The sequence below is a fragment of the Protopterus annectens genome, chromosome 13.part0 (assembly GCF_019279795.1).
Source record: "Protopterus annectens isolate FY-2018-M chromosome 13.part0, PAN1.0, whole genome shotgun sequence".
In the NCBI taxonomy this organism is placed as follows: domain Eukaryota; kingdom Metazoa; phylum Chordata; order Ceratodontiformes; family Protopteridae; genus Protopterus; species Protopterus annectens.
The window spans coordinates 850339621-850411709 of NC_056747.1; positions in this window are offsets into that span (position 1 = coordinate 850339621).

Consider the following 72089-nt stretch of genomic DNA (forward strand, 5'->3'; position numbering starts at 1 on the left):
TTCAACACTAATTCTTCCAGCATCTCCATACTTTTGGACTCCTTCTTTTGCATATTTTGTTTCCCTGGCATAGTTTGCCTGTTGTCATGGCTTGTACTTGTGTTTTTTTGCCTTAGGTGTGCTTAGCAGGCCAGCATGTTATGTTTTAAGATATTTTCCCATTTATTATCTGCCCATTTTTGTTTCTGTATTCTTGTTTTGTATTCCGTTTTATTTGCTGTTTCTTCTAGTCATTCCTGTTAGTTTTCCTTTATGATTCCATAGCCATCCTGATGAAGTTTTAGGCAAAAGCATAGCCTAACCTCCTTCTTTATTATTAAATGATAGCTGTAACACATATTATCCGTTTGGGATAATTTGCATATTTCCCACAGTGCATCAGTCACAACTGTTTTATGTGCTACTTTCTAGCTTTACAAACATTTTTATGTTTGTTAGCTTTTTTTCCAAGTTGTTATTCTGTGCATACTTTGCACTCAATGTTTTAGCTTGTCAATTGGGATTTTCTGTAGTCACTCTATTGCTTATAGTTATCAGTTAGTTAGACAACCATGTTTTCACAATAGTCAGACATTCCTCCTAAGCTGTACTGAAGATATCTCTCAAGACAGTAATCTGTATATCTGGAACTGCGCTTTGTTGGCTTGAATAAATGTTATGGACTTCCTATGATATTCTGACTGCATCTTTCTTGTCTTCGTCTTTGTGTGTTCAATTCGTCTTTTGGGCAGAATCTGTGTTTTCTGACCAAGGGTTGGTATGGGCACTTCTGAGAGTTCGTTCTACAGCTGAGTAGTGTGGGTTTGGTTCTGAGTTTGCTGTTTAGAAACAGTAATCTGCATCTAATAAGTGCACTCTCGGGTGCACCACATTTTAAAATCTCTGTTACACTGCAGTACCATCGCAACACTGCTTCCAAAGGGGTATTACTAGTGGCATTTTTTTCCTCCCTGCTGGAAGGCTTATACCCCATCCCCTGAAGGCTACTTCAAAGATCCAGGGTGTATATAATGTAGAAAGCATGCCAATGGCCAAATATATGGCCATTGGCATGGAAAACAGTTTCAAAAATAAAATAAAAAACTTTTATTTTTTTTAGCCAATTTTGGCTGTTTAAGCATAGGTCAGTGGCGCGCAAATGGGATCAGACTGAAAATAAAAAAAAAAACCTTGAAATAAGCATTCTATCCAAAATCACAATTTTGCCATTATACTCAATGGCAGGCAGAAGACAACATGCCCAGTGAATATTGGTTGCTAAGGGGGAAGCCTCAGTGTGGGACTTGTAACTAGGCATTAGCAGGCAATTCTACGCAAATGAGGGGAATGATACTGAATCCTAGATCCACCCATGTCTGTGCAGGAAGACCATGCTGCAAGCCTAAAAGCTAGCTGACATCATAGAGGGGTGTGTCAAGCACTGTAAGCTTATTGGAGACCTGTAGCTTGGGTTTCCCCTTAGCTTAGCAAAGCTATGCAAGGGGGTATGTCTGAGGCTGCTTAGTATTCTTTCCACTGCCTAAGTGGGTGTGCACACTGCACATAGTGTTTTAAAGGAAAAATAAGAAAACCAAGAAATAGCAGCTCTGTGCACATCTGAGCACTGTGTTTGCACGGCACACCCCTGGGCTTAAACAGGAAGGCAATGGGAAGGGAAAGCAGCAGTAGGAAGGTAATCAAGGAGAACTAGTATAGCTGTCAGGTGAAATGTATCAGAATCATCCAATTACAGAGGCAGCAGCACAGCCCAGCACACCACTATAAACTATGGAAACACCTTTTCCTCTGGTTTTTCCCACAAACTCTACACCACCAGTGTACACAAGCAGGGGAAATTGTACCAAACAAAAGCAACAAAATGATAGGTGCTGCAGCAGCTATCATAAATCAACATGTGGAAGAGGCAGAGGGTGATGAGGATGAGTATGCTGATGACCAACTCACAGTGAGGAGAAGGAGAAGAGTGTACAGACCCAGGGTTGCCAACTGGGGTGACATGAGCTGGAGACAGTGGAGCATTATAGGGTGGACAGGGGCCTCCTACAGCAAATTGTTGAGCTGTGCCAGCCACACCTCACACACAGAACCAACAGAGGGGAACCCATCCCAGTGGATACCAAGGTATGTGTAGGCCTAAGAATACTAGCCACAGGTACCTTCCAAAGGCCAACTGGGGATATCATGGAGATCTCACATGCATCAGCATCCAGGGTACTCCACTAGTTCCTGGATGCCATGTCAGCACATGCCGGTGAGCATGTATATTTCCACAACAGACGTGAGGCGTTGGCCAGCAATATGCATCTCTTCCACCAAATAGCAGAATACCCTGAGGTAGTGGGTGCGGTAGACTGCATGCACATGTGCATCAAAGGACCACCGGGTGAGTGGGGTAGGGACTACTTCAACTGCAAGGGCTTCTTCTCCATCAAACTGCCAGGTTGTGTGCAATGCCCAGGGCATTATAATGAATACGTGTGCTGGCTGCCCTGGAAGCCATCATGACTCCCACATCTGGCATCTGACACAGCTGTACCAGAGATTTGTCAATGGGGACATCCCTTATGGCCACCCAGTGGGGGATGCTGGTTATGCACTGTAGCCGTGGCTGATGACATCCATCAGAAATGCACACACACCTGAACAAGAACTCCATAATGAGGCACGCGCATAGACCAGAATCATAATAGAGCATGTGTTTGGGATGCTTAAGTCACGGTTCTGGTACCTGGACACATCCAGTGGAGCCTTGCAGTACTCACCAGCTACATGTACCCAAATTGTCATCATATGTGCAATGCTACACAATATGATCCTGCGGAAAGAGCTGCAGCAGGAACAGGGCAGGGCCACACAGCCTCCCACAATTGCCAAGGCCTGCACAGGCGCAGAGTGACTCGGAGGAGGAACAACCTGAGCCTGCCCCAGTAAGCAGAAGGAGGCATGCCCAGTATGCCCAGGCTGTGGAAAGAGGCAACACATAGCACATACACTGACACGGTAGCAACCCAGAGAATGACACCTCTCTCTGACTCGCACAGACAGTAAAATGGATGCCAAACATGACACTACCTTTGCTTAACCATGTATAGGGAGTGTACTATGTGCATCCAACATAGTCAGCCCTCCAGCACCATCCTCAATACTGGCATAGCCACAAGGTAAGTCACTATCCCTATCAATTGCTGAATGGAGTAGTATGTGTTGTTACTTGTATCTATGGTATGGATGTGAGCATGCAAGGGAATCGGGTGGCTGAATGGGATGCCAGCAGATAGTAGACACCTATAGTGGCAGCATGATATCTGTAACAAATACTGGTGTCACCATAGTAGCCAGTACTAGACAAGGTGACAAAACTCACTGCAGGAAATGTGCTGGGTCACATGTGTGTCCATAGGACACACACATGCCAGTCAGGGAGGATCACATACCCAACAACAATCTCAGCCAGCAGGACAGGCATAGATAAACACAAACAAAGGCTGTGCTAAGGCCTCTGATTGATGGCTATGGAGAACATCCCTCCAGACTTACACAGACAGACTACAACAGGTCAGGCAGTGGGATGTTAGTTCTGAATGGTATGAAATGTAAGTCAATCAAACCTAAGACCTGTAGTACACTGATATGCCTCTAGTTAGCATGATAGGTCAGAATACTGAATGAAATGGAGTATCTCAAATACCAGTACAGTCATAGAAAATGTGTACAAGTTTCAGGTGTGCCCCCCCCAATCCTCTGTAGAAATGTAGTAACAGTCAAGTTTGCCCCCCCTCCCAATCCTATGTAGAAATGTAGTAGCATGTATGTGTAGATATAATAACAGTGGAGCACAGATTACCTGAGCTGGCCAAGGTAGCAGAATAGAATGTAGCATGTGTACAATATGCAGGGCTGTGTGTGTTAGGTTGGTGTGTGTTGTATATTGTGTAAGAGTGGTCAGTATGTATGTATGCATGTTGAGGTTTGTCCTGGGGGCCATTGGCCAGTACTGCCGATGACAGGGCCAAGTTCTCACAACTGCAGTGCCAAAAATAATGCTTCCCAGCAAAACACATTCCAGCAGTAAGCCATAGTAAATGTTTGGAAGTAATATGTGTCACCATCTGAAAGATGGATATGGCATGAATGTGGGCCCAGACATACAAGTAGTACACATGGGGAAGTACCCCAGACAGACAGCGTATAATATGTAACTGTCAAATGGACAAACCCTTGGAATTGTACATACAGGTTAGCAGCACATTATTTGGGCTTGTAGTACGGAATACTGATGTCGTCTGGCCAAACACTGACAGACCACAAAGGTCACAGTTATGAAGTATTGAGAAACAGCTGATGTCCCTGCACAAGTCAGCATAAGTGGAATGCCCCATGCATATCTGTGAGTCAGACGCAAGAAGTGTTCATAGCACACATGCACCCAACTCAACCCACCATCGCCCACAGGTACCTCTCCAGTCTTATCCCTGCTGTTGGGAATGAGTACAATATGACCCCACCTCTGCATGGCAATAGCTAAAGAATGCAGCATGAAGAACAGGTGTCCCATGCAGATGTGTCCCTAGCTCTAAGCAGCACCCTGTCAGTATCCACACCACTGGATCAATAATGACAGAAAGTATTGGCATGAACACCTTGCACACATACCCTGTCACCCCAGGGGAATATAGTGTATTGTAGTCTGGGACTGTAGGAGTGACTGAATGCAATGGCCTGCTACAGCTGGCCTGCATCACTACCAAATGGCCTGCAGTTCTCTGCCAAAGGCCTGTGTCTCACCCATACTGCCAATGTATGTTATGTCATGGACTCCCAAATAACAACATAACACAGTCACCAGAACCCAAATGCAAGGCCATGTGGACAAATCCCAGTAACATGTCCACCATGTCCTACTGTATGAATTATGGACCAACACCAAATTACTTCTGGGATGAGGTGATAACTATAGGGAACATATCAGATAATGTTTGCATAATGTTTGGAAGAGGATAGAATAATAGATGGGGGTAGGAGCATGGGCAGCATGAAGTGTGTGAAGTCAGAAACTCAGCCATGTGCACATACTATCTCTGGCTGCAATCACAAGAATGGGTGGCTACAAACCTGCTCATAAACCACAATGTGAAGGGGTAATGTCCAGAATTATGACCCCTGCCTCGGGGTAACCTGTGTGAATTGGTACAGCTGTGAGGTATGGCCACAGCAGTATATGGCCATACTGTCACATCGATGGATGTACAAGCATGGGATCCTCAGCCACCACTGTATCAAGGTGCTGAACCATTTACACAGACCCAGCAGCAAGTATCTGCAGCTTCCCCTCCAGAATGGCATGATTATGCAAGAATATGTAGGCTGCTGACCACAATACTGGACACAGCTGCATTCAACCTGTGTTCCCCAGGACATCACTGCAGGCAGATATGTATACCTGACATAAAACATCACAGTGAAAAACAGTACATATGTCTGAATATCTCTGCTAACACCAAGACCATGTAGCAGAAGCAGCACAGACACAATTACCTATAGTAACCCACTATCTTTTGCCCATTTTGACCCCATGTTGTCAACCAATCTACAAATATCCCATAGAAACAGGTTGCTAGCTGTAGGTGTAGAACACAAAAGCCTGCACTGGAATACAATCTACCTGGAATGGATTCACACATTAAATACAGAAGGTCATACTGGGCATGCTCAGACACAGAAATGTAGCCCACGTCTGGCAACAACAGTGGACCATACATATCTGACAGTCGCAGATGTTAGTGCACACACGCCGCAGTACACACCAGTCATGCTTTGCACACACATTGGATAGGAATACACACATATATCCAAGGACAACACACTATAATATGCCAAAATTACACATACGTAGATGTGTGGAAGAATGTGACAGACAGTGACAAACAGCCTCCCATCATGTGGCCTGTCCCACCCAGCACACATCCAATTGGATAAAACCATATGATGTGCAAATGTCAATCACTATAGACATTTGCCTCTGGTATCCCTCAGCACTATAGTGTCTGTGGTGCTTGTGCTAACTGTGTAACATGACTGTACAAGTCAGTAGTCATCTAGCAGTTGTATACACGTACCTGTGGAATATAAACCTGTGTGTGCCTGAGTGTTGTGTGTCTGCCTCTAGATGAATGAGTTATGGCCCATGCACACACACTGCACTCCCCATTGCCCTACTATGGCAAGGCTGCTGATGTCATCACCTTGAAATACACCTTTGGGGAATTAGTAGCCAAGTAATCTTTGTGGTATGTCCTGTAACTGTGTAATGTTGTAGTGTGATGTACTAGTTAGGTAAGAAATATAATCCCAGATGTGGCAACTGTGTGTGTTGGTCTGTGTAGGGATCAATGCTTTTCAGACCATTCATACTCACTACAATTTCAAATGCCCTACTTTGTCAGGGCTGCTGATGTCATTCAATTTGAAATACACCTTTGGGGAAGGAGTAGCCCAGTAAGCTCCATGGCATGTGTTATAACTGCATCATGTTGTAGTGTGATATACTAGGTAGGTAGGAGTTGAATTCTCAGACATGGCAACTGTGAAACTCTGTGTATGTGCAGGGATCAATGCTTTTTTGGCCATTCACAGTCACTACACACACCTAAAAAACATTGATAACTGTGCAGTAACAGAGACCTGATCCAAGACTCCAGAGAGCACCCCTGCAATATCAGGTACAACTCTCACCACACTTGTTGGCCACCAAACCAGGACCAAAACAATAAATATTCACCAAGGATATTCACACCACCAGGCTACTTGCTCAACAGAATGTGTCTGAAATACCCCCCGATGCAACTAACAGTAGGTTAGACTGCATTCCAAATTGTATAGCTTGCTACAGATCCCCACCATGCCCCATGATACCCACTACAGCTTTTGAAACATACTGTGAAATATTATGATACAAGCAAATACCCTAGTACTGGGTGACTTACACTACCCTGACATTAACTGGGAAAACTACTTGTGTACCAACACGTGTGCCCAATGGTTCTTGGAAGTCAAAATTCCCAATGCCCTGGATCAAGTAACACATAGTCCCACAAGGGGCTCAAATATCCTAGACCTGGTCATTACAAACTTGGGAAATCAATGCTACACACCTATGGTCACCCAATCGGTGGTCAGGCCTGCCAATGAGCTAATCACCCTTAACATCAACATCCCTCCCCCACACCCCAGTAAGGAAACCTCCATAACACACATCTCCAAAGCCAACGTTATGCTACACATGTCAGATGTGGCTAACATCATGACACCCATGCAGATGGGAACTGAAAGGACGACTGCTGAACCCTACATGAAGGCACTGTACGAGTACATCCACTCATGCATGAATCATGCCATCCAATATAGAACCAAGATGCTCCCCACCAAGAAACGAAAGCCAATGTGGTGGCCCCCTACAATAAACATACTGTACAACAAAAGGAGGAAACTGTTACAGAAACGGAGAATTTCCAGGATGCAAAATACTCCCTTACCAGCCACAGTAAGAAGCAGAGATCCCTCATAACATCCACCAAATCTAGTTACAAACATAATATAGCCAAAGATGTCAAAGACAACAGCAAGCCGTTCCATAGCTATGTGAGGAATCTAAATGGCAATGCTCAGATCTGCTCTGAGCTACAATAGGATGGTGTTAAATATACTGCTCTCAGGGATATTGCCAGTATACTGGCAGATCGATTCAGTGCCAACTGCACCACCTTCCACCCCTCCAAAGGGTCCATCTCAACACGGAAAGATTGCCAGATTCCAGTAATAACAGCCACATACGTAAAAACACACTCTCCAGAGCTATTACAACAGCATCCATGGGACCAGTCAACATCCCAGGCTGTGTACTACATGAGCTACAACTGAACTGGCACCTCACCTATGTGCCATGTCTATTCATAGCCACACCTCAGGCTTTGTGCCCACTGTGTGGCACACAGCTACAGTTATCTCAGTCCACAAGGGGGATCCACCTTGGAGCCTGGGAATTACAGCCCCAGCAGTATGACATGCCTGATCTGCAAGGCCATGGAATGTATTATCATGGAAATTAAAACAAAGACATTGGCAACCTGAAAACACTGGACCCCAACCAGGTTGGGTTTGTGAAGAGCCGATCATGTCACCTCAACCTGATTGACAACTGTGCATCCATCTCCAGAGCTCTGGATGAGGGTAAGGTGGTTCACACAGCCTATTCTCACCTCGCCAAGGCCTTTGACACCATCCCCCAGTCTAGAATCATAGATAAATATATCAAGCTGGCCATTAATCCCTATGTCACCCGATGGGCTGCCAACTGCTGTACTGACAGAACCCACACTGTAAATGTAGGTGACACCAACCCCAGCCCCAGCCCCAGACAAGTGACAGTTTGAGTATTTTAGGGTTCACTCCTGGCACCACCCTTGTTTGGCATCTACTGCTCTGAAGTACAGTCCAACAGTAAGGGACTCTGGCAAACACAGGTTGCAGATGACTGCACACTGGGAGCCAATATTGAATCCCCACATGATGCGGATATTGCACAGAAGGGCCTTGCAGAAAGACATGCTTGGTGCCTGAGCCATGGCCTCAAGATCAATGCCAAGAAATATATAGTTATCCCCTTTGGGAAGGGACATGTCCCTGTGAAGTACCACATAGGTGGCAGTACACTAAACACCTAAAGTGTGACAACAGACTTGGGGACACAGGTGGACAGTGGTCTCACCTTTGATAACCACATCACCACAGCAGTCAGGAAACCCACCTATGTGGCACACCTTACCACTAAGAGCTTTACATCCAGGAAAAGGAGGCCATTGCCCTACTGTAGTCATCTCTCAGTAGACCCAGTACAGACTACAATGGCCAGTTATGTATGTACCTCACAAGTCATTTGCAACAACTAGAAAGGCTGCAGACATAACTCATGAAATGAATCACAGGCCTAAACCAGATGCCCTATGCTGACCATATGAAAATCATCCATATGTTTGGAACTACAATCTTCTGGAGCATTTCTCCCCGGGCCTCCGCTGAAAACAGGATCTGTGGAACCTAGTCGGACTTTCCCGGTCAACAAATGTTAAATAAAAAAAAAAAAAAATCCAGCTATACTCTGTCACATATTGTGTTCTCAGAGGTGATCTCTGCTTAACATATCATGCCATGTCAAACCCACAGCTGTTCGACATGCTATGCTTAAAGAATTCCAAACCCTCACAGCCACATGCTCCAGGGATCCAAATCTTGTCATCACAATGAACAATACATGCTGGAGGGATGTGTGCCTGACCCAGAGACTCCCCAGACTCTGGACTAAACTGCCCATATATGTCAAGCAGAGTGCCTCTTTGGCCCTCCTCAAAAGGAACTTGGATGATTGGATAGGAGATAGGAAACTGACCCTGGGGATCATGTCAGCTGCCCTGCTAGACAGGGGTCCAGGGAAGTAAATAAGTAAGTAAATATTGTGGGAAGACATAGCCAGGGAATTGTCATGTCTAGGGATGTATAGTATAGTATGTATACTTTGGCAAGGTTGCTGATGTCATTCACTTTGAAATACACCTTTGGGAAAGGAGTAGCCCAGTAATCTCCATGGCATGTCCTGTAACTGTGTACTGCTGTATTGTGATATGCTAGTTAGGTAGGACGTCTGTTCCCAGACATGGTAAGTGTAAAACTTTGTGTGTTTGTCTGTGTAGGGATCAATGCTTTTGAGGCCATTCACAGTCACTACAACTTCCATTGGCCTACTTTGGCAAGCCTGCTGATGTCATTCACTTTGAAATACACCTTTGGGGAAGGAGTAGCCCATTAATCTCTGTGGCACATACTATACCTGTGTAGTGTGATGTACTAGCTAAGTAGAAGTTCTAATCCCAGACATGGCAACTGTGAGACTTGGTGTGTGTGTTTGTCATTCATATCCTGTGTGGAGGTAGCTGTGAGTGTGTAACAACTGCACTCATTGTGGAACGGATTTTGAAATTTCTTATATGGTGGGCCTATTATATGTCACAATGTCCATCTTACAAGGATAACAGATGTCAAACAGCAGAGAGGCTGAGGTAGACAATCCATACCCCTACATGTGACATCATGGCTTGGTGAACAACATAGGCAAGGCAACCCTTGTATTACCCAGAGAACACCCTCCACCATATCTCATACGCACACTCAGCTAGGTTGGTAGTTCCCTGCATATTGCCCACAGATAGTAACCATGGTGTGATTACAGTGGACTACAGAGGGCATGGCACCCTGTCCCATCGCTACAATAGGCAAATCATTGCATACAGTGCTTCTTCACTATGTTCCCCACTGGACACCTGCAACAACTGTAGAGTCAACAAATTTAACCACAAAGGACATACCATGCCTTATATACATGGCCTGTATGAACAGATGCCACTGACACCAGGGAATACCTGTATCATTCTGTCAATGTAGGTGCAGGGTCAACCAGGGTCCATTGCCAGTTCTCACCACATGAGGCCAGGAATGGCACATCTGATGATAACAATCTGTCTACACAACAAGTCTCAGACACCCCAGGTACACTTCCACATGTCACAGAACATGCATGTGGGACATGTACAGATCCCAGACACCGTCCATGTCATGGACTATAGAACACATACATGGCAAGCATTGCACACCACTGGCCATCTGCAATAGTGACCCAGATGACTGGATGGTGAATACAATACCCACTTGTGTGGACCAATCCAGACACTACACCCTGAGCCACACTGCAGACCACTGTCATGTGGCCTGATACCATGGTATACCCTTTACCTAGGGTTGTACAGCCTTCTGGCACATAACCTGGGCATTCTGTGGTTGTGTGCACAGTAGTGGGGTCTGTGTACTTATGGTGATTGTTGACAGTATGTATATTGCGAATATGTACCTTGGCCTGTGTACAGACTGTGGTACATATCATTGTTCTTGGTCCTGTTCTATCTGATGTTACATGCTGCTCCAGTGTATGGTACCCTATCAGCTCACATGTTTGTAGGGCCAAACACACGTGTCCCATACCACAGGCAGGCATTGTTCCACACTGTGTCATGACCCAGTATATGTAGGGCTAGTGTGTGAGTGGCACATATGAGGGTGGTGTTGATCATACAGTCCATATAGTGTAATATTAAGCTTGCGTACCATATGTGGCTGTGTTCACATTGCTTCTGGGTATGCACTTTCACACAGGTGTCTGTTACTCTGTGCTGTGACATGCCTGTAGAGCCTGCTATATTTACAGGTACATGTGTATTCCCCCTACGAAATATAGGCCAGTGTTGTGGCAGTCTGCCTGTAGTTTGCACAGTGCTTTGTTACATGCCTAGCAGCTTAGTGTAATTACCCAGTGTGATGTTATGTTCAGATATTTGCAAGATGTACTGCTGCCGGACCACTATAACTGTTGTGTATTTCTGACAAAGCAGTGGGATGCTGTACAGATATATGTCACTAACTACTGGGTAGTATGTGGCCATGTGACCTCTGCACTACCAGTTATGTATCAGGACTGACAGAAGTGTGTGAATGCATACACTGTGTGGGCATACATAGTCCAGTATTTACGTGATATACCCATGTACATGGCTGTTAACATCCACATTGTCAGGCTTCGTCCACATGTCTTGCACTAAGGGGATCTGTGTATACCTCTGGACTGACGAGCGTGTGCCAGACTGTCCACATATATTGGTCATATCTCTGCTGTAGTCCACAGGATCATTACTGTGCTATCAGTGGTACTGTACTATGATGTCCTTAGGATGTCTGTCAGTAACTGATGGCGTACATGTCAATAGCAGATGTGACCTCCCACACACAATATGTCTGTTAAGACAACCCCTGTTACAATAGCAACAGTCTACATATATACCTCCAATACATACATGAGATCCCCTTGCACTAAGAGGTTGAGACTATTGTTGCTGAGGTATGATTCCACTCCATGTTCTTGACATATGGTAAACATATATGTATATATATATATATATATATATATATATATATATATATATATATATATATATATATATATATATATATATATATATACATGTGTCTGTGTGTGTATATGATTTTTATATATATATATATATATATATATATATATATAACACACACACACACACACACACACACACACACACACACACACACACACACACAGATCTATATATCTATATATGGCCATATATATGATGCACTATACAGATGTGTATAAATACATATACATTAATATATATGTGTATGTACATGTAGACATATATCTACATTTGTATATGTATATAGCCATATCATTGTCATGTGTAAACATTACTATTGCATATACCTTCCCAGATGTATCACACTGTATGTATCTGATATGTGTATATTTAGATAAAACATATGTGATGCAACAGTAATATCACTAACAAGTTCTATACAATCGCAGAAGTCACAGCAATTGTTCAATAATATTCAATATGTGCACTGACAGATATATTGGAAATACAACAACTGTCTTCACAGCTGTCATGGTGTAGTGGTTAACTCTTATGACTATAGTGTACAGTGTCCTGGGGTCAAGACCTGTAAGGGATGTTTATTTTGTTGCTGGACAGAATAAGGGCTGCTGGATACAGAGTGGTTAAGGTAGTTTTGAGCAGTTTTAAGCACATTTGTGTGGGTTTGTTGCAGAATATCCTGTAACACCAGCAACTTACTCAGTGTATGACAGCACTATTTCACATATGGGCCTGTGTTCCAGCCTCTGTCCTCCACCTATATACCAGGCTTTGTCCATATGACATGCAGTAAGGGGTTGTTATGTAGTGGCCTGTGATTATGTCGTGCTGCCATTCCTGCCATCATTCCAGTGCTGTTATGGCCCTCACACATATTGTGGGGTAGGGTCCATATATATGTGGGCTTCAGCTGCACAAAACATTTGTGCCCTTCTGCAGTTCAGACATCAGCATATGTAACAGTGTTATATGCCCCTGTAAGTAAGTCTATGTGGGAGGGTTATGCACCATAAATAACCTAGGCTTATACAACATGTGAGGGATATCGGTAGTAAGCCACCTTAAGGTATATGGCTGTACATTACCATACATTTCACCTCGGGAACATTGGTGGCCTAGTGCTTACTGCCATACAGACTGTTCTTTTTGTCAGTGTGATTATGATGTTTTCAGTTATGCATTGTTATGTAACAGATACATCCCATTGTGTCAACTTAAGTCTTTTCCCCCTAGGGATTGAGTACAGAGTGTAATTGGAGGCTGCTGGACTATACATCTGCATTACTTACTGCTGATTGATTGTTATCCTCTGGCCCAGTCTGTCTTTATTGTTGTACTACTTGAAGGCCTTTGCCTGGACAGTGACATATGTTCTGCTTTCGGATTACTGTATTATATGATCTGCTTGAGGGTTGCATTAATCAGTTAGTATGTATTTCAAAGTCTTAACAGCTATATGACATGGCATATACAACTGTAATAGTACACAAATAAAACTTTCTTATGTATGCAGACCTGTGTGTGGTGTCATATCCTTTGACTTCTCTGTGGGTATATGTTTCAGGCAAGAATTGTCTTTTGTATGAGTGACTCATACACTGTCCATTTGAAAAGGTGGCAACTGTAGGAATACTGGCTGTTCAATATGTTGTGCACCCTCTAAATATGTATCTTCCTATACATATCTATGTGTGTGTATGTGTAGTTACACACACACACACACACATATATATATATATATATATATATATATATATATATATATATATATAGATATATATATATATATATATATATATATCTATATATATATATATATATATATATATATATATCTATATATATATATATATATATATATACACATATATGTATCTGCATATATGTGTGTGTATATGTATCTTTGGAATGTTTATTGCTTCCACATTGTACATTCGCTATGCTAGCCAGACTGTACTGCATGATATGTTATTGATAACATCCTGACATCATACAGGTGGAATGGATTATGGTTAACATCTTGTGGCCATGTTGTGTAGGGTCCTGGGTATGGGACTTACAACAGTTGGTATTGTGTTGCAGGGCAGATCTGTCTGGCTGTGGGGGAGGGGGTGATACCAATACTTACAAGATGTATTTAGCTTGGGACCCTCATCCCTGTTAATGGTGCCTTTGGTCATATATGTATTTATGGACTCTTTTATATCTATAGATATATATCTGTATATACATATATATATATATATATATATATATATATATATATATATATATATATATATATCTGCTTACATATATATATATATATATATATATATATATATATATATATATATATATATATTGCTGTATATAGATGTATGCATATAGATATACATTTATATATATATATATATATATATATATATATATATATGTATACACACACACACACACACACACACACACACACATCTACATGTATAAATACATTTCCTGTACTGTTGAATGACTGTGCTGGATGATATGTTTGTGAAAACATCAGGGTTATGTATATCTGACATGGCTTAGTGGTAAATCACTTTGGTTATTGTGTGCAGGGTCCTGGGTTTGAGACTTGCAATTTTGTTGCTGGGCAGAACAAGGGCCATTGGATACAGAGTAATTAAGGCACTTTAAAGCAGTTGTAAGTGGGTTTGTTCGAAGGTAAGCACTGCTAACTCCAGGTTATAGTTTCTTATACTGATTTAGCTTCTCAATTCCTTATCCTGTGTAGGCATTGCTTACCCCTGCGCAAACAAGCTTAACCCCACTTACTTCTCCTTAAAAGTGTTTACTTCTGCTTACCCCCATGCTAATTTCTTTAAAAGAAATGAAAAAGGGTTGATAGGAAAGTGGTGAAAAAGGGGCACAAAGAGGGAAAGACAGTAGTGAAAATAGCTAGGGATGTGCAGGACTGGTGTAGGGAAGGTCCATAGCTGCCCATTTCTTCTACAGCAGCAGGTGTTCATATACACTGATTTGGAGGTAGATTTGGACACTCATACCCCTGAGAGAGGGGTGAGGGCAACAACAATATGTTGTGAAGCCAATTAGACCAGATTACATGTCCAGTGGATACGTGTGAAATGGACAGCTATGTATGGGGCGAGATTTTTTTTTGGGGAACAGATTGCCTCTTTTTTTTAAGGTGAGATTGGGATGTTGGGGAGGGATAGTAGGTATATCTGGGGAGATAGGTTGGGTAGGATAACAGACAAGAGAGACAAGACAGCATACAGTAGCGGTATATGGCACATGTGGGGGGTAAATACCTCAGAAGAGGAGGGGTGTTTGGAAGTTGGAAGCCCATGAGCCCCCTAGTGGAAACAGTGGGACTGAGGTCCCCACCCATGGGCAGTCATCACTGCACCTTCATGGCCCCAAAGGTGGCTGTGCTCGGGGCTTAAAAGGAGGGCTAGGCTGACCCTCTAGTTGAGCCATGCAGCCCTCAAGCTGGCGTAGCAGATCTCCAAACTCCCTGCAGAGCTCGATACACACCAGACCCTGGACCTGGCAATGGGTGACAGTGTCCTATCTGTGCCCGCTCCTGAGGGGGTCGAGCCCCATCCCCTGAGGTGGTTCCACTCAAAAGTGGTGCAGGACCAGTGGATGAGGAGGTCCCAGGGTGGGCCCCAGATGTGCTGGTGCCTGGTGCCACAGCCAGATGAAGTGGGAGAGGTGGGTCCGCTGGGACCGGCCTTCCCAAACGTGCTATGGTGTTTCAATTTTACAACATATGTGGGTTAGTAATAGTCAACACATTCCAGGATTAGGTATAACAGCATGCCTAGATATTCCCATTAACCAAAAAAAACAGATATGGAACAGTTGCATAGCAAGCAGAACACATGCATATATGGAACCACAATGGCCATTACAACAGGATGCAGGTAAATTAATGGCAGCATGCCACCAATGTATTTCAACATGGCACATGCATAGAAACCAATTTAAATATTTACCAAACAATAGGACATATGTCCCAACAGTAGATTTAATAGAGCACATACCGATCAAGTTGTGTATTTAGTTTATTGTTGCAGATATGGTGGAGGGAGAAAAAATGTCAATTAACAACTTGTATATCCCTGTAGTTCTCATTACATTCCTAGTCAGTGCTATGTACCTTACAGGTATTATTACACTATCCTATGGCCTTACTTTGGACAGTGGTATGGATGTAGACAACTATATACATGAACTGAGTTTTACCTGCAGTAGATACCACTTACCTGGTATACCTGTGGAGGTATTGTTTGTTAGCACTACCTGACTTTTTCTACACATATTCCCAGATTCCAGGTTGATGTTATACACATACCTCTCCATCTCTTATTGCACACACTCTGGGCATGTCTTGGCAACATGCAGGTGAAACTGGGACATATTTTGACTATTGCCCTCATAAACCTTTGGCGAGTTGAACAATGACAGGTTTGTTTTCATAGACATTTTCCAAATATGTACAGGCCTGACAGTCAGTTATATGACATTAAATGCTGCCTACATGTCAGAGATTAGCAAGCTGATTCGCCAGGGGGACAGGGTAACAACCAGCAGATATGGGCCAATTAACTGGACATTCTGGACAAATCTGTACACTTGTGAGGTATGATTCTGCATACAGCTTACTACCACTCCCAGGATTCGAACCATGGCTGTGTCTGCTAACAGTAAAACAGTGTACATCACAGTTGAGTGTGCTATATAGATATTGCTGTGTATCTCTTCTCTCATTTCTGTCTATAAGTCTCCCGTGGTTTACAATCTGACCTTGTAATTACAAAACTCTTATACAGGGATTCCTAGACAGTTTTATTATGTAGTACAGTGTGGGTGACAGTGATGAGTAATACCTTATTATTCAGAGCTACTGCAACACTAACAATGCCATACAATACCAGAGTAAACAGTACCAGTCCAGGATTTCAATCTTTTATTTCTAGACACAGTTTTCATATCTAACAGACCTGTGGGGAGAATGTTTGTTAGCACTACCTGAATGTTGCCACACATATTACCGGATTCCACATTATTATTATGCACATACATCTCACTCTGTTACTGCACACACTCTGGCCACAGCTTCACAACATGGCGATGGAGATGGGACATACTTTGCTTATTACTCTCATAACATTTTGGGGAGTTGCTAGAGTGACAGGTTTGTTCTTATAGATGTCTGACAATCAGTTGTATGTCATTATTTGCTGCCTAAACATCTGGGATCATCCCACTGATTTGCCAAGGGGACAGGGTGACAGTCAGTGGATATGGGCCAATTAACTGGACATTCTGGACATATCTGTACAGCTGTGGGGTATGATTCTGCACAGCTTACTACCACTCCCAGGATTCGAACCATGGCTGTGTGTGCTAAAAATAAAACAGTTCACATCTCAGTTGAGTGTGATATTTGGATTATGGTGTCTATCTTTTCACTGTTTTCTGTCTAAGTCTCTCTCACTTGTACAGTATGACCTCTTGTGATTACAACAGTCTTATACAGACAGTCCTACACATTTTATTTATGTAGCACAGTGTGGGTAACAGTGCTTAATACTACAGTACTATTAAGAGATTGCAACACTACATTACCATATGATACCAGAGTAAACACAGGTAGTCCAGCAGTTAGACATTTATTGTCAAGCTGTTAACCTTTTATTTACATACAACCTATATGAGACTCTTCCTGCCATATTGTCTGGTGTATTCAGCACATGCCTTAAACAATACAGGTTTTATACTGGCAATTAACTTTCTACTACTTTTAGGTTTATTTCTTATGACAGTACATGCAAGAGTATTACTAACCTGCCTCGCAACGCAACCACTGCAGTCTACAGGCATGGGTTTCCCAGTTCACAGCCCGCTCGTCTGCTGCTGTCAAAGACATAAGAGGAATATTTAGCCAGAGACCTTAGAATAGAAGGGGACGCAGAGACCTTAGAATAGAAGGGATAGGAGAACATGTGGTTGACCTGGATGATATTAATGAATACCCCCCGCTCTGTAGATCAGAGAGACTTAGGAATAAAAATGAATATCACAAAAACAGTATTATTCAAATTTTCAGGGGGGAGCAAGAAGAGGGAGGGGAAGGTACTATGGTTGAATGTACCATCCGCCCCGACTTCGAAAAGAAAGATATCATTCAGGACATCAAAAACCCTTACAGGTTTAGTAAGGAAGATTTTAGTATATATAATTTCAGCCATATAGAACTGAAAAACAAACATTTTAGTTTATTATCCAAAGGCATTAAATTTATACCCCTCAAAAAAGGAGATCTTGCAAGCACTTTATTGGATGTTAAAACTTTCACAAGAAAAGTCAATTTTCAGGTATTCTTTATTCAGGAAACAGTTTGTGAATCAACATATTTGGTGAAGAAAAGTGTGTTTAATCTTCCCTTACACCCACAAATAAAAAACGTTGAAAATGTGGTTGAAAATGAAATTAGAACTTAACTTTGATAAAGTAAGATACAAAAGAAACTTAGATACAAGGGAAAATACTGTATTGAATGAACTCAGAAAAGATATAAATGTAAGAGTTATGAAACCAGACAAGGGAGGTGGGGTAGTTTTAATGGATGTCCTCACATACGAAGGTAAAATGAATGAAATGCTAAGGGATTCCAGTAGGTACTCCAGTACATCAAAAAATGAAATTAATATAGCTTATCAGAGAATTGATATGGCACCAGAGGGACTACTGGTGGAGGGTTTATTTGATCAAAAAGCATACAGGTACTTAAAGGTGGACAAACCAAGGATACCAACTGTATTTGGGATACCCAAAATACATAAGAATGGGGTAGATCCACCTTTAAGGGCTATTGTGTCAGCTGAAGGATCTAAAACCCTACCTCTAGCTAAATATGTTGATTCAAAACTTAAAATGTCATGGTTAATGAGAAAAAATATTTTAAGAGATTCTTGGGATTTCCTTAGATGTATAAAACAAGACCTGTACAAAGAAGATATGAATTTCCTTACCATTGATGTAATTGACTTTTTTTCTAGTATTCCCCATGAAGAACGCCTAGCACTGCTAGAAGAAACAATATTAAAAGACAACATTTTAACCCATAATGAATGTACAGTTATTTTACAACTAGTAGATTTAATCTTGAAATACAATTTTATTTATTTTAAGGGGGAATATTTTCACCAAATAAATGGTGTAGCCAAGGGTGCAGCCTGCGCACCAACATAAGTGAATTTAGTTTTAGCAAAATGGGAGGAAAAGCAGATATTAAATTCTATACATAGTCAAAAATGGCTCCTGTAGAAAAAATTCTTGGATGACATTTGTATTTTTTGGGTGGCACCTAAAGAAGAGATTCCTGACTTCATTCACTTTTTAAATACCACAAATTTCTTGAAATTCGCATACAATGTGAAGTATGAAAAGGTGCAGTACTTGGATGTAGAGATTTACAAGAGAGACAATACGTTCAACTCTAAGGTCTACAGGAAAAGTACTTACGCAAATTCTTATTTACATTTTAACAGTGCTCACCCTATGCATCAGAAAAGAAATCTGATTAGGGGACAATACATAAGATCTTCCAGAATGACATATAATAATGATGATTTTATAGAAGAAATGAAAATTTTAAATCAGATGTTTAGGGCAAGGAACTACCCAGATAGTTCAGTTGAACAAATAGAGAAAGAAGTCCTAATAGGAAGATTAACAAAATTTAAACCTATTTTAGGCTGTATAGAAGAAAATACAGGACAAGGTAAACTAGAAGAAAATTTTAATAGGGCCTTAGTAATAGAATACAATGCTTGTTCCAGTTTAATTAGGGGGATAATTGACAAGGAATGGAATAGATTAATTGCCATTAAGACTTAGATAGGATAACTAAGGAAAGGTTGAAAGTAGTATACAAAAATTCTTATACCTTGAAAAATTTGCTAGAAAATAATTACATCTCTGACTCTTCAAATAATAAAAGCAGAAATGGAACTTTCAAATGTGGACATTGTTCACAGTGTGCCTACATTGTTAATAAAGAAACTATTCACTTAGAAAGTAGGAACATGTTAATAGAAGGGAAAGAATTTAACAATTGTGACAATAGTGATTTAGTTTACTTGGCAAAATGTTAAGCTTGCCAAGCATTCAATGTAGGAAAGACAGAGCATAAGTTAAGAAGAAGAATTTATGAGCATGTACACAACATAGAAATAATAAAGAAACTAATGCTCTCTATAAACATAAACATGACTGTGAAGATGCCCACTTTTTGTTCTTTGTATTGGAAAGGGTGAAAATTGATGGAAGGGGAGGTTTATGGGAGGAAAAAATCGAGTATAGAGAGCTCTGGTGGCAGGTAACTTTACAGGCTAATAAGTGGCCAGCGTTGAATGATTGTATTTCCATAGCCCCCCCTTCTCAAACTTAGAGCTGCAAAATTATAAGTTACAGTTTAGCAAACAACCTGGATCCTTGAATTATACTTTTTCAAAAGAAATATGGTTTTATGCATTTGTTCTCTGTATTTTTTAAAATGTTTTAACATAATCCTTTTAAAATGGTTCGAAACATTATTTAAGGTCTTAATCCATTTCTCATTTACCTTTTATTTCAATAAGAGCAAACATCATTATTGAATTTAAAATAAATGCGTTTTATTTATTAAAAAAATGTTCATATTTTTATGGAGTGATTTCATAGGTGACCACAAGAAGGTCCAATAAATCAACACAATGATTTTTCTTTCCTTTATATGGAATAGCTTATATTGCACAATAACATATGTTTTATATTCCAACATATTTATTATTTTAATTGTATTTTAAATTACATATCAAATGCTTTTTTAAGTAGAGGAATTTTGTGAAAAGGTTTTTGTCATAGAAAGTATATTTTATGGAATTATTAAAGGTTTTATGTAAACATCAATTATGTGTATTAAAATGCATTGTGATAGGTTCTGTCTTAATTGGGTTTGGTATAAATACTTAATTATGTTTTTTTCAGCCCACATGTGATGAAGTTTTACAAATAAAAACGTAATTCAGAATAATAATGCAGAGCTTTGTTTTTGTGCTTTGGTTGTGACATTAAAGGAAGAGAATGCGACTGTCTGTGAGCTTTATTGTACGCCTTCCCAGGTCTATTGTTTGTTTTACAAGTAATCTTTGTGGACCTAGTGCAATTTTCTTTGAATATTTAGCCATACCTATCCATAATATACATGAGCTGGCAATTATTAAACAGGTAGTGGACTGATAATTACAACACGGCTGGGACATCTCCCATCCGCCTAGCCTCTTGGATCCACGGATCCAAGAGCTCCCTCTTTCTCTGCTTCAGGTCGGCATAGTGATGGCTGACCTGCTCACCAGTTCGAGGTATGCCAGTGGCACTGGTGAGGTCATGGGCAAGATGGTCCCAGGCTTCTGCTTTATATTGGGAGCCCTGGTACTGGCCCTGCAGCAGTCTCTGGTTATGGTCTTTAACAAGGAGTCCTGCCATGACTTTGGACTCCTGGGTGCCCCAGCACTGCACCCAAAAGTGCACTCCTTCTCCTACACCAGTCATAGTGCCTACAGGAGGAAGCTGCAACCAGTTATAAGATGTATTCCTGCCTGTTGGTTTTAAATAGGGCCAATTTCCAGCACTTTGCTGTGATTGGATGGTTTTGAAAATGCTAAGCTGTGGGTAAGAAAGACAGATTTAAATGAAATAACTACAGGGATGTACAGGAAACCCACATGGAGAAACAATATTTTACATAAATCGAGAATGCATCCTACATTTGTACATAGGAATGTTGCAAAAGGACAGTTTATGAGAGTAAGTCGGCTGTATAATACGAACGAAGGCCTTAATGATAGAGTAAAAATATTAGAGGAGGAATTCATAGCCAGAGGCTATAACAAAAAAAGATATAGATAACAGTATTCAATTTACAGTAGAAAATAGAGATGGCAGATGTAAATCTTTCTTTTCAGACACTATAGTGGTTGACAGAAATATACAAGACACGACCAATATGAAAGTCAGATTTCCTATAACTTACTCTAGTGACATTAGAAGGTTCTGTAATATCATTGAAAACAATTGGAACATATTACTTTCAGATTCTGAGCTACAGAATGTATTAGAAGACAGACCTAGCTTTTGTTTTAAAAATAAAAAATCTTTAAAAAGGCAACTTTGCTATAAATCAACATCTAATAAACAGCTAAAACAATCACAAAGGTTAGGGACCTTTCCTTGTAGGAATTGTATGGCATGTAAGTATCTATATAATAAATCCACATATAAACATCCCACTTTAGAATTTACTATTGATATTAATTTCTACACTGACTGTAGAACATAGAATTTAGTTTACCTTGGTTTTTGCACTATATGTCACACTTTTTATATAGGCAAGACCAAAGGATGCTCGAAAGAACGTATTCTTGAACATCTCAGAGAAATAGCGAACAAAAGTGACACAAATGCTTTAGCAAAACATGTAGAAGAACAGAATACAAGACACATTTTCAACTTTATGGTTATAGAAACAATAAGTAATAATAATAGAGGGGGGATATAAAGAACAGGGTAGAAGAAGCAGAATAGAAATAGATTATATTACTTCAAGCAGACAAGCCCCCCTGGATTAAATAATGCTGTCTCTCTGAAACCTTTTTTAAAATCTAGACCATTAAAACACTAAATAGTTTAATATTGTTTTATGATTTTATGTGTTAATCTTTTATATATGTTATGTGTATTATAGGATATTCAAATTGTTTTTAATAGGGTTTAATGCAGTTAGTTGTATATTTGTTATATTTGAATTAGTTAACTAATTAGATGATGTCATAGAAAAGTATCATTTGATTGGATATATTTGGTTTAAAAACCAATGCTTTAACTGTCTTTAATGAGTCTGAAGAAGCGATCAGCTGTTTTAGATCGTGAAAGCGCTTACTCTTGTTTTTTATTAAAGAATATTCTGCTGAAAGTGAACGTATATTTGGATTTTTCAGCCGTGGTCAACCTGTTTATCTATTTTTTGTCATTAAGCTGTGGGCAAGCCTGCTTACCTAAGGTTGGCATTGCTTAAAGGGGTATACCAATGGGCAAACTGATTTAGCTGGCCTACACATTGTTTAAACCTAGTAAGCAAGGCTGTGCAAAGTTAGCATTGCTTAATTTTTAATTTGCATGCTATTTGCTGTTTGGCATTGATTTATTATTCATTACATGTTATATATGTGTTTGGTATCCATACGCTGTATGGGGTCCTTGTGTTTATTAGGGGATTTCAACACTCTATCACAATGACACCTCACATCAGGACATAATGCAGTACTCCAGTTCACATATTTATGTTATGTAGTAGGTTATACAACATAAAACTGTATATAGATTCCTTTCACATGTTAAGTTTAATATTCCTATAGTGAGGATCTGTTTGGTGATACCTCCATCTTATGTACTGTTGTGATGTCTTACTGGTTGACTACTCTATACTGTACAGGGTTGTGGGTTCAAGACCTACAATGGCTGTTTATTTTGTTTCTAGGCAGAACAGCGGCTGTTGGATACAGAGTGATTAAGGCACTTTTAAGCAATTGTAAGTACATTTGCGAGGGTTTGCAGAATGGTAAGCAGTGCTAAATTCCGGTTATATATGCTTACAGAGGGTTAGCTTCAATATTGCTTAACCTGTGTGCGCATTGCTTATCCCACGCAAATGAGCTTAAACCCATACTGCTTAAATATGCTTACTCCCACTTACTACTGCTTAATAGTGCTTACTCCCGCTTACCCCTGCACTAATTTAGACAGAAATGTAAAATGGTTCTTGGGAATGTGGTAGATTTGGACACTCTATGGATTTATCATTCATTACACATTATACTTTCAATTTGTATCGCTGATTCATGTGTACATATACTGTATGGGGCACTTGTGTTTATCTGTGGATTTTACAACATTATTACAATGACACCTCATGTTTGCATTTAATGCAGTACTCCAGTTCACAAATATATGTTATTTAGTAGGTTATGCAACAAAAAATATTGTTCATAAAGTGATTTACATGGAAAATGGAATGTACTAGAGTGAGACTCAAACCGGGAATGACTGCTGGTAAGGTGAATACTCTGACCACTACACTATTACAGTACTGCTTCATTTGCATATACATTGATATTTATCTTCTTGTGCCACTTAAGCTACAGTATACGTAGCAAAGCAATGGGCAAACTCATGCACCTATGGTTACATTTTATCTGTTTGATAAAACAAATTAAATTGTTTATATTATTATATTTTAACTATTGCTCTTATAAACTTGGGGGGGGGTGTTGCTGGGGGTATGCAACCCCCTATGAGTGGTCTTGCTCATTGCTATAGCTAAACTGCAGTTCTTGATTGCAGGGACATGTATATTGTGAGAGCTCTGCTCTCAGACACGCCCCCTGCACTTGTCCATGCTCCGTGTCCGTTTAGGAGCTCAGGCAGTGTACCTTCATTAATATGCATGGTGCACTGCCGTGCTGCTCCTAAATGGTCGCTAATGTGCAGGACTAAGCTAGTCCTGCATGGAAGATTCCTGAATCCGGGGGTGTGTATGTGTGTATGGGAGAGAGAATGGGCTGTATGTAAAATTGTTGTGTTTCACTTGCTTATGTTTTTTTTAAGCATTATATTATTTTTTATATATATTTGATGTAAAATGCTTCCTCCAACACCATTAACATATATTGCACAGCAAGTTGAAACAGTAGGCGGAGGAACTATTCTACTTTAAAAATATATATACAAAAATAATATAGTACTTAAAAAAATAAATAAGCAAGTAAAACACAACAATTTTACAGTGAGCCCATTGTCTAAGTGCAATAATGCCCTCCAGGGTCTGCGTTAATGTATAATTAATGCCCTTCCAGGGGTGTAGAGGCCCTCTGCCTATGGCATCGGGCCTCATAACACCCCTGTGTGGGCATTAATTACACATTAACACACACCTTGTCAGGCATTATTGCTTGCTGGGCTCTGCTTAGTATAGTATATAAAAATTGTACTGTATACTGAGCACTGCAATTAAATGCATTACAGCTAGACACATCATAACATATCATCTAAATTATCTAAACTAAGCATACTATATAAATTATGAATTAAAATCCAGTACATATATAATAATTATATATATATATCTATATCTAATCTATCTATCTATATACATATATATATATATATATATATATATATATATATATATATATATATACACTCACACATACACACACACACACACACACACACACACACACACACACACACACACACACACACACACACACACACACACACACACACACACACACATATGGATAGATAGATTAACCAGTCACAGCCATAAAACTGCAGAGAATACAAAAAGTAAAAAAAAAAATGTAGAATAATATAATCCCACTAGATGACAAACTGAGCTTGTATTACTGAAACCAGTAAACATATTTGGCGCAACAAGTAAAAGCCTTCTTTATGGAGAAGAGTCCGAAGATGTCTCCTTTGCTGAAACAAAAGTGCTTACTGAAAATCCACAACAAACAAAACAATCTTTAATATAGTAATGAAGCATCGACATAAAGAAACTGAGCCAGATTCCATAAAGTTCACAGAAGCTATTTGCAGACAGCACAGCACACTGAAGGAAGACTTCAGTACACCTGCTGCAGATGCGATTACAGAAGTCACGCTGAAGGTAGACCAAGTACTTAAGTATTCAGCATGGGATAATTATGGATTCTGTGCATGCTGGTCTGATTCCAAAACACATTGTGCGCATACAACACAACTCAAATGTGACAGACAGCCATGTCGCCAAATCCTCGGAGCATACCTTCCATAAGCCAAGTTCAAGTGAATACTACAGAATACGTTAAAATCCACAGGAAAACTGAAACAAAATTATATAAAAATGCAACCTGCTGTTAATATACTGCAACAGACAGCAGTTGTACAAGCCATAAATAATTATGTGTGTCTGTCCTAGAAGGCAGCCAGCTATAGTTACAGCAAGGCCAGACCAGCAAATAATAAACAGATACCAGCTAGACAGACAACTGGTGTAGACTGTCTGCAACATGTGTTCCCCATACGTCTGTGCAGAGTCTGCAAGGAAATCCCTTCCCCTTGAAACTGTGTGTCTCAGCCTGGGTATACTTGCATCTGGGAAATTCCAAATACACATTTGGGATGCCGCCGGAGTATAACAGACAGCTGCCAGTTATATCTTGGCACAATTCCTGAAATCAGTGTGCAGCAAGGTGGATGACTACATACATTTTCTATCCACCCCATGGAGTGGAGAACTATAATGCACTAGTTCTATAACAATGCAAACTTCCCAAATGTACTCAGTGCAAAAGATTGCACATACATACCTATCTAGACACCAGTACATCTAGAAGCGGACAGATACATAAACAGAAAAGGATGGCCATCCATCAACTGCCAAGTTGTGTGTGCAGTAGATGGCAGCATAACAAACATCATGGCAACACACCCTGGAAGTGTCCATGATGATGCCATTTGGAGGAAAAGTGCATTCAGGGCTGCATTCCAGGAAGGTGAAATACCTGAGGGACTGCTACTGGGTAAGTACAGGAACATAGCTAGGATGCTAGTTAAGAATACCCCTCTCAACAATATTCATTCTTACCAAAAGTGTTTTAATTCCCCACAATAGGTGACTGTGGTTATCCACTTGAGCCGTGGCTAAGGGCCTCATACCATGAACCATCAAACCCTGCAGAGGAGGCCTACAATAGAGCTCACAAAACAACCAGAAACACCATATAGTGTGTGTTTAGTGTATTGAAAGCTAGGTATAGATGTCTGGACACATCCAGGAGTGCACTGCAGTACACACCTAAGAAGGCAGCACAGATGATAATGGCATATGCTGTGTTCCACAACTCGCTAACCAAAGCACGTGGTGGTCTTCCAGCTGCAAGTGAGGGTGATCTACCCCAAGAAGCCCAAATGTCTGAAGAGGACATCCCAGAGGTATCAGAGGTAGAGCAGAAGGACATAGGGGACAGAAGTCACAGGCGTAGGCAACACAGGGTGTGACCACAAGTGCAAACCCAGGCAACACGGGATCCAAATACATGAGTCATGACAAGACATATGTACATGAGTACATAGAGTGAACATTGATGTTCAGGTGTTGCCCCAGCATAACAACACAGATTGCATCTAATGGCAAGTAGATGTACACACTGAGCATCACCATAACACAAGCATAACATATTCCAACACGGAAATATGCAAATATGTCAAAACACAGATCATCAATTCAGGGCACAACTGGCACAGGTATGCATACACACTCAGTTTGTTGTATCACTGTATGGCAAACAAAAAGGGACACACAGCAATGCTACACATACATATTTGTACCATATGAACATGCAAAAAGATAAATGCCACATGACATAATGCAGAAATTTTAGTTTCAGAAAACACATATCATAGACCAGTGATGTTGAAATGATATGAGCTAACCATGTATACTACACTGTTGGACACATTCTAACACAGTCGCAGGCAACCTCACTGATATTTCATACCATGGTCTGCTCTGCTCTGACCACATACAGGCCCATCATGCTCTAGTTGCTCCACAACTGACATGGATGGGGTACAACACTATGTTGAGATAAAGGTGCACGACTGCAGGTTGAAAGCAATGTGACTAGTGGAACCTCTGCAAATAGGCCAGCAATTGAATTCTGTGCAGGTTGGACCACAGACAGTGATTCCTGATGGCTAATAGCGGTTCAGCAGACAGGTGGCCTGCCTCTCACAGATTACAATTTGCTGAGCACAGTCATGGAACACAGAATCCTGCCGGTAGTATGAAACTGCTGCAGTACCATAGAGGCCTGGGTTTCCACGATTGTGCTACAGCTAGCAGACTCTCATTCTAAGGGGCTAATATAGCCATAATCTCACTGTGCCTGCTATTTTTGTCTTCATATATGGCCTGTAGCTGGTGTGCCACATGATTTGTGGCACAGGCAAGTGCACAAATGTCTGAACGATGCCATTGCAGTGATCACTCACTGGCCTGCAGCAAGAGGAGGACACTCTCTGACACCTGGCCATGTACAACATCTGCTCACCTATGTCTACCACAATGCTCTGTTTCTAGTTGTTGTGTGGAACTCTCAGCAGCAGTGCTCTCATCTCTGTTGTGTTGGTCAACAACCTTGCCATGTTCAACATCCACTGTGGCAGCATCCTCTGAAAAATAATAATGACTTCTCTTGCAGTCTATTGTGTGTATGTTTCACAGAATGTACATAAAATAAGTATATGATCTGTGTACATGGCCAACATACATGACATATGTGATGCATAAGAAAAAATAAAAAAAAAAAAACACCTGGCAAACACTCATGGGAAGATGATAGTGTTGTACTGGGATGAACTAGGGAAAAAACAGCATTACATATTACATCATTTACACCATTAAAACACAGTTAAAACATACAGAATGTGTGATATATATATATATATATATATATATATATATATATATATATATATATATATATATATATATATATATATATATATATATATATATATATATATATATATATATATATATATATATATATATATATATATATATATATATATAGATATTTATATGCATATATATACAACTTATATGTGCACTTGAGGACGTTGATACAGAATGACCTAGGAATGGTAAGAAGGACACAGTATTAATGGAGGTCAGCTACAGGATTAACAGCAAGAACAGGTATGAAACATATGTAATAGCATAACATTAATAAACTCCTGCTGTGTAGAGGTTGTGATTTGTACTGCAGATCCTGCAGTGTGAAAGTAAAGAGAAACACAGCACAGTCATGTATTTAGAAAAAAGAATACTGACAGTATCACATATACAGCACAGTAATACTGGCTGCAAATACTCACGTGATGGACATTGCAGCTGTACACCAAATGGGCCTGCATTGACAAATAGTGACAAAAATATCAGATATCATGTGTGCTACACATTGCTGAAAGCTATGACAATGTTGCTGTAACATATCTGATCTGTCTGCACTCGAAAATGAATGGCTTGCCTCTCCATTGGATGTAGATGTAGTGTCAAAAGGTAAGGAAACAACAATATAACAGTAAATAGCAGTGCCATGAAATGAGGTGGAGGCACTAACAAGGTAGTTTTAACAGCAACAGTACGAAGGCCAGAAGTAGATGGAGCTGCAAATAATACTACAAATATTACAAAGGTTAGTTGGACTCCTCTTTCTGTAACTCAGACATACCAAGTAAGTACATGTAATTATAATTATGTTCATCATCTTCACCCTGTGCTGAACTGAGTTCATGGCTCAACTAAACTGCTGTAAGTCAAACACAGCAACAGATGAATATGCATGCTGCAGCAATATTTAGTGATTGTCACAATACACCTCACTGTAATGTAAATAAATACATGCATGTCCATCCTGGAACCACAACCTCAATCTCACCACCAGGGATGTGTCACCTCCCTCTTGCTGTATACAGTGAGGCCAGAAATATTGTGATGCTATCGGTGGGGGGGGGGTCACTGGTGGTCCACCACCAGTGACATCCCTCAATCTCTCATAAGGTGTCACTCTGTTGACTGCATGAAGAATCATGTACAAACAGTGTCATTTACAGGCCTCACAGGATTGGTTGTGGTCTCCAAATGCATTGATCATGTTGGTTAGGTCCGTCCAGATTTCATTTCTCCAAACAGTGTCACCTGAATGGTCAAGACATCTCCTTCCATGTTGGCAGAGAGCATCAAATATGATGCCATTTTCCTGGGGAGAGAGGTGTCACCTCTAGGAAGGTTGGCCATATGAATGACAGTGACATGCACATGATAACATTCATGTTTGAGCCGATTTATGCATTTCATTCTGTGAACAGCATATGTCAACATAAACATTATGCATATGAGTGCATTGAAATGTCTGTATAGCACTGTGTGCGATGAATACTAATGTGACTTATTTCAAGTAATAATGCCTTTATACACAACACTGGTAAAATCAACATGCAACATGTTTACAGTCTGTGAGTGGGATTAGAACCCCTGATGGTACATATATTTTGCATGGAGGTCCAAAGCCAACAGCATTACTCCACATGAGACTGCTTGCATGTCAGACTCACGGATGGTGCAGTGGTGCAGCGGTTTGGGTTGTCACCTCACCACAAGAGGTTCTCCAGTTCAGTTTTCAGCTGGGGTGCCTTCTGTGTGGAGTCTGCATGTCCTCCCTGCATTTGTGTGGGTTTCCTCTGGGTTTTCCGATTTTCTCCCACATTACAAAGACATGTGTCTGGAGCATTTCTCCCTGGGCCTCTGCTGAAAACTGGATTGTTCCTACTTACACTTTCTCAGTAAACAAATGTTAAATAAATAAATACTATAACAAATAATCTGAAGAACTTATGGGTAAACCTCATGATCTGTAGCAAGGCCACAGATAGTATGGATATGTAGTTTATTGAGACTATTGATAATACCTTTGTAAGGCATCATCATTGAGGATATATCTGCAACAGCACATGTTTATAACAGTTTTGTTAGGAGACATGAAATAAGAAATATCTGTAATATCAACATCACATACTAAGTATGGATAGTGTTAGAATAAATCTGTGGGATTCATTAAACAAAAATCACCATGCAGGAACAGTGTAGCCACTCCTGCACGGAATATGGCCACCTAGTGATCCAAGAAACAGCCAATCTGATGTGCACAAGCCTGCCGACACTGTTCCTGCATGGAAAGTCTTGCAGAATGCTAATGACCTCATTTGCTGGTGAAAAACATGCAAATGAGGTGAACTAGTGATTCAGGAAGCAGGCAGGCATCCATGCAGGAACAGTGCTAGTTGCAGAAATGTGTTTGGTTACTAACCGAACACATTTCTGCAAATAACAAAATGGAGGCATGACAGTTGAAATAAAAGCATGTATTATAAACTTTTGGCATGACACTGGCCAAATATATGGCCATTGGCATGGAAAAGTGTTTAATTTAATAAAAAAATATCTAAGTTTTGTTTTTGCCAATCTTGGCCATTTAATCTTAGGGCAGCGGTGCTCAAAAGGGATTGTGCTGAAAATAAAAAAAAGTTATTAAAACTCAATTTTAGGGAAAATCTGCATTTTGCCATTATAGTCAAAGCCATGCAGAATCAAAACATTACCAGGGAACACTGGTTGTGGGGAAAGGCTCTGTGTCAGAGCAGTAGCTATGGACTAAGGCAGTGGGGTATATAAATGAGGGGAAATTTACTGAATCACAAAATATTCTATAAGTAGCAAAGAACAAGCAAACAACCAGCTGGTAAACCTAGACTGTTCCCCCAAACAAGCAAAAGTAGCAGCAAAAATGAAAATGACAATAGTTGTACAAAGTACAGCTCCAGACCACATAAAATGTAAACCGAGAACTTTAATGTTCGGTAAGCGCTTTCACCACTATCTGTGGCTTCTTCAGACTGTACACAAATACAAAAGCACATACAAACATTTTTAAAAGCATTCCCTGTGTAGCTCATTAACTTGAAAAACCACTCCCAACCAATCAGGTTGCATTAAACACTCCCCCTCTCTTAAAAATATCATTCCATTAATTTGTATTACACAATATCACTTTTAAAAAACATTTCTAAAACCTTTCTTGAACTCTTGGAATGTTTTTAAAATTTTTTTATGTGCTTTTGTATTTGTGTATGGTCTGAGGAAGCCACAGATAGTGGTGAAAGTGCTTACCAAATATTAAAGTTCTAGGTTTACATTTTATGTGGTCTGGAGCTGTACTTCATTCAACTGTTGCCGTTTTCTTTTTTGCTGCTACAAAATATTCTAAGTCCACACACTGCACCTAACTGTGTAGGTGCTAGAACAGGATAATGTAGGCAGGATGAGCAGCTAACATGAAAAGGTGGTGTGTTATGCTTGCTGTAAGCACATTGGAACTCCGTTGCCAGGGTTTGTGCTTAGCTAAGGACAGCTAAGCAAGGGGGTGTGTCTAAGGCTGCAATGTCTTACTCCATGAAATGAAGACTGTGTTCACATCCAGGGGAGGGCCATGTCTGCTAAAATGTGTTTACCTTAGCTAAACAGGTGTGTGTGGCGTACAATGGGACTTAAACAAAAAAAAATGGAAATAACAGCAATGTTTACATTTAGGCACCGTGCCTCAGGGTTTAAAAGGGGCGGAAATGGGCAGGGGAAAAGAAAAAAAAGGGAAATAGCAAAATACAGGCACTCAAATACAAGTCAAATAGCTGGCAGGTGGAATGTCTCAAAGTCAGCCACTCACACAGGCAGCATATACAGAACACCACTATAAACTATGCAAACACCTTCCAGTCTGTTCTTTCCCACAAACTCTGCACCATAGGTGTACACATACAGGGGAATTTTAACCAACAAAACTAGCAAAAAATGTTACAGGCTGCTGTGACTTTGATCTATCAATATGTGCAAGAGGCCAAGGGTGCTGAGGAGGATAATACTGACAACCAGCTCAGACCAAGGAGGAGAAGAGAGTTCAGACCCAGGGTAACCTACCAGGGGCTACATGATCTGGAGATAGTAGAGTGCTACAAGGTGGACAGGGACATGCTTCAGCAACTCATTGAGCTGTGCTGGCCTCACCTCAGACCCAGAACCAGCAGAGGGGAACCCATCCCAGTGGATACCAAGGTATATGTAGCCTTAACAATACTAGCTATATGTGCTTTCCAAAGACCAACTGGGGATATCATGGGGGCCTCAGAGGCATCTGCATCCAGGATACTCCACCAGTTCCTGGATGCCATGCAACCACATGCTGCTGAGCACATTTACTTCCCCAGCACCCATGAGGAGAGGATCAGCAATATGCATCTCTTCCACCATGTAGCAGAATACCCGGAGGTACTAGGTGCCATAGACTGCACACACATCCACATCAAAGCACCACCCAGTGACCAGGGTAAGGTCTACCTAAACCACAAGGGGTTCCACTCCATCAACTGCCAGGTCATGTGCAATGCCCATGGCATTATCATGAATGTGTGTGCTGGCAGCCCTGGAAGCTATCACGACTCCCACATCTGGCATTCATCACAGCTGTACCAGGCATTTGCCAGTGGGGACATCCCATATGGCCATCTGGTGGGAGATGCTGGCTACGCACTGGAGCCATGGCTGATGACACCTATCAGAAACGCACACACACACCCACACAAGAACACCATAATGAGGCACATGCAAAAAACAGGATCATTACAGAGCATGTGTTTGGGATGCTCAAGTCACGGTTTCACTGCCTTAATATATGCGGTGGAGCCTTGCAGTACTCTCCAGCCACATGTGCACACATGTTTATAGTATGTGCCTTGCTACACAATATGATCCTGTGGAAACAGCTGCAGAAGGAACAAAACTATGAAAGGCCACACAGTGCCCCACCATTGCTATGGCCTCCACAGGCACAGAGGGACTTGGAGGAGGAACATCCTGAGCCTGTACCTGTAGGCAGACTGAGGTGTGTCCAGTATGCCCTGGCCTTGGCAAAGAGACAATGCATAGCACATACACTGACACTGTAAGGACCGAGGGACTGATATCTCTCTCTGACTCATACACACAGTAAAATGGATGCCAAACATCACACCACCTATACCTTACCATGTATAGACACCATAAGCACCATCCTCACAACTGCCTCAGGCACAAGGTAAGTCAGTCTTCTTAACAATAAATGAATGGAGTAGAATGTTCTGATAGCATATCTATGGTACTGATGCAAGCATGCAAGGGAATGGAGTGACTTACTGGGATAGCACAGACAACTGACAGCTATGTGGGACAGCAGGAAGTGTATGCCCAGTACTGGCTTATTTACACTATGCAGTGCCACCCTAGTTGACAAATGCCACTGCAGTATATGTGGTGAGTCAAATAACTGGGGGGGGGTCATAGGTCACATGCATGGATGTCAAAGTGGTGGTCTCGTACTCACCCCCAGTCTCACCCAGCAGATCAGCTGTAGAAAACCATACAGAAATGTCTGGCAAAGGCCCCTACATGGCGACATATATGAAACTCACACCAATAGACTTACACAGTAATATCACAGCAGGTCTGGCAGTGGTAGTATGGCTCTGAAGGGTAAGAAGTCTGAAATTAAAAATGTGTATGCCAGAAAAATCTGACCTGTGGTCAATACTGTTATGCCTGTAGTCTCAAATGCTAAATGGGACCAAAATGCTAAGCAAATATCAGCACAGTCTGTGCAAATGTGTATTGTGTACAGATGTTTCACCCCCCAACCATAGTCCCATAGAAATGCAGTAACATGTCCCTAGCCTAAAGCAGCATCCAGCTGTCAACTAGAGTGATGGCTCAACACAAACAGAAAGCAATTGTCAGTAACACCCAGTCAACTTACTGGTGCCATCCCAGAGGTGTCCACTGCCTGGCAGCCCGGGAACATATGATCATCAGAATGCACTGTCTTGCTACAGATGACCTGCATTTGTCACATCTGGCCTACAGGCCTCTGGCAAATGCCCATGCCTCACCCGCTGTTTCCTGTTAGGGAGTGTCATGGGGTCCATAATACCAACATAACACAGTCTACAAAATACAAGAAAGGCCATGCTGCTAACTGCTAGAAGCAAACCTGCCAGCCTTAGAGAGCCAGAAATCTGGACAAAGCCATGAATAATGGGTGATAAAGGTCCAAAGAGAAGGACACCTTTGAAATACTGCTCTAATAATGTTAGAAAGTTAATGGAATGATTGTATTAGCATTTAATGTCTGAAAGGTATGAAGTCTGAAACTGCAATATCAACTGTCAGTAATGTCTGGCGTCAACCCTGAGTCACTTGCAAAACACTTTTTCTTGAAAACCACACTCGTTTGGGTAATCACCAGATATATGAGTGATGAATCTGGACATTCTGTGAAACTCTGTACATTTGACAGGCAGGGCTAGGAGTCTAAACATGGGAATGCACTCATTGCAGGCAGTCCTAATGCTGGAAGATAGTGACATGTCTGCACCCACAGAACCCTGGCCCACAGCTATGGGGAGTAACACATGCTTCCCTGATCACTCATCCTATGCAACATCCTGACCCCAAAATGTGGCTAGCCAAGCCAAATGAGGTGGGTTATACATATATGTGAGACACACACACACACACACACACACACACACACACACACACACACACACACACACACACACACACACACACACACACACACACTTGCAGGCTGGTCAAACAGTCTGACACACGCAAGACCCTCTAAGTGTAGTCAACCTTTGAGAAGACCCTTATGCAAATTACTGGCAGCTGTAGGCCAACATATCTGACCCAGGACACCACCCACATATCTTATCTCCTACAAATCTATCTGGAGTTTGCCTGTCACTCTGATCCTGGCTGACTTATATTACCCAACCTTGGATTGGAAATCAAACCATGCAAGAACAGAAATGCACAGAGATTCCACCATTGTAATCTATCACAAAGGTGCTGGACCATTTCCACAGCTCCAGCAGTCAATTGGTTGTAGGCACACCTCTCAACAGGCTAGATTGTGCAATAATGCCTAGCATTTTGCCCATAATATTGGTGTGTGCATCATCCATCCTGTATTCCTCTGGTAAATCACTGTGATGATCTGAGGAGGTATGCCACAAGGTACTGAAACAATACATGTCAGTGTCAAACATCATATATGTCAGATGTCTGCTAAAACAAACCCTGTAACCCTAGCAACCCATACATTGCTAAGAGAAATAGTTGCAATCACCATATGGCCCATTGTCTCCCCATTTTGATAGGCTATCTCCAGATATCCTGCTCCACCAGGTTAAGAGGTGTGACTGTAGCACAAAACAAACTGGACTGGAGTACAACAATCCCTGGAATGGAGTCCCACATGTACTATCGAAGGTCACACTGGGCATGCTCATACACATAGAATTGTCAGTAGGATCTAGGAATTAACAGGCCTTTCCCACCAAGTGCCCTTCCCGTTGCCCTACTTTAGCAGTCCTGAAGATGTCTGTCACCATAGAAATACCTTTTGTCAGGCATCAGCCCTATAAGCTCTGTGGTACGTGCGACAACTGAGTAACATAACACTATAATACAAATAACTAGCTAGGTAGGAGTTCTAATCTCAGTCCTGGCAAATGTAAAAGTATGCATTTATAAGTTAAAGATTTTGGGTCCATTCAAACCCAGTACACTCCCCATTGCCCTACTTTAGCAGTCCTGCAGATATCAGTCACCTTAGAAGTCCCTTTCATCAGGCCTCAGCCCTATAAGCTCTGTGGCATGTGTGATAACTGCATAACACTATAGCTATGAGTAACTAGTTAGGTATAGTTAGGTAGGAGTTCTAATCCCACTTCTGGCATGTGTGTGTGTGTGTGTGTGTGTGTGTGTGTGTGTGTGTGTGTGTGTGTGTGTGTGTGTAGTTTAAAGTATTTTGTAGTCTGTCTCACCCAGTATATCACCCATTGGCATACTTTACAAGGGCTGGTGATGTTCCTCACCTTAGAAGTACCTTTGCACAACCTTCACCCTATAAACTCCATGGCACACACAGTACATCACCCATTGCCATACTTTACAAGGGCTGGTGATGTTCCTCACCTTTGAAGTATCTTTGCACAACCTTCACCTTATAAACTCCGTGGCATGTGCGATAAATGTATAACACTGTAGTAGCAATAAATAGATAGGTAGGGGTTGTAATCTCAGTCCTGGCAATTGTGTGTGTGTAAGAACAGTATCCTGTCTATGGGGGTGGGGGTTGTTGTGTTTGTGTGAGAACCATATCCATTGGGTGGGGGTGTTTTGCTATTTTTGCTGTTGCCCACCCAGTACATCTCCCAGTGTCCACATTACTGTGTTTGTCTGATACATTACTGGGTTGACCTGTGGATTGGTGCCACTAATTAATGTCCTAATTTGAGGTGCAGACTGCATAACCTGCAGTGCATGTATGCTAAAACAAAGCTGGTTACGCAAAAACTTCCCAAGCTTACAGTGGATATAGGAAGTGTACACACACCTGTTAACATGCAAGGTTTTTGTGATATATCACATGAGATCTCAGAAATCAAGTCATAACATTGCCATCATTTCATATGACATACAACCTGTGAAATCTAACTGAAGGACATACACATCAGTTACAGGTAACATATGGTAAATGAAATAGGTACAATAGCCTGGCTGCATGAGTGTGCACACCCTTAGAGTAATCCTATGTTAAAGCACTGTTTGATTTAATAACAGCATTCAGTCCTCTTGGGAAGGTGTCTATCTGCATGGCACATCTTGACTTGCCAATGTTTGCACACTCTCTGTTGCAAAACACTTCTAACTATGTCAGATTGCAAGGGCATCCCCTGTGAACTGCCCTTTCCAGGTCACTCTGCATATATCCTATTGGACATAGGTGTGCTCTGGCTGGGGCAATGCAGAACATTGCATGCGTTCTGGTGAAGACATCCTTTTGTTGATTTGAATGCATGGTTTGGGCCATTGTTGTGTGGAAAGGTGGAATTCCTCACCATCCACAGCTATGTGGCAGACACCAGAAGGATTGGAGCCACAAGGGACCAGTGTTTGGAACTGTTCATAATCCCCTCCAACTTGGCTACAGCCCCAGTTCCAGCTTGTGAGCAGCAACCCCAAAGAAGGATCATGCAATCACCATGCTTTACCGTGGAGGTGGTGAAGTTGTGGTGATGTGCAGTGGTGTTATTGTGCCAAACACACCTGTCAGAATTGTGGCCAAAGAGTTCAACCATGGTCTAACACATTTTCCCACTTGTTTTTTGGAAACCTTATGTATAGTTTTCAGACTTTCTCCAGGCCTGGATATTGTTTGCTGTGAGGAACTGCTGCCATCTTCCAACCCTACCTTATAGGCAAGACATATGGAGACAACGGAAGATTGTTGTGACATATAGTACACACCCAGTACTTGCTAGAGATTCCTGCTACTCCTTCCCTGTTGCTGTATGGCTTCTGGCAGCCTCCCTAGCTAGTTTTGGTCTTGTATTCTCATAGAATTTGGTGGGATTCCCACTCCTTCACAATGTCACTGTAGCCCCATATTTTCACCACCTTTTGATGACTGTCTGCACTGTGTTCCATGGTATGTGCAATACTGTGGAAATGTCTTGGTACCCTTCTCCAGGCTGATACATTTCAAACATGTGGTCCCTTAGCAGCTTTGTCAGGTCTATGTGAACTATGGCTGTTGCTGTAGCAGGCAACTGGGTATGTTAGGATAATCCTGGTAGGACAGCTGACCGTTATTTGCTGTTAATCAAAGAGTCTCTGTAATTGATGGTAGGTATGTACCCAATAAGATGTACTGCTGTAGTTATATCGAAAGCTGCCTCAACACAGTAGTAGCTTCAGCCTGTGCACACATATGCATCTAGGTTGTTGTACTATTGTTATATGTCATTATTGTTCCCCTAACAGATTGTTTGCTTTACAATTGAATTGTACAGGTTATAGGTCACATGAAAGGTTGGCAGTGTTTTGAAATTGTCTATTGTGCTTTCATTTTTGTATATCACAAATACCTGGCATTCTAACAGGTGTGTACACCATTTATATACACTGTATACCACTAATTTATGCAATATGACAATAGTTTTGGATTTTGTCCCCCCATTTTGTCAGTCTTTGTCCAGATGTCCTACAATGACAGGTTGTGAGGTATGCTACTGATATGTGACATCTCCTGCGAATAGGTCCCTGTGATGACTACTGTGATGCAATGCAGTAAACACCACCATAAGTGAACATGCAGATATTGACAAATGGCTGAGTGTAACAGTTGTGTGCATGGTCACATGCATTAACTTTAGCATGCCTGGGGTACTGGTAAGCCACAACAGGAAAATCCCATGCTTACCGGCTTCAGGCTGCTGTCCCATGTGCAGATCAGAGGGACCTATGTAGTTGTGAAGGAGCGGTACTGTCAGCAGATTCACATTAGGCATTGGTACAAGATGAATGCTATGTTTCTGCACAGGTACAGTACACACTACGATATTACACAATTTGCTGTCCTTCACCATAGATGTGCACTTGTGTGCATTACTAAACCCCACCCACTAATCCATTTTGCACTGACATATGCATCTAGAAACTCTATAGAAGACAGTTTAAATGCAACCTCATTACATTGATGTGCACTTTGGCCTTACCTGGACGCTCCTTGCCTGTTGCCTGGGTGCCACCCACCTCCACGACTGCTGTTTCCCATGTTTGAGATTGTGTGGGGGCTACCCCAAGGTTGGCAAGGAGCTCCTCTGTTGCCATAATTGGGGCCTGTGTAGCTGGCCCCCCACCGGTAGCAGTACAGTCCCTCGCTACAGCAGCAGCCCTTTGCCGGGCACAATGTATCAGGTCAGTTGCTCTATGCTTAACCTGATTGTATGTGCATCCATGGTGGCCCAAGATGTTCACTCTGTGGATGATCTCATTCCACAGGGCAGTCCACTCCCACAGATTTTGCTGGCTACAGCCAAAACGGATGGCATAGTTTAAGATTACAGCTTCTGTGATGGCTGTTGTCTCTGCATCAGTGTAAGTTTTTGCCACTGCATGGCACCTGTAAAACATAAACAGGGAAACACATCACAGGACCTCAGACAATACCCAGAGTGCTTTATAGAACCAGCACATGATAATTGACTATTATTAGCCACAACTTACAAACACATCATACCCTGTACCTAGCAGCACTGTATGAACATGCATTGTACTCTTAGTCCTGATGTGTCATGTTCCCCCCAATGAGGGCCATTACATTGCATAAACCACCATTCATCATTCATGTTTGTGTAGATGGAATGGTAGTGGCAGTGTTCCTTGCAGATGGGATGTAAATGGTTCTCAGGCTTTGCTTGCATACAGTGTGTAATGGAGCTGGAAGCATATGTCTGGGTTCATGTAGAATGCAGAGAGGAATGTTATCAGGCCCCAAGGGGACTTGCTTTTGTTAACTTTGATTAGGCAATTTGCACCCAATCTATGATGATGTGGGGAGGGGTGTGTGTGCTGTGCATCTCCACTTATACTGATGGTGAGCCAGGGGGGTGATGTTTGCCCTAAACCTGTCTGCAGCAGGTTGGCTGTAGCTATGGTGTGTGTGTGTGTGTGTGTGTATGTGCTGTGATTGACCACCATTATAGGGTGGGTTGGGTTGCTGCCTCTGAGACTGCAAACATATGTGAAGATGGCCTTGTAATTGCCCTTAGTGGATGTATCCAATCATAGTTAGCCTTACAGTAATCCAACTGTGACCTAATATGCTTGTTCAGACAAAGGTTGACATGCTGCCCAGTTGGTGCCTGCTCCTACTTTTCCCTGTACAGCCAATAGATCATCACATTATGTGCTTTGTGCATTGCTGCTGTCCAGCAAAGGGGTTTACTCTACTTTGGTGGAGACAGGTTTTATAAGTAAGGTATTGCTGAGGCCATACATCTATGTGGGTGGTCATATATCTGTTTGTAGTAGGCATGGACACAAGGTCATAACACAGTTGGCCATCTCTACAATCTCAACGTGATACTCATGCTTATTCTAGTACCCATGTCTGTGTCAAGACAATGCTACAACCAGTAGCTGTGGAAGTGAGACCGTTGGATGCACAGAAACTAAGGTTACACACACGTGTACAACATGTACAGCTTATTTACTTGACATTTTGCATCCCATGTCAGTTGTTATGTGGCAGCCAGGTACACCTATCCATACATACATATGCTCAGGTAATACCTGCTATACATTTCTGTTCTATGTCAGTATGGGACACTGTAATTACACTCTTGCTGCTCAGTCGTTCCTGTCAACCTGTTAGGGCAGGACATTTGGATGATGCCGCACATACATGGTGGGCTATGGGCCAAGATTAGTGACACTTTCTTCATATTGATGTAACACACATACATCATTTGATAGTACAGTAGTCTTTGCATTCACAGACATACCCTGGAGGATGTCTGCCGCTGATATGGCAGGCAGAGAGGAGAAAGGCTAGGAATGTGGTAATGAGGGTAGGACCTTTTAACATTGCATGTATGACTGGGTATGGGGACAGAGCTAACTGATATGATGGACAGAGGAAAGGTGGATATATTGTGTGTGCCAGAGACCAGATGGAAGGGGGGTACAGCTGTGTGTATCAGAGTCAGGTACAAATAGTTCTAGCATGATGTGTATGGGGGTGGACATGGTGTAGGGGTTAACCTGAAGGAATATTATGCCAAGGGTGTTTTTGGAGGTGATAAGAGTGTTGAGTAGAGTGATGTTTATGAGGCTGGGTATTGATGGTGTAATGATGACAGCTGTGCATATGCTCTGCTAGTTGCGTGTTTAATGTGTGAGACAGGAGTACTTTGGAATGGTTGGATGAAGTGGTGATGAGCATACCCAAGTGTGAGAGACTGGTGATTGTAGCAGATTTCAATGTGCAAGTTGGTGAATGGGACAGAAGGGTTGCAGAAGTGATGGTTAGATATGGTGTTAAGCCAAGAAATGCATAAGATGTGATGGTGGTGGAGTTTGCAGAAGAGGTTGGACATGGCTATGGTGAATATGTATATTTACAAGACCAAGGGGCATAAGGCGACATACACAAGTGGAGGGAGATGCACACAGGTGCTTTATCTCCTGTGCAGGTGGGCCTGTTTGAAGGGGAATGGAAACTGTAAAGTGGTGACAGTGGAAAGTGTAGTTAGGCAGCATGGACTGTTGGTCTGTGGGATGATGTTGGTGATCAAGAAGAGGGGGAGAAGTGTGAGGGAGCACCACAAAGCAAATGGTGGCTACTGTAAAAGGATGATTTCAAGGCTGATTCAGGGAAGAGTTATGATAGGCAGTGGGTGGAAGTGAAGAGTTACCAAATATCTGGGTAACTACATCCAAGCTAGTAAGGGAGATGAGTAGAATGGAGCTTGGCGTGCCATCTGGACAGAGGAAGGATGACAAGGTGACCTGGTGGTGGAATGAGGGAGTACCGGGGAGTATACAGAGAAAGAGGTTGGTAAAGGAGAAGTGGGATTGTCAAACAGATGAAAGTAGACAGGAGTATAGGGAGATGGGGTTCATGGCAAAGAGAGTGGTGGCAAAGGCTAAGGATGGAGCATCTGAAGGGATGTATGTAAGGTTGGACACCAAGGATGAAGGATAGGACCTGTACCAATTGGCTAGACAGAGGCATTTAGCTAGGAAGGATGTTCAGCAAATAAGGATGAGAAAGGGTAATGGTGGAAATGTACTCACGAGCAAGAAGAGTGTGTAGAGCAGATGGAAACAGTACTTTGATTGGCTGTTGAATGAGGAGAATGAGAGAGAGAGAGAGAGAGAGAGAGAGAGAGAGAGAGACGGTTGGATGATGTTGGTATTTTGAATCAGGAAGTGCAACAGAGTAATAGGGGGAGTAAGGATAGCTATGAAGAAATTTATGAATGGAAAGGTTGTTGGTCCAGATGATATACCTGTAGAAGTAGTTGGCCTAGCAGTGTCACAGTCAGTATTGTTCAACATACACTCCAGTAGTAGTCATATGTGAGCCATCCTTTCCTGGGGAGACTCAGGAGCCTGAGCTGTATTCTATGTCACTGCAGACAGACACAGATGCTATGGCCATAGGTTCTGATCAGGAATATATCAGTAAAACAGGTCCTGTTGAGACATTGCATGCATACTTGTTTGACATATCTGTTTTATTTTTTACAACTGTAGGTGGTTATATCCTGCTTCCTGTTGTTCATTTTTATTTTTACTGTCTGTTTTTCTGTCTCTCTCTCTCTCTCTCTAGGATGTAGGGTATATATCTGTTTTCAATAGGCAGTAGCTTGCCTTTTGTAAGTAATGCTCATGGACAGCTGATGGCCTATGCACCAGTTGGAGTTCCCCATTTGTTAATTGCATGTAGAACAGCTGTGGTATCATTGCAATAGCCAGCACTCCTATAACTGAGTACTTCATGTAGGCATTGGCCCTTTACCTTGTCTGTGAGGGGGACTTCATGAAGGTGTGTGACAAACAACATCACAGAGGGTAGTTGGAAATACCTCTTTAAACAAACACTGACATAGGGACTGAATGTAAGTATTGGTGTTATACATTTGAAGTACTGCTAGTCTGACAGGGGTTGTGTGGATATGGCTATTCGGCCTGATTTTAAGTCTGACAGTGTTATGTGGTTGACATAACTCTCAACTGTAGGGCTATCCATAGACTGGCCAGAGTTTGGACACTTATATTTGGCTTGTTACACGTTTTTTGTCTTTGGAAATTCAGTAGCATACTCTGAGGATTGCAGTCAGTAAACGGTAACATCCATTTGTGTTTTTGACTTCTTATCCCTCCAAACGGATATGTTACAAGAAACCCTATTACACCTGCAACTTTAAAAGTTTATAACAGCAATATGTCAATGATGCCCCTGTGTTTGAGCCTCAGTCCCCCAAGTATGTTGGGCTTTGTCCAGCTGTCATACAGTAAGAACTAGATAGGTATGGTTTATCATTATTTAGTGACTTTTCTGTCTGACCTTGCATGCTGCCCCAGTTTCTGGTGCTCTATCAACTGTATATGTTTGTAGGGGAGGACTGAGACATGTCCCGTACCACAGTCAGGCACCTTACTACACTGTGAGTTGGGCCAGTATATGTAGGGGTAGTGTGTGAGTGGCAAACATACTGATGGTTTTGTTCACACAGCCCTTATACTCTACTGTTCATTTGGCTTACCAGTATGTGACTGTGACTGTGGTGGACTTGGTTGTGAGTATGCACTTTTACACTGGTGTTTGTTTTTCAGTGCTGTTACATCCCTGTAGTGCCTGATACCTTTACAAATACATGTGTAATTCTCCATAGCAGATTTAGGTAATTGTTGTGTCAGTCTGACTGTACTTTAAACAGTGCTTGGTGACATGACTAGCAGCTCAGTGTAGTTTCCCCACTGTGATGTCATGTCCAGATATCTGTGGGATGTACTTTTGTCTGCTCCTCATACATGTTGTGCATTTCTGACACATCAGTGGGATGATGTGAGGATTTAAGTCAATAACTAGTGGGAAGTAATTGGGTTTTGGACTTGTGCTATATCAGTCAATATATGTTAGAACAGAAAGGAGGGTGTTACTGCAGCAACTGTGTCAGGTTATCTACTCCAGTATTTGAGATATGTTCCTATTTTCATGGCTTCCACCCTTCACTTTGTAAGGCTTGGTCCAGATTAATTGCACCAAAGGGTTCTGAGCATACATCTCAACTGGTCAGATTGTGTCAGAATGTCCAGGTTTATTGCTCATATCTCTTGCCTATTCCACACATTCCTTAATTGTATTTCTCTGGTACATCAGTGTGATGATGTCAGGATTCCTGTCAGTAAGTGTTGACATACACTTCATTTTCTGAACTCACATCCTTCAGAACATGTATGCTGAATCTTACCCTGTTACTCTAGCAACATTCTGCATTTATAAGAGCAATATTTACATTATGTCCCTAGTTTTGGCCCATTGTCTCCCCCCATTTTCACAGCCATTGACCGGAATACTTGCAGAAAGAAGTTGACAGGTATGGTGCTGAGGTATGACTCCACTACATGTTATGAGCATATGTATATATATATATATATATATATATATATATATATATATATATATATATATATATATATATATATATATATATATATACATATATATATATATTTGTATATATATATATATATATATATATATATATATATATATATATATATATATATATATATATATATGTGTGTGTGTGTGTGTGTGTGTGTATGTATATATTTTATATGTTTATCTCTATAAATAGTTACATATACTTTCTCATATTTATCTCACCATACATATCTTATATGTGTCTATTTATATATATAGAAACATGACTGATTCCACAAGGTTTTTCACTACTATTCAATACCTGTACTGATTGATATATTTGAAAAAGCAAAAGAGATACCTACAGCTCAAATGGTGTAGTGGTACATTACTCTGAGTAGTGTGTGTAGAGTCCTGGGTTCAAAACTTGGTAGGGCGGATTTATTTTTATTGCTGGGCAGAACTATGGCTGATGGAGACAGGGTGATTAAGGCAGTTTTAAGCAGTTGTAAGCAGGTTTGTGTGGGTGTGTGTTATGGTAAGCGATGCCAACACATAGTTAACCATACAGATGCTTAAACTGTGTAGGTATCGCTTAGCATCACACAAACTCACTTACTGCCACTTACTGCTGCTTACTGCCGCTTACTCCTGCTTACCCCCACATTAATTTCTTTAAAAGAAAAGAAAAAAGGCGTGATAGGACAGTGGTGAAAAAAGGTGCATACAGAGGGAAAAACAATATGAGAGATAGCTAGGAATGTGCAGGACAGGAGTAGGGAAGGGCCATAGCTTTCCATTTTTTCTACAGCAACAGCTGTGCGCTTCTACAAAATTTGGTGGTAAATTTGGACACTAAAACCCCTGAGAGAGGGATGAGGACAACAGTAATGTGCTGTCAAGCCAATTGGACTGGATTACATGTGTCCAGTGGACATGTGTGTGAAATGGACAGCTATGTATGGGGTGTAATTATTTGGGGGGGAACAGATTGCCCTTTTTATAAGGTGAGAGTGGGATGTTGGGGAAGGATAGTAGGTATAATTGGGGAGGTAATTGGGTAGGAAGGCAGACATGACAGACAAGACAGCAGACAGGGGTGGTCTATGGCACATATTGGGGGTAAACGCCTTGGACAAGGAGGGTGGTTGGGAATCAGATATCCACAAGCCCCCAAACAGATACAGTGGGACTGTGGTCCCCGCCAATGGGCAGTCACCACTGCACCTTCACAGCCCCGAAGGTGGCTGTGCTAGGGGGCTGAGCAGGAGGTGCAGGCTGACCCTCAAGATGTGCCATTCAGCCCTCAAGCTGGCGTAGCTGATCTCCAAACTCCTTTCAGAGCTTGCCATGCACCAAACCCTGGATCTGACTACTGGTGATGGTGTCCTGTCTGCGCCTGCTCCTGGGGGGGGGGGACAGGCCTCATCCCCTGAGGCGGTTCCACCCAAAAGTTGTGCAAGACCAGCAGACAAGGAGGTCCCAGGTTGGGTCCCAGATGTGCTGGGGCCCAGTGCCACAGCCAGATGAGGTGGGACAGGTGGATCCGCTGGGATCGGCCTTCCCAGATGTGCTATGGTATTGAGGTTTTACAGCATATGTTGGATAGTCATGAACAACACATTCCAGGATTAGTTATAGCAACATGCATGGGTGTTCCAATTGACCTCATAAAAATGGATTTGGAACAGCTGCATAGCAAACAGACCACACGCATATATGGAACCACAGTGGACATTATAACAGCATGCAGGTTACATTGGTAGCAACAGGCCACCAATGATAGTATTTGAACAGGGAACATTAATAATCAAATGTTTAAATATTTGTAGAACAATAGGACACACATCCCAACAGTAGGTTTGGTGAAAAACATACCCATTGATATATTGTATAGATTATTGGTGCAGATAGGGTGGGGGAGAGAGAGAGATGTCAATTAACAACTGTATAGGCTTCAATTGCTCACAACTGTACTCATTACTCTCCAGCTATGACCTCACTTTACATCTACCTATGGCTTTGGGCTGGGCAGTGGTATGTTTGTACACAGTGTATTAATAATGCCTTTTTAAGGCTGATATGAATATTCCCTTACCTGGCAGGCCTGTGGAGAAATGTCTGTTAACACTACCTGACTGTTTCTACCCATATTCACATAGTCAAGGTTATATATGTGCACTCATACTGTGTGTGTGTGTGTGTGTGTGTGTGTGTGTGTGTGTGTGTGTGTGTGTGTGTGTGTGTGTGTGTGTGTGTGTGTGTGTGTGTGTGTGTGTGTGTGTGTGTGTGTGTGTGTGTGTGTGTGTGCACTACTGCCATACTTTGCCTTGATTTATATCGGTCACCTTGGGTGTTGGCAGCAGTGACCACTAGCCATGACATTGTGACACTTGAGGGACATTTATTGAAGGAGACTACTTGGTGTATGTACTTATCTTGCTATCATTTGCAGCCTTGGGGTTGGAGAGTGGGCGTTGTACACAGTGTATAAGTACAGCCTTCTTACAGCTAATATATACCTTTTCTTACCTGGCAGACCTGTGGAGGAAATTTCTGTTAACACTACCTTACTGTTTCTACACATATTTACATATTCCTCAGTGAAATTATGCATACAGCTTAATACCGCTCCCAGGATTCGAACTTTCCTTCTTTGTGCAAAAAAGTACAAGTTTGTATTTCATAAGAATGAGCTATTGAGAAACTGCTGTCACTTGTTTGACTGTTTTCTCCCTAATACTGTTTCGGTTGTATAATCTGACTTTGTAATTCTGACATTCATGAATGGCAGATAGTTCTTATACTGTGTATTCATACTTTGACATAGTACAGTCCGGGAAACACAACATTACTATTCAGATATCAGATCTTGGTGCATGGAGCATTTTATATAGTTAACCTCCTGTTTTACAACTCCACAATCCTTGTCAGCTGAGCCTCAATTATTTAATGCTTTCAGAGCCATAGTTGCTGTGCAGAACCTGTACACATTTAGATTCATACCACCACATACCATAGTAAACACAACCAGTCTGGGGTTTTGAGTTTTATTGACAGGTACTAACACTTTTATTGATATATAACCTGTACTTTACAATTACTCTGCTAATGTCTCATTTATTCAGTACAAACAACACACATTTTTAAATACTGACAGGTGACATTCTACTCCTTTCTATTTATTTACCCTGAATACTACAGGCTAGATTTGTACTCACCAGCCTGCTGGCATGGGCATCCACGTTCAAGGCCCTGTCATCTGTAGCTGTACAGGAGATAGAAAAACATTAATGCATATCTATCCATCACATACACTAATTGATACTGATACTTACACACGTCTGGGACATTCCCTGCCCGTGCATCTTGGACCCACTGGACCAAAAGCTCCCTCTTCCTACACTTCAGGTCAGCAAAATGGTACCAGACCTGATCACCAGTCCATGGGATGCCAGTGGCACTGGTGAGATCATGTGCAAGATGGTCCCAGGCCTCCGCTTTGTATTGGGAGCCCTGGTACTGACCCTGCAGCAGTCTCCCCTCATGGTCTTTCACTAGGAGTCCAACCATTACTCTGTACACCTGCATGCCTCAGCACTGTGCCCGAAAGCACGATCCCTCACCAACTCCAGCCATAGTGCCTGCAGTGATGAGCTACAACTGGTTATGGGCTGTATTCCCATCTGCATGGTTTAAATAGGGCTGATTTCCCACCCTTTGCTGTCATTGGACCATTTTTGAATATGCTGAGCTAAGCTAAGTGACAGGCAAGCCCGCTTAGCTAAGGTTGGCAGTGCTTACAGGGTCAGATGTTGAGCACTGTTTACCAATGCACAAATCCGCTTAGATGGGCTACTCAGTGCTTAGCATTTATATTTAAGCAATGCTTACACCAGCTAAGCAGAACTGACCGTTAGCATTAGTCAAAATTCATTTTATAGACTATCAGGTGTATGGAATTCAATCGTCATTGCTGACATATTATAATTTTATATTTACCTTCCATGACACCCCCCTATGTACTTTCATTTATATTTATTGTTGTATGACTATACTGTATGAGGCACGTGTATTTATATGGGGGTTTTGCATCTTTTCTGGACTTACACCTCAATTTTGGACCTGCTACACTACCCTGATTGATAAATATTATTTACTACCTCATTTAATAAGACATCAGAGTTTTAATACTGCTTTTACATGTAAAAGTGAACAGACTTCATTGGGGCTCAAACCATGAATGACTGCATGCAAAGCAAAAGCTCGAACCACTATGCAATTTTGCTTGATAGCTTTACCTGTATATTGCTATTTAGCTCCTTCGGGTATTTAAGCTATGCTAAGCACAGCTGTGCAACATACACACCCGCTTAGCTATGCTTAAACTTTACTTGGGATGATAATAAAAAAAAAGATAACATGGACTTTAAATTTTGCTCACTTTAGGGATGTGCATATACCTCCAACCTCTTTCAGCAAGATATCTGGACAAAGTCATAAGTAGTGGGGATTGGGGAGACAAAAAGACACAAACATGGGGGTAATTTTAAAATTTTCTCTTACAAACCTTACATGTTGATAGAATAACTGGTTTTGCATTGCATGAGTTTTCTTACATGCATGATGTCTTGCACTCAAATGTCTGTAATTATATACTTTTACTTTGGCCTTCAATGGCCAGATATGTGGGCAAAACTCTGGACATTCTGCGAATATATCAACAGTTGTGCAGTATGTCCACAAACAACTGTTGTTTACATTTAACAGTGCTGCAATGGCACTTTCTGAGTGCAGTGGATGTGTAACACGTGCAGGCACTGCTGTGACATGCCCCCTGCACTTGTTCATGGATCATGTCCATGCAGGTTATACAGCCTCACACCTTTATGAATATGCAAGGCGTGCTGCTGTGCTGCACGAGCACAATCCACTCCATGGAAGAATAGACTTATTCTTGCAAGGAGATTTCATGAATCCCAGGGCCCAGCTTTCTGTAGTTACATCATGAAGTGCAAAGTATTACCAGTAAGAATTGCAGATGATCTGTAAATCATCCTTCATATACGGTTCACATTTGCAATGGAAGTCTATCTATACAACTGCATATGGGATTGAAATAAACTATTTAGAAGGACAACACCAGCATGCATAAACAATATCACCCCAGTAACTTATGATAGCCCCTGTTAAAATTAACATTTTCAGTAAATATGAATTTAAACATGTACCTTTTGAAATGAGTAACTTTAACAGATGCATTAATCCCCACAACAGAAATTTTACCAATTGCCAATGTACCTCTCACTCCGAATCACAAAATCACAGTGCACTTTGTGTACACCCAACTTTAAGTACCATTTGCACCATACATCATAGGTGCCAGAACCATAGGGTGAGGGGGAGGGTGCACCCCCCACTTTTACAGCTGCAAGACCTGTAAGGACTCATGCATGCGTTGAATGCTATTTAAACACAAAAGTGTGTGGAAACAACTACCTGATCACATCAAGCCTGCTGGCAGATCATCCACGGTAAGGAGAGTTTTTTTATTATGTGTTACCCCCAAGGCTCTATGCTCTGTTTATCTAAGTCAGTACCTGGTGCTCTGTTAGTTTATTTAAGTCAGTAGCTGGTGCACCGTTATGTTTATTTAAGGCAGTAAGTGCTCAGTTAGTTTATTTAAGGTAGTAACTGGTGCTCCGTTAGTTTATTTAAGTCAGTAGCTGGTGCTCTGTTATTTAAGGTGCTCTATTAGTTTATTTAAGTCAGTAGTAGGGTTACCACCTGTCCCACTTTGCGAGGGACAGTCCCTCTTTGGGCAGTTGTGTCCTGCAAAAAAATTGAAAAATTGGCAAATGTCCTGAGATTTTAAGACAAAAATATTTCCTATATTTTCCTTAATACTTGCATAAAACAGTTATTTTGTATCTGAAACACCTAAATGTTATAAGGAACAGAATAAGCAAATCAAATGCTACAATAATAAGCTTTTATTTTGGCAAAAAAGTGAAGTTCTGTCCTTTGTACTGGCCATGGGTATGTTTTGCCCTGCAAAATCTGACGTTTCTACAAAAAAAATGTCCCACTTTGGGCATTTGAAAAGGTGGCAACCCTAGTCAGTAGCTGGTGCTCCATTATGTTTATTTAAGGCAGTAGGTGCTCCTTTAGTTTATTTAAGTCAGTAGCTGGTGCTCCGTTGGTATATTTAAGTCAGTAGTTGGTGCTCCATTAGTTTATTTAAGGTGCTTTGTTCATTTCTTTAAGTCAGTAGCTGGTGCTCTGTTGGTTTATTTAAGGTGCTCTGTTAGTTTATTTAAGCCAGTAGCTGGTGCTCCATTAGTTTATTTAAGTTAGTAGCTGGTGCTCCGTTAGTTTATTTAAGGAAGTAGCTGGTGCTCCATTAGTTTATTTAAGGCAGTAGCTGGTGCTGTGTGTTATATGTGAAAGCAGTAACTGGTTTTCCGTTAGTTTATATAAGGTGCTCTGTTAGTTTATTTAAGTTAGTAGCTGGTGCTCTGTTAGTTTATTTAAGACAGTAGCTGGTGCTCTATTAGTTTATTTAAGACAGTAGCTGGTGCTCTGTGTTATGTGTGAAGGCAGTAGCTGGTGCTCTGTTAGTTTATTTAAGGCAGTAGCTGGTGCTGTGTGTTATGTGTGAAGGCAGTACCTGGTGCTGTTGTGTGTGAAGGCAGTAGCTGGTGCTGTTGTGTGTGAAGGCAGTAGCTGGTGCTGTTGTGTGTTATGCGTGAAGGCAGTAGCTGGTGCTGTTGTGTGCTATGTATGAGGGCAGTAGCTGGTGCTGTTGTGTGTTATGTGTGAAGGCAGTAGCTGGTGTGCTTTGTGTGAAGGCAGTAGCTGGTGCTGTTGTGTGTTATGTGTAAAGACAGTAGCTGGTGCTGTGTGTGTGTGTGTGTGTGTGTGTGTGTGTGTGTGTGTGTGTCTGTGTCTGTGTGTGTATGTGTGTGTGAAATGCCCCAGTTACATTAAACTGGTGGTTAGAACTGAATTTCTGAAGCTCAAACCCTGTTCCCTAGGTACAGGAGCCTGCATTCTCTGCCCACACCACCACTTGTGATTCTGGGAGTTTAGTCCATAGGTCTCAACTGTCTAGATTTTCACAAAATATTTGGCTCATACTTTTGGTATGTTCCTCTTAAAATTTCTGGTTTTCTGGCAAATCAGTGAGAATGGAATTCATTAAATAATGGTAGCCCTTTAAGTTTCAGTCTTCCTATTTTTTTTGGAAACACATGCTAACACAAAACACTATTTTAGCAACTTTCTAAGATTATACAAGCAATATTTAAAATATGTCCGTTTTGGGCCTTTGCACCCCCCCATAAATGTTGTCTTTTTCCAGATTTCATCTGCTGTGAAATTGAGAGATTTAGTTGTGTCAAGTGGATGGAACAGTGGTAATGCTGTTGCTTCACAACAAGAGGTTCTCTGGTTTGACTTTTGGCTGGGGTGCCTTATGTGTGAAGTCTGTATGTCCTCCCTGTGTTTGTGTGGGTTTCCTCTCATGTTACAAAGGCATGCATCTAGAGCATTTCTCCCTGGGTCTCCGCTGAAAGTTAGGTTTGTTCCAAGTTGGACTTTACTGTTAAATAAATAAAACTTTTGACAAGAAGCTGAGAGCTTCAGGGGAAGAGAAGTTGAGTGCTGCTTATTCCAAGTCTGTTTGCATTGTTAGTAGATGCAAAAGGCTGTGGGTTCTACTCCCACAGTATGCAGATGGATAGCTGATACTGTACTGTGTTGTACTTTAAAGGGGGTGGATGCTGCAGTCCTGTGAATGTCCTCCTTTGAGAGGAATTACCTAGTAACTATGAACTTATCAGTTTGCCATCCATTCCCTATTGCAATATTACTAGCTTATCATTTTTTTAATGTAACATAGGCAAATTATTCTTCAAGGGCAACAGCCACTTTATTTGTAGATGAAACAATGAAATATAAAGTTGTTTCCTAGCAGCAACTTCTTCATTAGTTACAGATCCCTTTAATGTGGAATTATGTAGATGACTTGGTGGATGCTGCAGTCCTGTGAATGTCCTCCTTTGAAAGGAATTACCTAGTAACTATGAACTTATCAGTTTGCCATCCATTCCCTATTGCAATATTACTAGCTTATCATTTTTTTAATGTAACATAGGCAAATTATTCTTCAAGGGCAACAGCCACTTTATTTGTAGATGAAACAATGAAATATAAAGTTGTTTCCTAGCAGCAACTTCTTCATTAGTTACAGATCCCTTTAATGTGGAATTATTTAGATGACTTACTTCTGCGAGATTTTGCGTATTTACTGATATTGGTGGATTGTAATGACAGAAGTTTGAGTGGTCTTTTATGGTTGAAATTTTCTGAAATTGGTAGTTTTGTTATTATTGGTTCATACATTTCATTGCTTACTAGAAGACTGTTCAAAACTACAAATTTAAAACACATTCAAGGAATATAATTTAAAACAATCAGGAAGGTGAAGCAATGAATGCATAAATGTATGCATGGCCCTAAAAATGTGTTTGAAAACAGCCCAGAGGAAAGTGTGAAAGGATCAAAATCATGAGCAAATTTTAAGTTTTACTCTTGTTACCAAAGCAATGGATGAAGGTAAAACAGTTCACACCACATTATCCACATTACCTTGACCTGACCAACCCATTTGACACAATCCCCTACTCAGGTGCAGTACAAAAGATGAATAATCTAGGAGCAAACACTTTCATCACTAGCTGGATTGCCAACTTGCTCACAGGATGCAGGAGATCAAAAATGGGGAAGAGACCAGTCATCAGTGGAGTCCCCCAGGGTTCGGTGCTGAGATGTTTCCTGTTTGGCATATACATCTCAAAAGTAAAAGGAAGTACCAAAGGGCTTTGGTCGGCTAAGTTTGAGATGACTGCAAGCTAGGAGCAGTTATTGAATCCCCAAATGACTTAACCGTCATGTAGGAAGGTTTGTCTCAAATAATAACTGGTGTCAAAATCATGACAATGCCCTCTGAGAAATGACCCAATTGTTTAGCATTTGGGAACTTGTGTGTACAGTGACCTTACTTTTGACCAGCATGTGCCCATAGTCATAAGAAAGCCTTTCTATATTGCACAGCTTATAAACAAATTGATTGTGACTAGATCTAGAGATGATGTTGTCCCCCTTTACAAAGCTCTCATTATGTCAATCATTTTGTATAATGCCCACTTTGGCACGTATCTGTCCAGCCCCATGCAATAATTGGAATACCTTCAGAGATACCTTATCAAAAGGATACAATTCCTAAACAATAGGTCTTCCATGGACCACCTCAAATATTTATTACTATATTCAGCATCCTACAGAGTGCTTAGAGGTGACATGTCTGGCATACAAGGCATCTTCTGACCTAATACAGATGGACTTACTCAACATCAGCAAGCCAAATGTCATCAGAAATACTCAGTCCAGGTATCTAAACTGAATGTTGTGGAGAGATAGATATATATCACAGAGGCTACCACTGTTCCAGAACAGACTATCCATACAAATAAGACAAAGCTCATCCATTCATATTCCAAATGCAACTTGGATCTAAGGATGGGTAATAGAAAATGAACTCCAGGATTGCCCCTCATGCCACTAATGGATAGAGGCAGTTCCTAAATGCTGCATCCTTTACAAGGGTCCCCTCAAATTATCAATGGTATATTCACAGTTATTCTCACTAGGGCTAATATACATTTATCAGCCATGGGATAGGTAAGACCAATCAGAAAATGTTAATTTAAGCACCAAAAGGGAATTGGCTAAGCTTAAAATGTCCTCCAAATGAACCTATGTTGTGGTAGTAAATTATAAAAATTGCCCTTTTTTAGATCACTAAGTGCCCCTCTCACCCCCCCCCCCCAGTCTTCAACAGCTTCCGGCACCTATGCCATACATAATTAATGAGGTTAATTAAAAAATATCAAGAGTTTTTGGAATCCCATGCACACGCATTGCTGTTATACCCTGAAACAGCCAGGTGTACCATGTAAACACCCAAGAGGTATTAATAAATGGTACCATGTGTGGCACGTGCCCATTATCTTCCAGTGATCTTATGACATCAGTGCCACTTTCAAATACTGATTTTGATACATTTACTAATCAAACCATTGCTATCTGTGAACTGAGTCATACCTTAGTGAGCATTTCTGCATTTTTTGTGTTTTTAAGATTTCTTCCACTTGAGGATCATGATAGCTACATTGAAAAGGCTGAGACATGTCCATGCACCCAACTGGACTGACGAGGAGACAACCCAGATGTTGACCATGTTTGCAAGATTGGAGCTGAGGATGACAGCTAGACCCAGGAACTACACTATGATCGATGTGTGGAACAGGATCTCGAGGGAGCATAGATGGAGGACAGGGATCCACCACAGTGGAGTGCAGGTTTGCCACCTCTATGATGACCTGCACTAGAGGGAAGTGGAGTAGCTTTGAAGGAGGATTGCCAAGGCAATGAGGCAGCCCTTATATCCCTACAGTAAGTACCAATATGTTACATATACCTGAGAACTGCTATGGATTCTACAGCTATTTCTCTGTACCATATATAGCAGATAGATGTTTTTATAACCATGCTTTAGCTGCTGTGATAATTAGCTCATGGGGATGATTAAGTAGACTTGGTAAATGATGCCCTCTTAACTATGGGTTTGATTCCCATGTTGTTTATTTAAAAAGGTTGGGAGGGTGACCTAATGGCTAAGGTGTTTGCCTTACAAACACAAGGTGCAGGGTTTGAGTCTCACAAGGGATAATTAGCTAGGCTTAAAATGGCTCACAAGGGCAATTAGCCTAGTACTAATCTATGAACCTATAACCTAATCCCCATTATAAAATCAAATGATGGTTATGGAAAAAGGAGCGGGGATCTATACGAATGTGTATAATATCCATAAGTATGCTCTTTGTGTGTGTGTGTGTGTGTGTGTGTATATATATATATATATATATATATATATATATTTTTTTTTTTTACAAGGTATTTCCTTTGTAGATATATATATTTTACAACATCTAACTACCTAATTTCATATAGCCACTGTTCTCGTGCATCACAGATACATACAGAGCCTAGGCCGTGGATGACTATGCATTTAAAAGTTTTCCATTATAGTGCCACTGTCTGTCTCACCTATTGGACCATTTCAAGATGGAATACAAACACATATATAACTTCCTTACATTATTCCTCCTAAACAATTACAAAGACACATTTATTTAATTTAAAAAGTAATGTATGCCTCATTGCTTACACACATGTTTTTAGTTATTTGTTGTTGGCTGTTACTATGAAAGTTCCAAAAATTATATGCATTTTCTGCAGTCATCTGTTAACAGCAGGATTTCTAAGAAACACCTGCTTTACCTGTTTTCTACAATGAAACCCTTAGTGAATGTTAGCTCAGCCTATACAGCAACTGGCTAGCATATCTATATTTTGGTGTGCTGTGGGCTCCAAACCACATAGGGGAAACATATATCTGTACCTGTTACCTTGGGTAACTTCACCCATAGCATTTTGTGGAAGAACCATGTTGCAGTATTTTATATTAATGTTTGTGTTGTGCATGGTAACAACTCACTGATAAAGTCTTTGAATTTCTATGAATATGGCCATAATCCATAATGTTCTGATGACATCAGCTTATATTGTACCTTATATGACCATAATCCATAATGTTCTGATGACATCAGCTGTTGAACAACAGTGTTTAGAGAGCAATATCTGTTCGCTTAAGAGTAGCATGTGCTGACTGTTAGTTTAGCTTTAATGAACCAGGTCAACATGTCTACATTTTGGTGTGTTCAAATCTGGAAAGGGGACACATATATCTGAAACTGTTATCTTGCTTTAATGTACCTATAGCATTTATTTATACATGTGCTGTATGTTATACTTATTGATATTAACATATATTTTGAGTATAGTTATGGATAACTTGGTGATTCATTGAACTGTTTGAACTCTTACTAATATATCCGTAATCCATAACATTCCATTAACATCAGCTATTTAACTGTGGGAAAGTACATCTTTGCTAAATTCTGTTATACATCTGACCTATTTTTTCATTAATATTGTCTACTTTGCAAAAATGCTATGAAGGTTTGTTTTCTCATGAAATATTGAAGTCAGTAGTAGAACAACATCCTCCTCAACTTTTGAGGGACTGAGATGGGCTGACTAACATTTGAAATGAAGAACAGGGTATATGTATATATTTTCTTATTTTCCCATTTAGGGGTCACCACAGCAGATCACCTGTCCACTCATGATTATCAGTGGAGTTTTACAGTGTTGAGTTGCCAGCCTGGCGCCCAACCTTCCACAGAAGGCACACATACACACACACACACACACACACACACACACACACACACACACACACACACACACACACACACACACACACACACACACCAATTTAGAATGTCCAATCCACCTACAACATGCCTTTGGGAGGAAACCAGGGAACCTGGAGAAAACCCACGTGACCACAGGGAGAACATGCAGACTCCACACAGAAGGCACCCCAGCCAAGGATCGAACTGTAGAACCTCTTGCTGTGAGATGGCACCGCTAACTGCTGTACCACCATGGCCGCCCTATGTATTTTCTTACTGATGTGCAATTTAAGAAGGAATAATGGTCATCACATATACCTTTCTGTATCCTTAGTGTCCAGTAACATGTATGGTTTTGTTCACAGAAGCTTTATGCTACATGACACTTTCACATTGTCTTAGGAATGTATACTCTGTATTACAATTACTGTATCTGAACACAGTGATAACCTGAAGTAGTTTCCAACTGTTTAGCTATACAAGCAGCACATTTTCCTATTTTGCAATCCTAACCCAAAAGCATTGTTAATAGACCATTGCTCAAGATGGTGTCATAACATAAAATCTTTTCACTGGCTGCAAAACATGCTTTTTCAGTTAATATTTGTTAGGGAGGAAGGTAATTCTCAGGGATGGAGTTTGGATGTAGATTGTGGTTGCAGGTTTAAATCTGATATTCTGCAATCTGTGTTTAAATATGTTAATATCTGAATGCAAAATAGTCAACTGTGTATTCTGTTTATCTAATGTTCTGAAAGAGACGTCTACAAACTGTTGAGAAATGTATATAAGTGCTATTTGAGGATACATTTTTCATATTTTTCATACATTCTTTCAGACAATGAGGAACACAGTCAGAACAGAGACAAGTGCATTAAGCAGATGCACAGGCTTGAGGATCAGCAGTGGGACAGAGGTATGCTGTTTTTTATGTATTTTATGAACTGAAATGCATCTTTACCTGTTTTCAGGTCTGCATTTTCACAATAACATGTTTACTGATTAGAATGCAGGAATACCCATCATGCATCAGTAAGGTATATGACATCATCACATGGTAGCTGTGCTTATAACTGTGGACAAATTCTAACAATGTTGATCTTTTATGTTTCTTTGAGCAATTTGTTCATCATACATTTTTTAAATGTACTCTACAACATAAATGACAGTTGTTTTTGTGTACCTGTTACACACCTTTTAAAGTAGGTGTTTTAAATTCAAATGTAAGTGCTTTGACAAATGCTTATCTTATATGGGTTTGTACATATGTATTGGTTTGCTGTTCAAACCTGTTTATTCACAGAGTGAGTGGCTGTCTGGTGTGTCAGTGTTTGCAGATTGTGTCGCCTCACAGTAAAACGCTGTTCGGTTTGATTCTCAGCTACAGCGTCTTCTGCGTGGAGGCATGCGTGAATGGGCGTACCTTCATTGAAGGTTTTGCATCAGGGCTGGTAACTCGGCACGTAAAAATCAACTGCTAATCATTAGCGGACCGGAGTTCCACTGTGGCGACCCCTAACTGGGAAAAGCTGAAAGACACAACAACAACAACATAGTTTCTTTAATCCCTTGGGTGTTTATTTTTTAAATAGAGAGTTACAGCCTAGGTTGACTGGCACTTGCATAGATAATTTGATTGTAGCATTCCAGTATCAGCAAGCATATTCCATAATTTTTTGTATGTGTAGTGATTGCTGCTTGTTTTTATAGATACTGAATACATTTGTACACATACAATATTGTTAGTAACAGATATATTAGAAGTTGTGTTGATTGAACATACCATATTGTTTTTAGTGGTGTACTCATTATATTGATGTGTGTTCAGTCAAACATCACACTGCCTGTCTCCTAAGTTTGTCATATGGCTTGCCTACTGTCTACAATATTGTCAGATCACTTTCTCTTTATTTTAACAATGAGACATTGTGGCTCCTCATATAAATCATTGACTGAAGACAGTATAATATCTTGATGTAAGCATTCATATGTTTTTACAAAGCTAATGACCTGTGTGTGTTTGCCTAAGTATATAGAATTGTTCAGAAAAGAATAATGTTGCCCTTTTTAGGAGTACTACAAATGTGACCATGGGTAAGTCAGTCCATAATGGACATGTCTCAGTCCCATTCACTGTGTAAATTGTCATCAAAATCATATTGTGTTGTGCTTTGATATTCATGGGACTAATCTGCATGATAGACATTTGTTTTTCTTTTCTGTTGTATTTTGCAATTACACTTTACAGAGCATGGTACCCTTGGACATTCTCCAGTTTGAAGATGATGACGTGCACATGCGAGGCCACTGCCAGATTCTTCTGAGGATGACAGTAATGATGACGATGATAATGCCGAGATGTCTGGACCCATCCCTGTCTGAGATATCATGCCTGCACCCTGGAGGAGATGTCTACATGACTGAGACAGAGATGCTTTTTAGGAGGAGATCCAAGAGGCCATGACCAATGTGTTCCGAACACAGATGAGAGACATGATGAGGACCTTCTTTGAGGGTATAGCACAGGATATGCAGAATTCATTCAAGGGGGTAGCAGCTCATGATATATTTCTAGAGTCTGATCCCCATCAGCCTGGTACCTCTAGTCAGTAAATGTCCGTGTGCTCCACTTGTGTTATGCTGTCAACATGGCAACTGCTATTTCATCGAATGGAATTGTGCATGCATACCATGTATCTGTCATACTTATGTGTTATTATCATGTGATATTTACTATGGTTTCAATGTGTGCATGACACACATTAGCACATAACCCTTTCCACACAAATGTAACTGTCCATGCATTGTGGCAGTTCATCTTCAGATATTGCTGCAAGAGGTAGCCAGTAAACATGTGGGTTATTGGAGGCAACTGACAGACAACATACGTTGTTCATACTCCATGATTAACAGTGTGCTATGCCTTGGATTTCTGTTTTTCCATATCAGATACATGCAACATACAGACATATCATTCCACATGTTTATGTAGAACCTTATTAATCACGCAGATAAGTGCTTTCATTTCAGTTAGTGACTTCATCAGATCTGATGACATTTCTAACAGAAACAAAAGTGCTTATCTGTGTAAATAAGTTTTTTAATGCTAAGTCAACAACAAGTGTGAACCGGTGGTTCTGCTTTACCATAAGCCATTTGGATTTACATGATAACGCATGTATTTGCATTTAGTTTAAGTCCATGGCTTTGGGACTAATCATTTGTCTGTGTAAGCCCTTTTTGTAGTATGTCAACCTCATTGGGGACTCAATGATTGCACCCAGTTTGCAGTCATCGGTGACCTTGGTAAACCCCAGGCCATCTATTTTCATCTAGACTTCTGAGAAATAAATTCCAAACAATAGGGAGCCCAGCACAGATCCTTGTGGTACATCACTGGCAACTGGTATTCTGGTAGAGGTGGAATCACCAATTTAGATTGTATGTGTTCTATCAGTGAGTCAGTTGGCTACCCATCTAGTGATATACTGGTTAATTCCCAACTGGATGAATTTCTCAATGATGCCTGAGTGGAGGATTATGTCAAAAGCCTTGGGTAATTCAAGATAGCCTGTATGTACTGTTTTGCCTTCATCCAAGGCTTTGGTGACATTCTCGAAGCAGTCCACCAGGTTTGATAACTATGATCTACCCTTACTGTAGCCAAATTGGTCGGGTCAAGAATTTGGAGTTCACCTATGTCTTTGTTGATAAGGTCCGTGATGATTTTCTCCATGGCTTGGCAGAGAAGGCTGGATAGGCTTATGGGTCTGTAGTTCCCAGAGTCAGTTGATGGACCCCCTTTGTGCAAAGGAATTATTGTTGCTGTTTTCCATGCTGCTGGGACAAAGCAAGTACTTAGATTGTGGTTGAAGAGAGTGGCAAGTGGTTACGTTAGATTGTGTTTTAGACCATTTTGTGGGCATCTTGAGATGTTATCTAGACCCATAGAGGCTGTGTTTTGGCCATGGAGAGTGCAGTTATGACCTGCTCTTTGGAGACACTAGGTAGAGGACTGGTGACAGGTATGCTTTGGGGTATGTCTGGTGGGGATGGGGGTGAAGTTTGTGCAAAATCTGTCTGCTAGCAGGTTGGCGATGTTATTGGTGGGGGTGTTATCATCATAGGATGAATCAGGAACTGATAAATCCTTGGCATGTTGCCTGAGATGTGGTTTACACCTATATTCCTCTCTATCAATGATTATTAGAAACTGTGTAATTAGCTTTTTGAATTTCTTCAAATTATTTGTCTTAGAATGGGTGTTTTTACTGCTAAATCATTTTAGTTTACCTAGTTGTTTTGTTCCAGAGATGTGCTTGTGTTTTGGCTGTCTACATTTGTTTGCTATACTCATTAGAATTTTATCAGAATTTGAAACAGAATGTTGCTGCCACTGCTCCTGGAATATAGTGTTATAAACAGATCCTTTAGGATAGACAAAAGTTTTAGAAATGACTTGGCAAGTAACAGGGGGGAATAGTAGAGGGGTGATAGTCAAGTTGTTTACTTGCTCTCTAAGAGAAGAAGGGCTATCTGTTATTTATTTATTTACATTTGTTTACTAGGAAAATCTGACTAGACACAGGTCCGTTATCAATGGAGGTCTGGGGAGAAAAGCTCCACACAGAAATACATTAAGTACAGAATTAATAAAAAAAAGTTGATAAAATTGATATAAATGCAAGTAAACAATGCCAGCAAAACCACAAACATATAACAGAGTAACATAGTTACATGAAGGACAGTGGCTATACATGGAGTATACATTCATATATACATAGGAAAACTGGTTACATCTGTGATGCCACATACTGAAACATTAGTATAATAGTAACAGTCACAGCAATGATGTGGTTATAAAGCTTATTGGACATAACAGTTATGGCTGTAGACCGAGTCTGATATAAAGCCATGTTTGGTGAGATGGAGGAAGTAGGTGCAGAGACTAAGAGGAAATAGTAGGAGAAGATTAAGGAGTAAGACAGTATACAGAGTAGGTAGTATAGATGGAATAGATGGTGGGTAGATGCCTTAGGTGATTGAGATGAAGTTGAGATAAAGTGAGGTCTTAAGGAAGTTAAGAAATAAAAAGGAATGCCAGTACCAGCAGTTGAAAGATAGGAATGAAATGTGCAGGGTGTTTAAGTGGCTGGGGGTAGAGAAAGAGGGTCTCTAGTTTGGATTGGAGTAAGGGCATAACCAGTGATTTTTTAAGTGTGTTTTTAGAACAGCTTTGAAGTGATTGCATGATTGTATAGAGGTTATTGGGGGGAGTGTTCCATAATTTGGATATTATGCAGGGGAAAAGTGCCTCCCCAGCTGAGTTCTTGGCTTTGGTTACTTGAAGTTGATTTTTGCTGTTGGAGCATAGTGGTCTGGTGGTATAGTAGTGCTGGATAGATTTTGGAGGGATGGGACTTTAAGTGGATAGTTCACTAACTTGTGAGCAAGGGAGGGTTGATTTAAGTTAAGAGGGAGTTCGAGCCAGTCAAGTTCAGTAAGTGATATACAGCGGTAACTGCAATAGGTAGCCCCGGTGACAAACATGGTGATTTCGTTGTAACAAGACTCAAGCTTATTTAAGTCAGTTTGTCTTAGTTTGGTAACTATAGTAGAGGTGTAGAGTAGGGTGGAGATAAGATGGGACTTGGCAACTGAGATTCTGGCTGTTTTGGTGAGGAATTGCTTATTTCTGTACAAAGCCCCTAGTTTTTTGTGAACTTTTTTATGGTCAGAGAAATGTGAATGTCAAATTTGAGACAGTTGTTACTCTCAACACCTAGTAGTATAAGAAGCAGAACTTGACATAAGGGGGAGGGGGAGATGAAGGAATCAGGGGCCAGTCATTGAAGAAGAATCAGGTTGAGTTATTTTCAATTTCTCTAGCTGTTTGAAAGGGTAACGTCCCCAGGTACTACAAGATTTATCTTCTGTACATTTCTGTAATGTATTTCCTGTTCTATTAAATGCCTGTAGCTCTGCTTTTAATCTAGGAGAATTATATGTTAAGCTTCTAACAACAGATTTCTTTTCCTTATTTTTTTAATTCTTCTTGCCAGTCATTAAAATCTGACCAGCAAGAGGCTAGTACTTTGTTTCCATCTTTTGATTTTTTTATTAAGAATTTCTAAAATTGCATTATCAAAAGTTCCACCCTTAGGGAACTGCAGTAAACTATTATTTTTAGTGAGCTAAGACCCCTTTACCAAATAATTGCAGCTATCGTGTCCATGTTTGTTAAACATATGTCTGACTGGAGTTCCAAACTCCAACTCATTTAATAACCCCCAAATTTGCACCAATTGCAATTTCAATACAATGGAAAACCCAAGCTCATACAATATGCAGTTATATGTAATTGTGATTAAACCCCACTCCCATACAAATATGTGATTGAACCCTTTCTCATACAAAATATGTGTTTGTGATCAAAGCTCACTCTCATTCACAATGTATGCAATGTAATCCGCACTCATAGAGTTCCAGTCCACTTTCATACAATTTAACCTGGTCTCATACCAAAATCACTAAATTGCTAATATATCATGGAACAAAAGCTTACCTGTATATACTTCAAACTGCTAAAGGAAGAAATATAGCTGTGTAGTGACACACCAGAAATGCACCAGTTAGAAAACCTGTCAAGAATGGGCCCAAAAGGTGAAGTCTGCTGCAACAATTCACAACTGCCTAGAAATCTGAGTTACGGTACCAGACTGTTAAGGTCATATGAAAAAAATAACTTCATGCAACACAGTAAAGCAGAGCAGAACTATCTAATTTATTGTAAAATAATATACTTACACGGAATACTAAGCAATCAAAGTCTTGTCCTTCTGAACGAGGCAACTGTGAATATTTTTATACTGTAAAAGCTTCTGAGCAAACATTTTGTTATCTATTAGACTATAGCCACTGACAAAACTAAACACATGGATGTTATTTTGTTAACTAAAGAATCTACAGACTCCTTATCTGTGCCTTTCCCTACTAGGCACAAGTTCTGATATTCCATATTGCAATAGGAAGTAAAAAGATTTCAGCCCAACTGTCTGGATCCATTTTGCAACAATATGAATTCTACTTCTAATAACAAAATATTGTATAGAAAGTAAACATTTTCACTTCTTACACTTCTCTGTTCTGACAGAGACAAAAGAGATGTATGACAACCGGCTACCTCCCTGGTCTGGAGGACATCAGGTATCTCAAATCCATTAATGGAGCTGAAGAGGGGATCCTGGTGGTGTGGGGGAGGAGGCCTCCAGTAGTTAAATGGTCACAGCCAAACAGGTCAATCAGTCTGGGACCTGCAACATGAGAGACTATAGGGATTGCAGGCACCTCTCCACTGACCTCTTGACTGCTTCCTCAGCCAGGTGCTGAAATTCATGGCTTCCCAAGCTGACACACACTGGGGGACCTAAAGAGGTGGCGCCAATGTCCCCATCCTGTCAAGACATCCCCAAGCAGTCAGAGAGGTGAACATTCCCTTACCTGGGAGGCATGTGCTTAGAAAAAGTAACATAAAAGGGAGAAAGAAGAAATGGTGAGGGGATACAGACAAGAAATGGAGTTATATGTGTTTTGAAAATATTGCAGTTTATTTAATGAAATAAAATGAAACATTTATTCATTTATTCAGAAATTGCTGTTAAGGAATGTTGCACATTTTTCACTTAGTACTTGAATGACTACAGTCTGAGAAATACTTGATAGTGGCACCTGTTATTAATGCTTATTATGTCATATGCATTACTAACTGATTTATTACTTTCTGGATTAATGCAGCACTAAAATTATTACTTTCTGGATTAATGCAGCACTAAAATTGACAAAAGTTTCAGGGACAGTTGATGCTGCCACAGCTAATGTAGGCATTATTGATATATAATGCATTTCCATGAACTTCAGTAGTTCATCATACAATGACATTCATTTCTGTGGGTTTATTATACTGACTGCAGTCTGATGGTCTGACTATGATCTATCCAATAGCAACCTTGTTGATATACCAACTTCAAACATAAAAAAACAGACTCAGTGAGCTCAAGTTTAATCAACAAAAAAAAATTTAAAGTTAAGCACTTTCATCCCTTCGCATGGGACTTCCACAGAACAAAATAAAAAGGAAGTAGCTTTTTAAAAGCATATAGGTACAACTTGGAAAATATTGTGGTGCTGTTAATTAAAAGTCATGCCTTTAAAGGAAAATGCTTAAATATATCATGATTAAAAATTCCTGCAACATAACGTCATTCAAAAATAAGAGAATAGAAACTGTCATTATTTTAAAATGCATGTTAGTGACACAAACATTAAGCTCTGGAAACAATTCCACAGTCGGCTTAAGTTGTCACCACAATTCCCTAATTTCTAAATATTCTTCCCATGGGGCACCTCTGGGATTAATAGAGACCTTCTCCATTACAGCAAATAAAAAAATGGTCAGCATAAACATTAATATGTTTAAATAAAGCATTAGTAAGTCAAGCTTTCAGAATGTCGTATATATGCTCATATATATAGTCTCTAAATATTTGTTTCAGATTTTCCTACATAAAATGTATAACATTTGGTTCATAGCACAATTACTCCTTTAGTTCCACACTTGTAATACCTTTTACTAGTCACTCTAAAATGAGTATCAACATAAAGCTCTGTTCCTTCAAATATATGCTCACACTGTGCTCACATATTACATTTATAGATGCCTAGGCATTTTCTAGAATTATCCACTTTTTATCGGATTCTAACATCTGTTTTACATTGATTCCTTTCCTATAAATCAACCTTGGTGTTTTTCCCAATAATTTCATAAAATCATTTGTGTATGTAAATATGTCCCAATTTTTATTAACAATTCCTGTGATGTAATGCCTATCTATACTATATGTTAAATATCTATCAATCTACAGTATCTATCTATCTGCCTATCTATATGGGTATATTCACTTTCACTGAGTAACCCATACAGTGACTTTCTAAACACTGACCACAAAACTTCGACAAAGGGAGCATCAACATGCTGCAATGCAAACACCAAAAAACAACCTCAGTACAGGCAAAACCTAAATTAAAAATAACAACAAAACATTGCTTTTTTTGCAGGAGGAAAGTCCCTGCCTGCACCCCCAATGGTGGTGGCTGTGCTCCACACCCCCTGCTAATTACATATACTAATTCTGAAATTGTTCAATATCAGAGAAGGGGCATATTACCAATCCTGAAGAATTATGTGATCTTGCACACCTGTTGACCATCTGTTTAGTTGACCAAATGCAGTTGCCTAAACAGATGTCAAACAAAGACAATTTAGACCAAAAGCAGTCCACACATAAGCACAATTTGCAAGTAGTGGTGCAATGCAGATATCACTAATTCTGTGTGTTTATGTAATGCAGTGACATGCATTGCCAATATTCCTTGAAAGTATCATACAATGTAGGGAGGTTTCATTTTTTTCACAATTTGTGAATGCAGGTTACAAAATGATGCAAAAGCAGGGAATATCTTTTTAGTACTGACGAGAAATTATATCCTTGTGGAAGCTCTGAAGGCATATAGGAAATAAATGTCTTTTTGGAAAAGGGGTGCCAAAACAGGGTGAGAGAGCTAAAGCATGGAATCAAGTGGTGACTGACGTTAATGCTGTATAGGAAGGGAACCCCACCCGAGCACAGTGCAGGAAAAGAGCCAATCACATGGTGGGATGTGCCAGTATCAAACCTATGCAAAATGCAGTTGCCCATAGCAGCAGTGGTGGTGGGCTTTTCACACTCCAGCCATTAATGTCACATGAGGAGTACATTCTGTCTATAAGAAGCAATAATTGGTGTGCAAATAAGGGTACTACCAGCATCATTAGAGGTGGTGCTGACATCAGTACCTTCAGACTTCTGCAAAAACCACAACTGGGCAGTGTGGTAGTTTTCTGTGCTACTCATATTTGTCATGATACATGTGCTTATGTCATCCTTGCATGCTTTATCATCAAGTATGCTATCAATGTCAGATGTAGCAGAAAATCTACAGGCAATGAATGACAATTTTTGTCATCCTGTCTATAAATACAAATAATTCTACCTGCCAGAGTTTGCATTAACTACATGTTCACATATTTTTTCACTGTGACATACACAAAACCAAACTCATCATGTGCTTTACCATAGCAAGCTATTGCTGATATCATGATTGCTGCTCTTGATGATGCTGAACTCATGATACAGCCTAAAGTTAGTGGTATACAGTTGCAAAGTATTCTGGTAGTCCCCCTACACTACAGCAAGTGGATAACTCCTTAGGCAGTGATATCAGCTCACAGACTTAATACAATGAGGGCATGGCATTACAGCAGATGGGACTCCATGTAACTCAACACATTCTTTTTGTGCACAGCCTGATCCCATTGATTAAGAGACTACCCATTCTGTGGTTGCAGTACCTACTGTCACACATATACACAGTAGAGCTAGGTGAAGACATATGCCACAATTATCTCCAGAGAGAGACACAAGGCCTAGGTTATCCAGCCCTGTAATGTGTCATGACATACTGAGTGTCAGACATGGTTAGAGTACTGTATGGTATTCATGAGGAATTTCAGCAGTATACGGCAATGGCTGAGGCCAGGGACATGGCCATGATGACTCTCATGCACAATATAGTTACACAAAGCATCCATGTCAATTTCCATATGTACACTCATAAACTTACTAGACACACATTGGGATCACAGTTAGACATGGCCAGCGAACTGTCCACATGCATGGTGGATAAGTAGGCCACATAACACATGCATCTCAAGAAATTGCTTCAGGCGTTCAAATGGATTCCTCAAAGAAGATGGCAGGATGCCCTCATTTGACTTCCACAACACATGGAAGAACTTTTAGTCAAGGTCTATGTCCCACAGCATAGTTAGGCCAATATCAAGAGGATACCTTGCGTCCAGTAAATTCTGCCATCAGAGTAACTCATCATCAAGCTCACATGCCAGCACTTGCATTTGGTGTGTGAGAACCTTAACTCTTATCCTTAACTTTATCCTTAGGGAATATTGTGCAGGACACCTTCCATATATAACTTCCAGTTTGAAAATCAGTGAGACAAATGTAGTAATCATCCTGCTTCCATTTACACTCATGGGTACCGCAGTACTCCTTTTATGAAGATGAAAAGAAGACAGAAGAGACTACCAAAGGCAGAAAAAAGAGACAGTTTTCCTAATGCAAGTAGTTTGTACTCATTAACAGTGTTCATAGTCTATTTTTGAAACTGCAGGTAAAAATAGTAGTAAAGCCATAAACGTGTCACCACACCTGGTTTTCCACCCTCATACCCTATCAGTATAACTAGCAACTATACCACTTACTGCCTTAGTACTGCTCAAATAATGACCGATGGCATTGTTTTAAAAAACAACATTTATGATGTTTAAAAATACAAAATGTCTGATGTACAGTGTAAGCTGGCCATGCACCATATAGCACAGTCCACAAATGACACTGCATGCATCAAGTATTATCTGTGTAACTGTTTTTTTTTTTCCACTGTTACTAAGTGAATGTTATGAACCATAGTTGTAGACTAGAAGCTTTCCCACTTCATGTGTATCTATATACAATGTATGAGTCTGCTGAAGGTGTTGTCAAGCTACTGCCATCATCTGGCAACTGTCACTATCATCACTGTTGGAAGGAATGAAAGAGGAAACCGCACTGCCACACTTGGTGACTGCCTGTGACTGACATATGATCATGTTGTGTGGAATGCAGCAGGCAGTAAACATCCTGCATGAAGTAGCAAGGTCGTACTGAAGGGCACCCCCAGACTCATCCTGGCAAGGAAATGGAATTTGAGTAGGCCAAACACTTGCTCATTAAATGGCTATCAGTGTCTTGGACAAGGTTGTGTTAAAGTGCTTCCCTGGAAAAGGTTTGAGTGAGTAGTCTTAGTCACCTGGAAACAAAATGAGGGGGTGATTTGTCAGTAGTACCTATACCATTTTAAGCATGCTAAAATGCCTATTGTTAAGACTGCTATGACAGTGAAGAATCCTACAATGCATTAAGATGTGGAAGAGTGAGCTTATGCTCACATATAGATACTTCCAGGATGCTGAGCCAACATATTGGTGATGGAGCTCCATGCATAACATACTACCTACCAGTTCATGAAATAGTATCCTTTCCTGTACTATTCCTCACATGGTCCAGATAGTACTCTAATGGCAACATGAGTGTGAACTTATGTGACAAATATGGGAATTATGGTCACTTCCAGGATGCTTGGCTGACATCCTGGTGATTGACCTCCATGTATCATTAACTGCCTGGCAGTTAATGGAATGGTAGCCCTTCCCATACCATTCACTCCAGTAGTCCGGATGGGGACCTAATGGTAACATACATTCCATCAATCTATTGCACCCAACACCTCAGGAAAGCATGCCATCCCATGCATGGTACAGGATCAGTTCTAAAGTGACACTGGAAACCAGATGTACTGATCTAGATGTGCCAGAGGCATGTCAAGGAACTGGTGCAGTATCCTTGAGGCAGAAGTCTGTAAGATACTCATTGGGTCCCAGGTTTGTCTCTGGAAGGTCGCTATGGCAAATATAGTGAGGTCTATACATATAGCTTGGTATCCACTGGTATAAAAATGTCACACATTCCCCAATCCCCATCTGTGGACCATACAACCTCACTAAAGTCAATACTGTGTTCCTGTCCAGTCTAAATATGTCCAGAGCTTACTGATCAGCAAAGTTCAGATTGGTCAGCATTTGCCAGTGTGTTTTCCTTCTCAGCCAGCAAGCACGCCTGGTTTTAGTATGACCAAGATAACAACCTCAGAATGGAAAACAGCTGAACTAGCAGCAAACCCAAGCATTTCCGCTGATTGCAACATAGATGAAAAAGGAGCAACTTTGTTTTTATAAGCCTTATGTGCACAGTGTAAATGTGTATCAAAAAGTGACTGTGGACTTAAGAGTTCCTAATTTACATCAGATAGCTGCAGATTGTTCACATATTCCTCAGTTACATGTCATTATATCTATGTTTGAATACTATTTAAACAGACTATTTGAATCTGCAGTGTGTACACAGAGCTGGTGTCTCTGAATCACTCCTTTGCTATACTTAGGTGAAGCCAGAACAAAATCTCACTACATTTACATGCAATGATGATGAATACCATTCATGCTTTCCACTTGTGCTTTATCATGAGTAAATACATTTTTTGAATAGGTATGCTTTATTATGTAACTAATTCAGCAGACAATACTTGTTTTGCTGGAGCAAAGCACTGTTAACTTATGTGGCTACATTGTTTCTAATATACAAGGGTACTGCTATTTCTGCATTTGTAAATGCAGTGTTATTTTTAAGTGATACACAATTTTGTGTATTTATTTGTTGTTATATTGTTTATTTATTATATATGTTACATTAGTGTATATTACTTAATTGTAGTACATAATGGGCCAAATTCTGTAAAGTTCACAGAATCCAGTGCATTGTACCAATATTAGTGTGAAACTTGTGGATAACATTGTAATATGTTAATGTATGACAAGAAACTCAGAACAGCTCAGTGCACAACGGAGTATCACAGTTACAAGGGCGCACTATAGAACTGCACAGATAATCCATAATTAATAAGAAATGGTTGTTCAGTCACATTGTACAGTACCAAATTTATTGAAAGATGATCACAATTCAAGAATCCTGATAGCTGTATAGAAATATAAAAAATATCTAAAGTGGACTACTATGGAATGTAACTGACTCCTCCTTCAAGAGCAAAAAAGGATGAACATTTTCTCCAAAGCAAACTATAGCCTCCTAAGAGATAGCATAAATAGTTTAAACCCCCCCCCCTCCTGCTACCACTGTGAACAATGACTCCTATACAGAGGTATACACAAAGCCCTGTATAAACACCTATACAAATGTATAGACATGGCTGTACCGGAACGGATCAAAACAAGGTTCTCACAAAAAACAAGCCACCCTGGTGGACATCAAGCATAAATAGGTTACACAACAAGAGGAACAAACTAATGTCAACTAACAAGAGGGAAATGACTCAGCAGAGGAAGGACAGCCTCCACAGCTTGAACAAGCAAATTCGATATCTTGTAAAAATCCTCTAAACCCAATTGCAAAGCTAAACTAGCATCCCTAGCTAAGGATAATTACAAGGCATTCTTTAGCTATGTCAGAAATCTAAAAGGGAAAGCCCAGCTTTGTGCCAAACTAGTAGTGGATTCCTAACAGAGAAAGATAATTTACTCTAAGCAATCAGTACAGCAGGCCCTTCAACATATAACTGGGTAGGAATTAAAGCTATTGTACAGAAGGAAAACAATCAATTGATGCAAACTTGCAACACTCGGTAGATATGTCTGAGACTTTTCAGGACACCCAGAACCTACAGAGGGAGCAACAGCTACTGGGCTGTCTGCAGCATTTGTAGAAGGCTTATTAGCGCCTATACAAGATCACATCAAAAAACTTTGTTTAAACTGGCCCAGTTTAGGTATTCATGAAATTGTTACCCAAGCACAATATGTGCAGGCAACATAGTCAGAGTGGAAAAAGAGCAACAAAAGAAATTAGAGAATGTTCAACTTCAACAATTCAATACTGATTCATGGGAAAACCAAGGAGAAATCAAGGAGCTACAGGTACTTTTAGATTCTTTCCATGACTAGGTCTAGGACAATACTAGCAAACGTTTACTCCTCTGCTTCAACTCACACCTAGCAGTATGTGCCATGTGTTAGCCCTTGTTTTAATTATGGCCAGAGTGGGCAC